At 43.2% G+C, this 72,089-nt stretch overlaps 1 protein-coding gene and 1 long non-coding RNA gene across 4 annotated transcripts; one reads left to right on the forward strand and one right to left on the reverse strand.

The window, feature by feature from the left end:
• Nucleotides 1–17,298: 17,298 nt before the first annotated feature.
• LOC110508411 (splicing factor 3A subunit 2) lies at nt 17,299–26,260 on the forward strand. Of its 2 annotated transcripts, none has more exons than XM_021588927.3 (8): nt 17,299–17,423; nt 22,517–22,803; nt 22,897–22,943; nt 23,033–23,142; nt 23,247–23,296; nt 25,062–25,202; nt 25,322–25,390; nt 25,500–26,260. In XM_021588927.3, exons 2-8 carry the CDS (start codon nt 22,606–22,608, stop codon nt 25,809–25,811), a joined length of 927 nt encoding a protein of 308 aa, XP_021444602.1. In that variant the 5' UTR covers nt 17,299–17,423; nt 22,517–22,605; the 3' UTR covers nt 25,812–26,260. The 2 variants fall into 2 exon arrangements, with proteins under 2 accessions (XP_021444602.1, XP_021444603.1); XM_021588928.3 differs by lacking the exon at nt 17,299–17,423 and adding an exon at nt 17,891–18,338.
• A 53-nt stretch (nt 26,261–26,313) lies between these two features.
• On the reverse strand, nt 26,314–39,564 carry LOC110508412 (uncharacterized). 2 transcript variants are annotated; one of them, XR_016492925.1, is made up of 5 exons: nt 39,457–39,564; nt 35,010–35,097; nt 31,973–32,101; nt 29,010–29,107; nt 26,314–27,190 (listed from the first exon to the last, which is right to left on the reverse strand). It is a non-coding gene; the product is annotated as an uncharacterized LOC110508412 (long non-coding RNA). The 2 variants fall into 2 exon arrangements; XR_002471307.3 differs by having other exon boundaries at nt 28,946–29,107.
• Nucleotides 39,565–72,089: the final 32,525 nt, after the last annotated feature.

The following is a 72,089-nucleotide window of genomic DNA, read 5'->3' on the forward strand; positions in this document are numbered from 1 at the left end:
TTAATTTTTCGTTCACCTTTTACACCTGTTGTTTTGGGCCATCCCTGGCTAGTTTGTCATAATCCTTCTATTAATTGGTCTAGTAATTCTATCCTCTCCTGGAACGTCTCTTGTCATGTGAAATGTTTAATGTCTGCTGTCCCTCCTGTTTCCTCTGTCTCTTCTTCACAGGAGGAGCCTGGTGATTTGACAGGGGTGCCGGAGGAATATCACGATCTGCGCACGGTGTTCAGTCGGTCCAGGGCCACCTCTCTTCCTCCACACCGGTCGTATGATTGTAGTATTGATCTCCTTCCGGGAACCACTCCCCCCCGGGGTAGACTATACTCTCTGTCGGCTCCCGAACGTAAGGCTCTCGAAGATTATTTGTCTGTAGCTCTTGCCGCCGGTACCATAGTCCCCTCCTCCTCTCCCGCCGGAGCGGGGTTTTTTTTTTGTTAAGAAGAAGGACGGGTCCCTGCGCCCCTGCATAGATTATCGAGGGCTGAATGACATAACAGTGAAGAATCGTTATCCGCTTCCTCTTATGTCTTCAGCCTTCGAGATCCTGCAGGGAGCCAGGTTTTTCACTAAGTTGGACCTTCGTAACGCTTACCATCTCGTGCGCATCAGGGAGGGGGACGAGTGGAAGACGGCGTTTAACACTCCGTTAGGGCACTTTGAATACCGGGTTCTTCCTTTCGGCCTCGCTAACGCTCCAGCTGTCTTTCAGGCATTAGTCAATGATGTCCTGAGAGACATGCTGAACATCTTTGTTTTCGTTTACCTTGACGATATCCTGATTTTTTTCACCGTCACTCCAGATTCATGTTCAGCACGTTCGACGTGTCCTCCAGCGCCTTTTAGAGAATTGTCTTTTTGTGAAGGCTGAGAAGTGCACTTTTCATGCCTCCTCCGTCACATTTCTCGGTTCTGTTATTTCCGCTGAAGGCATTAAGATGGATCCCGCTAAGGTCCAAGCTGTCATTGATTGGCCCGTCCCTAAGTCACGCGTCGAGCTGCAGCGCTTTCTCGGCTTCGCAAACTTCTATCGTCGTTTCATCCGTAATTTCGGTCAGGTGGCAGCTCCTCTCACAGCCCTTACTTCTGTCAAGACGTGCTTTAAGTGGTCCGTTTCCGCCCAGGGAGCTTTTGATCTCCTCAAGAATCGTTTTACATCTGCTCCTATCCTTGTTACACCTGACGTCTCTAGACAGTTCGTTGTCGAGGTTGACGCGTCAGAGGTGGGCGTGGGAGCCATTCTTTCTCAGCGCTCCCTCTCTGACGACAAGGTCCACCCATGCGCGTATTTTTCTCATCGCCTGTCGCCGTCGGAACGTAACTATGATGTGGGTAACCGCGAACTGCTCGCCATCCAGTTAGCCCTAGGCGAATGGCGACAGTGGTTGGAGGGGGCGACCGTTCCTTTTGTCGTTTGGACTGACCATAGGAACCTTGAGCACATCTGTTCTGCCAAACGACTTAATGCGCGTCAGGCGCGCTGGGCGCTGTTTTTCGCTCGTTTCGAGTTCGTGATTTCTTATCGTCCGAGCTCTAAGAACACCAAGCCTGATGCTTTATCTCGTCTCTTCAGTTCTTCAGTAGCCTCCACTGACCCTGAGGGGATTCTCCCTGAGGGGCGTGTTGTCGGGTTGACTGTCTGGGGAATTGAGAGGCAGGTAAAGCAAGCGCTCACTCACACTCCGTCGCCGCGCGCTTGTCCTAGGAACCTTCTTTTCGTTCCCGTTCCTACTCGTCTGGCCGTTCTTCAGTGGGCTCACTCTGCCAAGTTAGCCGGCCACCCTGGCGTTCGGGGTACGCTTGCTTCCATTCGCCAGCGTTTTTGGTGGCCCACCCGGGAGCATGACACGCGTCGTTTCGTGGCTGCTTGTTCGGTCTGCGCGCAGACTAAGTCCGGTAACTCCCCTCCTGCCGGCCGTCTCAGGCCGCTTCCCATTCCCTCTCGACCGTGGTCTCACATCGCCTTAGATTTTGTCACCGGACTGCCTTCGTCAGCGGGAAAGACTGTTATTCTTACGGTTGTCGATAGGTTCTCTAAGGCGGCTCATTTTATTCCCCTTGCTAAGCTTCCTTCTGCTAAAGAGACGGCACAAATCATCATCGAGAATGTTTTCAGAATTCATGGCCTTCCGTCAGACGTCGTTTCGGACAGAGGTCCGCAATTCACGTCTCAATTTTGGAGGGAGTTTTGCCGTTTGATTGGGGCTTCCGTCAGTCTCTCTTCCGGCTTTCACCCCCAGTCTAACGGTCAAGCAGAACGGGCCAATCAGACTATTGGTCGCATCTTACGCAGTCTTTCTTTTCGCAACCCTGCGTCTTGGTCAGAACAGCTCCCCTGGGCAGAATACGCCCACAACTCGCTTCCTTCGTCTGCGACCGGGCTATCTCCTTTTCAGAGTAGCCTCGGGTACCAGCCTCCGCTGTTCTCATCTCAGTTCGCCGAGTCCAGCGTCCCCTCCGCTCAGGCTTTTGTCCAACGTTGCGAGCGCACCTGGAAGAGGGTCAGGTCTGCACTTTGCCGTTATAGGGCGCAGACTGTGAGAGCTGCTAATAAGCGTAGAACTAAGAGTCCTAGATATTGTCGCGGTCAGAGAGTTTGGCTCTCCACTCAGAACCTTCCCCTTAAGACAGCTTCTCGCAAGTTGACCCCGCGGTTCATTGGTCCGTTCCGTATTTCTCAGATCATTAATCCTGTCGCAGTGCGACTTCTTCTTCCGCGATATCTTCGTCGCGTCCACCCGGTCTTCCATGTCTCCTGTGTTAAGCCCGTTCTTCGCGCCCCCGCTCGTCTTCCCCCCCCCCCATCCTTGTCGAGGGCGCACCTATCTACAGGGTCCGTAAGATTTTGGACATGCGTCCTCGGGGCCGTGGTCACCAGTACCTAGTGGATTGGGAGGGGTACGGTCCTGAGGAGAGGAGTTGGGTTCCCTCTCATGTATGCTGGACCGTTCGCTGATCGATGATTTCCTCCGTTGCCGCCAGGTTTCCTCCTCGAGTGCGCCAGGAGGCGCTCGGTGAGTGGGGGGGTACTGTCATGTATTGTCATGTTGTGTCCTGTTCCTGTTCTTTCTCTTCACCCTGTCTCCCTCTGCTGGTCGTATTAGGTTACCTTTTCTTCCCCTCTTTCCCCCAGCTGTTCCTTGTCTTCTCTAACTACCTCGTTCACCCCTTTTCCCACCTGTTCCCTTTTTCCCTCTGATTAGGTCCCTATATCTCTCTCTGTTTCTGCTTCTGTCCTTGTCGGATTCTCGTTTGTGTTACTCATGCCTGAACCAGACTATCGTCGTGTTTGCTGCAACCTTGTCCTGTCCTCTCGGAATCTGCCTGTTCAGCTAACCTTGTCCTGTCCTGTCGGAATCTGCCTGTTCATCTAACCTTGTCCTGTCCTGTCGGAATCTGCCTGTCCATCTGAGCCTACGTGTGTTTCGTCATTAAAGAAACTCTGTTTTGTTAATTCGCTTTTGGGTCCTCATTCACGCACCTGACACTTACATGTAATCTGTTACTCTCCAACCCTGTATGGCACAATACATTTCTGTCAATCAAATTTGACACACATAATCAATTTAGCAATGCCAGTACACCATAAACACTTTTCCAATACATACTGTTCCATTTACAGTAATAAAAAACAATAGGCTTATCAAGAAAACCATAATAGAATGTAGCATACCGAAATGTTTTCATACCCAGGGGCATCATTTGCGTTCTTGCATTGGAATTATATTGAATTCTGCTTATATCACGCTGTACCACAGTAAACATACGAGTTCAAAAAATGCTTTAGACCAAGAAGTGACAGGTTGAATGGCACGAAATCTCGCAGCGCTCTATCAGCACAATGGACACACTAAAGAAAGATTTTGATTTTAAAAAACAACCAGCTAGATTGTTTCAATCTTAACTTTCCAAATGAGTTGCAGCTTCCTTCATGCTCTGTGAAACTTCCTGAGTAATCTATCATTCCATTCTCCCGAAACCTTATAAGATCCCCCTCAAATGCCAGTTAGATTAGTTGACCTTCGTTCGGGTGTATAGCATGTTTCTTCTGTGCTACCTGAACCCGTTTGTCAAAGTGGAAAATTAGTTCTCGCGTGTAGCTCACATGTAGCACAGATCAACTACCTATGGAGGAGTGGCTATGGAGGAACTGTGAATGTCAGAGAAAGAGAGGGACCCTGATGAAGAGCTCCTGCCCTGTCTGACAGATTGTCTTTCTCTCTGGCTGTAGGCCTACTGTACAATCGATGCACCCTTTGCTCAAGGCAAACTGCCTTTTATTACCAAACATCCAAAGCTGACTAGAGATACAATTATTTTCCCATTGTTCATTTGTTGTTCATTGATGACGTATATATTTTGACTTATATGTTTTGAACATGGCTACTTCTTCATTTCTCAAAGGAAAAACCTCAACCAATTTCTAAAGACTGTTGAAATCCAGTGGAAGCTATTGGAACTACAAGAAGGTCCTTTAGAAATCTGGATTCCCAATGAAAACCATTGAAAAGAGCGTGACCTCAACAACAACAAAAAAGCTGAATGGTTTGTCCTCTGGGTTTCGCCTGTCAAATAAGTTCTGTTATAGTCACAGACATGATTCAAACAGTTTTCTAAACTTCAGAGTGTTTTCTATCCAAATCTACTAATAATATGCATATCTTAGCTTCTGGGCATGAGTAGCAGGCAGTTAAATGCGGGCACACATTTCATCCAAAATTCCGAATGCTGCCCCCTATCCTAGAGAAGTTAAGGATCTCTCTGTATTTTGCTCCACCGTACACAGAAATGCTGATTTTAGGCAGCACTAAAAAGGCAGGGCAGGCCAGGGCTCATGTCTGGAGTATTCGTTGCAGTGTGTAATTCAGTGTAGCTTACAGTAGCTTGTTTTACACCATCCCAGCAGGTCAAAAGACTCAGGGCTGAAACAAAATAATTTGGGGCTACAGCTCCAAAAGCTTGAGTCTGGTGATTTAAATATTTTTAAAGTGACCAGTGTTCATGAAGAGGGCACGACAAAACCTATTCCCCATCAGGAGACTGAAAAAATTTGACATGGGTTCTCCGATCCTCAAAAGGTTCTACAGCTGCACCATCGAGAGCATCTTGACGGGTTGCTTCACTGCCTGGTTTGGCAACTGCCCGGCCTCTGACCGCAAGGCACTACAAAGGGTAAGTTCTTACGCCCCAGTACATCACTGGGGCCAAGCTTCCTGCCATTCAAGACCTCTATACTAGGAGGTGTCAGAGGAAGGCCATAAGACTCCTGAACATCTAATCAAATGGCTACCCAAACTATTTGCATTCCCCCCCTTTTACACTGGTGCTACTCTCTGTTATTATCTATGCATAGTCACTTTAATACCCCCTACATGTACATACTATTCAACAAAAAGTTAATTTGTGGAATTTCTTTCCTTCTTAATACGTTTGAGCCAATCAGTTGTGTTGTGACAAGGTAGGTGTGGTATACAGAAGATATAATTGCCATTATTGGTAAAAGACCATGTCCATAGTACGGCAAGAACAGCTCAAATAAGCAAAGAGAAACGACAGTCCATCATTACTTTAAGACATGAGGGTCAGTCAAGTCGGAAAATTTCAAGAACTTTGAAAGTTTCTTCAAGTGCAGTTGCAAAAACCATCAAGAGCTATGATGAAACTGGCTCTCATGAGGACCGCCACAGGAAAGGAAGACGCAGAGCTACCTCTGCTAATTAAAGTTAATTGCACCTCAGATTGCAGCCCAAATAAATGCTTCACAGAGTTCAAGTTCAGACACATCTCAACATCAACTGTTCAGAGGAGACTGTGTGAATCAGGCCTTCATGGTCGAAATGCTGCAAAGAAACCACTACTAAAGGACACCAATAATAATAAGAGACTTGATTGGGATAAGAAACACAAGCAGTGGACATTAGATTGGTGGAAATCTGATGAGTCAAATTGTGTGATTTATGGTTCCAACCACCATGTGTTTGTGAGATGCAGAGTAGGTGAACGGATGATCACCGCATGTGTGGTTTCCACAGTGAAGCATGGAGGAGGAGGTGTGATGGCGTGTGGGTGCTTTGCTGGTGACACTGTCTGTGATTTATTTAGAATTCAAGGCACACTTAACCAGTGTGGCTACCACAGCTTTCTGCAGTGATACGCCATCCCATCTGTTTTGCTCTTATTTGTTTTGCTCTCTCATTTGTTTTTCAACAGGACAATGACCCAGAACACACTTCCAGGCTGTGTAAGGGCTATTTGACCAAGAAGGAGAGTGATGGAGTGCTGCATCAGATGACCTGGCCTCCACAATCACCCGACCTCAACCTAATTGAGATGGTTTGGGATGAGTTGGACCGCAGAGTGAAGGAAAAGCAGCCAACAAGTGCTCAGCATATGTGGGAACTCCTTCAAGACTGTTGGAAAAGCATTCCTCATGAAGCTGTTTGAGTAAATGCCATGAGTTTGCAAACCTGTCCTCAAAGCAAAGGGTGGCTACTTTCAAGAATCTAAAATATATTTTGATTTGTTTAACACCTTTTCAGTTACTACATGTGTGTCCCTTTGCAGAAAAACAGCCCCATAGCATGATGTTTCCACCCCCATGCTTCACGGTAGGTATGGTGTTCTTTGGATGCAACTCAGCATTCTTTGTACTCCAAACACGACGAGTTGAGTTTTTACCAAAAAGTTATACTTTGGTTTCATCTCACCATATGACATTCTCCCAATCTTCTTCTGGATCATCCAAATGCTCTCTAGCAAACTTCAGACGGGCCTGGACATGTACTGGCTTAAGCAGGGGGACACATCTGGCACTGCAGGATTTGAGTCCCTGGCGGCGTAGTGTGTTACTGATGGTAGGCTTTGTTACTTTGGTCCCAGCTCTCTGCAGGTCATTCACTAGGTCCCCCCGTGTGGTTCTGGGATTTTTGCTCACTGTTCTTGTGATCATTTTGACCCCACGGGGTGAGATCTTGCGTGGAGCCCCAGATCGAGGGAGATTATCAGTGGTCTTGTATGTCTTCCATTTCCTAATAATTGCTCCCACAGTTGATTTCTTCAAACCAAGCTGCTTACCTATTGAAGATTCAGTCTTCCCAGCCTGGTGCAGGTCTACAATTTTGTTTCTGGTGTCCTTTGACAGCTCTTTGGTCTTGGCCATAGTGGAGTTTGGAGTGTGACTGTTTGAGGTTGTGGACAGGTGTCTTTTATGCTGATAACAAGTTCAAACAGGTGCCATTAATACAGGTAACGAGTGGAGGACAGAGGAGCCTCTTAAAGAAGAAGTTACAGGTCTATGAGAGACAGAAATCTTGCTTGTTTGTAGGTGACCAAATACTTATTTTCCACCATAATTTGCAAATAAATTCATAAAAAATCCTACAATGTGATTTTCTGGATTTTTTTTCTCATTTTGTCTGTCATAGTTGAAGTGTACCTATGATGCAAATTACAGTCCTCTCTCATCTTTTTAAGTGGGAGAACTTGCCCAATTGGTGGCTGACTAAATACTTTTTTGCCCCACTGTAGCTGACACTAAAATGTTTTGTCATGGCTGGTTGCACCCCTCCCATGCAGATCGGGGGGCATCATACGCCATTTTGTGGGTTCATCTTGTGCACCTGGTGTTGTTTTAACACCCAACCCGGCTTAGTTTCCCAAATACAAGAATGATTAGAAACAATGAGGGATTGTCCTTGACCATACGCCCAGATTAGCTGCAGGGAGCTAGTGTGGAGACCATAAAAACACAGCATTAGTAGAACAGAAATGTCTTACTATTTGTTAATTATTAATTGTTAACTATTAATATAAAACATCTGGTAAATATGTAATTTCTCTCACATTCCCCCATTTTCAGATTTCTCTCAATTTAAAAGAAAAATGACAAAGTTTCAAAAGACATTAAAAATATCAATATCAAGTCAGAGTACATTTTTCATAATGTTGATACTGAGCATACTCCCATTGATCAGCATACTCCCATTGATCAATATAACTATTTCCATCCCTATAGCACCATCTGTAGGAACACAAATGAGTATATCTTGTTGGACAAATCCAGTTATTGACTCGGTGTCACACCCTGATCTGTTTCACCTATCTTGTGCTTGTCTCCACCCCCCACCAGGTGTCTCCCATTTGTTACCGTTATTCCCTGTGTATTTATACCAGTGTCCTATCTGTCTATTGCCAGTTTGTCTTGTTAAGTCAAGCCAAGCCAAGCAGTTTGTTTTTCCATGCTCCTGTTTTTCGTAGTTTCTGTTTTTCTAGTCCTCTTGGTTCTGACCCTTTGCCTGCCCTGACACTGTACCCGCCTGCCTGACCATTCAGCCAACCCTCAAGCCTGCCTGCCGCCCTGTACTTTCTGGACTCTGACCTGGTTTATGAATTTCTGCATGTCCTCGACCTGCCTCTTGCCTGCCCCTTGTTTTTCAATAAATATCAGAGACTCGAACCATCTGCCTCCGGTGTCTGCATCTGTGTCTCGCCCTGTGTCGTTATACTCTGTGTAAAATGTATTCTGTTTAGTGCCTAATGAACATGACCCAGGACAAGCATCATGATCCCACTATTTATAAGGCAATGCCTATGGCATCTATGTTCCATTAGCATAAACCTGCTATAGTATTTATCATGTACCATAAAACATTTAATTTGGTAACGGGTAAAGGTCAAATAAATTAAGATCAGTTTTATTCTCAGGATCAGAGTTCACCCTTTCCACTCACCAGGGCATGCTGAGAATAGTGTCAACATCTTTAGTACACAACTTCTTTACACATGTCAGCATAACAACAATCAAAACCAATTCAGATGAAATTAATTGCTTCACTCATATACAGTAGTTATTAACTTCTAATCTGACTGGATGGATATTTTCTTAGAAGACTTTTAAGAATTTACTACATTTCCTCTAGATTAAGTTATTTGCACACATGTGGTTACCTATAGAATTTCCTGAGTTTTCCCCGCATTCCCAGCATAAGGCGCTAGTAGATTCAGGCGCAACTGGGAACTTTATTGACCGCACCTTGGCACATAGATTAGGGATCCCTATTGTTCCTGTTGATGTTCCCTTCCCTGTACATGCCTTAGATAGTCATCCTTTAGGGTCGGGGCTAATTGGGGAGGTCACAGCACCCATTGCTATGAGAATGCAGGGGGGGCACGAGGAGAGAATTAGTCTCTTCCTGATCGACTCTCCTGTGTTTCCTGTTGTGTTGGGCCTTCCCTGGTTGGTCTCTCATGATCCTATTATTTCGTGGCAACAGAGGGCTCTCAAGGGATGGTCCTGTCAGTGTTCAGGGAGGTGTGTAGGTGTTTCCTTAGGTTCCTTATCCCCCCGAATATGCCGATTTGGCACTCGCCTTCTGTAAAAAGAAGGCGACTCAATTAACACCCCATCGACATGGGGATTGTGCGATAGATCTCTTGGTAGAAGCTGCACTTCCCAGGAGTCACGTGTATCCTCTGTCACAGGAGGAGACGGTGGCTATGGAGACATATGTCACCGAATCTTTGGGACAGGGATACATTCAGCCTTCCATCTCACCTGTCTCCTTGAAGTTTTTTTTTGTGAAGAAGAAGGATGGAGGTTTGCGCCTGTGAATTTATTATCGAGGTTTAAATAAGATCACGGTAAAATACAGTTACCAGCTACAGCTCATAGCCAGTATGACCGAGCCATTACACGGGGGAGCTTCTTCACAAAATTGGACCTCAGGAGCGCTTACAACCTGGTGCGTATCCGGGTGGGAAATGAGTGGAAGACAGCATTTAGCACCACTTCTGGGCATTATGAGTACCTCGTCATGCCGTACGGGTTAATGAATGTTCCATCAGTCTTCCAATCCTTTGTAGATGAGATTTTCAGGGACCTGCACGGGCAGGGTGTAGTGGTGTATATAGATGACATTCTAATATACTCCACTACACGCGCCGAGCATGTGTCCCTGGTATGCAGGGTGCTTGGTCGACTGTTGGAACATGACCTGTACATCAAGGCTGAGAAATTTCCTTCCTAGGGTACAGCTTTTCAGCTTCAGGGGAAGAGATGGAGATTGACCGCATTTCAGCCACGGTTTTTAGGGTTTGCCAACTACTACCAGAGATTTATCCGGGGTTTTGGTCAGGTAGCGGCTCCCATTACCTCCCTGTTGAAGGGGGGACCAGTGCGACTGCACTGATCAGCTGGGGCGGACAGGGCTTTTGGTCACCTGAAGGCTCTGTTTACCTCGGCTCCCGTGCTGGCTCATCCTGATCCCTCCTTAGCGTTCATAGTTGAGGTGGACGCGTCCAAGGCAGGGATAGGGGCTGTGCTGTCTCAGCGCTCGGGTATGCCACTAAAGGTCCGCCCCTGTGCATTCTTTTCGAAGAAGCTCAGCCCGGCGGAGCGAAACTATGATGTGGGGGACCGGGAGTTGTTGGCTGTTGTCAAGGCTCTGAAAGCATGGAGACATTGGCTTGAGGGGGCTAGACACCCTTTTCTCATTTGGACTGACCACCGCATTCTGGAGTACATTCGAGCAGCGAGGAGACTGAACCCTCGCCAGGCAAGGTTGGCCATGTTTTTCACCCGTTTTGTTTTCACCCTTTCCTACAAACCAGGTTCCCAGATCGTTAAGGCAGACGCACTGTCCCGGCTGTATGATACAGAGGAGCGGTCCACGGATCCCACTCCCATAATTCCAGCTTCTCGCCTGGTGGCACCGGTGGTATGGGAGGAGGACGCGGACATCGAGGAGGCGTCACGTGCAGGGCCCACTCCCACTGAGTGTCCAGCTGGGCGTCTGTACGTTCCGTTTGATGTCCGCGATCGTTTGATCTGTTGGGCTCACATGTCACCCTCCTCTGGTCATCCTGGCATCGGTCGGACGGTGCGCTGCCTTGCTGGGAAGTACTGGTGGCCCACTTAAGCTAAGGACGTGAGGGTTTATGTTTCCTCCTGTTCGGTATGCGCACAGTGCAAGGCACCTAGACATCTGGCCAGAGGGAAATTACAACCCCTTCCCGTTCCACAACGACCGTTGTCACACATATCGGTGGATTTCGTGACGGATCTTCCCTCGTCGCGGGGTAAAACCACGATCCTGGTCGTTGTAGATCGGTTTTCAGCCCTGCCGTCTCCTTCCTTTGCCCGGTCTCCCTACGGCTCTACAAACTGCGGAAGCCCTGTTCACCCACGTACTCCGGCACTACGGGGTACCTGAGGATATAGTTTCTGATCGGGGTCCCCAATTCACGTCTAGAGTCTGGAGGGAGTTTATGGAACGCCTGGGGGTCTCGGTCAGCCTTACCTCAGGTTTCCACCCTGAGTGTAACGGGCAGGTGGAAAGAGTCAACCAGGATGTGGGTAGGTTTCTGCGGTCCTATTGCCAGGACCTGCCGGGGGAGTGGGCGGTTTAAATCCCCTGGGTGGAGATGGCCCAAGACTCCCTCCGCCACTCCTCTACCAACCTATCACCATTTCAGTGTGTGCTGGGTTATCAGCCGGTCCTGGCACCATGGCATCAGAGCCAGATTGAAGCTCCTGCGGTGGATGAATGGTTTCGTTACTCAGAGGAGACATGGAACGCTGCCCATGTGCGGCTACAACGGGCCGTCAGGAGGCAAAAGGCGAGTGCCGACCGCCACCGCAGTGAGGCCCCGGTGTATGCACCGGGGGATCGGGTCTGGCTCTCGACCCGAAACCTGCCCCTTCACCTGCCCTGCCGGAAGCTGGGTCCGCGGTTTTGGGGCCATTTAAAGTCCTGAGGAGACTGAACGAGGTTTGTTATAGGTACAACTCCCCCCTGATTATCACATTAACCCCTCATTCCATGTGTCTCTCCTCAGGCCGGTGGTGGCTGGTCCGCTCCAGCAGTCTGAGGTGAGGGAGGTTCCTCCGCCCCCTCTGGACATCGAGGGGGTCCCGGCATATACTGTACGAGCCATCATGGACTCAAGGCGTCGGGCGAGGGGCCTTCAGTACCTCGTGGAGTGGGAGGGGTTTGGCCTGGAGGAGAGATGCTGGGTACCGGTGGAGGACATCCTAGATCCTTCATTGCTACAGGAGTTTCACCGTCTCCACCGGATCGCCATGCGTCCCGTCCTCCGGGTCGTCCCCGAGGCTGGTGTCGGCGCGCTGCTGGAGCCGCGCGTCGGGGGGGTACTGTCACGACTTCCGCCGAAGACGGCCCTTCTCCTTGTTCGGGTGGTGTTCGGCAGTCGATGTCACCGGCTTTCTAGTCACCACCGATCCACGTTTCAGTTTCGTTTTGTTTTGTCTGTATTACACACACCTGGTTTCAATTCCCATATCATGTTTCTTATTTAACCCTCTGGCATACATTTCTGTTCTGTCCGTGATTGTTGGTGTCTTAAGTGGTTGTTGTATGTGCTAGTGTGTATTTATGTTCCTATTTGGAATTTTTGCTTAACTTTTTTAAGTAAACTCCGTTGTGTTGCTCAAACCTGTGTCCTGCGCCTGACTCTGCTACATCTCTGCACCCAATCACTGACAATTGGGTAGGAATGATAAGCATTTGAACAAATATTTGATCGTTAATATAATATGAAAAGGTATATTAGTGATAAGATGGGTAAACATGCGAGCATTACCAAATGTTGTATTATTTTGAATGTTTACATACACGCACAGTGAATTTTATTTTTTAATTTTTTATTTCACCTTTATTTAACCAGGTAGGCTAGTTGAGAACAAGTTCTCATTTACAACTGCGACCTGGCCAAGATAAGGCATAGCAGTGTGAACAGACAACACAGAGTTACACATGGAGTAAACAATTAACAAGTCAATAACACAGTAGAAAAAAGGGGAGTCTATATATACATTGTGTGCAAAAGGCATGAGAAGGTAGGCAAATAATTACAATTATGCAGATTAACACTGGAGTGATAAATGATCAGATGGTTATGTACAGGTAGAGATATTGGTGTGCAAAAGAGCAGAAAAATAAAAATAAATAAATAAAAACAGTATGGGGATGAGGTAGGTGAAAATGGGTGGGCTATTTACCAATAGACTATGTACAGCTGCAGCGATCGGTTAGCTGCTCAGATAGCAGATGTTTGAAGTTGGTGAGGGAGATAAAAGTCTCCAACTTCAGCGATTTTTGCAATTCGTTCCAGTCACAGGCAGCAGAGAACTGGAACGAAAGGCGGCCAAATGAGGTGTTGGCTTTAGGGATGATCAGTGAGATACACCTGCTGGAGCGCGTGCTACGGATGGGTGTTGCCATCGTAACCAGTGAACTGAGATAAGGCGGAGCTTTACCTAGCATGGACTTGTAGATGACCTGGAGCCAGTGGGTCTGGCGACGAATATGTAGCGAGGGCCAGCCGACTAGAGCATACAAGTCGCAGTGGTGGGTGGTATAAGGTGCTTTAGTGACAAAACGGATGGCACTGTGATAAACTGCATCCAGTTTGCTGAGTAGAGTGTTGGAAGCAATTTTGTAGATGACGTCGCCGAAGTCGAGGATCGGTAGGATAGTCAGTTTTACTAGGGTAAGTTTGGCGGCGTGAGTGAAGGAGGCTTTGTTGCGGAATAGAAAGCCGACTCTTGATTTGATTTTCGATTGGAGATGTTTGATATGGGTCTGGAAGGAGAGTTTAGAGTCTAGCCAGACACCTAGGTACTTATAGATGTCCACATATTCAAGGTCGGAACCATCCAGGGTGGTGATGCTGGTCAGGCGTGCGGGTGCAGGCAGCGAACGGTTGAAAAGCATGCATTTGGTTTTACTAGCGTTTAAGAGCAGTTGGAGGCCACGGAAGGAGTGCTGTATGGCATTGAAGCTCGTTTGGAGGTTAGATAGCACAGTGTCCAAGGACGGGCCGGAAGTATATAGAATGGTGTCGTCTGCGTAGAGGTGGATCAGGGAATCGCCCGCAGCATGAGAAACATCATTGATATATACAGAGAAAAGAGTCGGCCCGAGAATTGAACCCTGTGGCACCCCCATAGAGACTGCCAGAGGACCGGACAGCATGCCCTCCGATTTGACACACTGAACTCTGTCTGCAAAGTAATTGGTGAACCAGGCAAGGCAGTCATCCGAAAAACCGAGGCTACTGAGTCTGCCGATAAGAATACGGTGATTGACAGAGTCGAAAGCCTTGGCAAGGTCTATGAAGACGGCTGCACAGTACTGTCTTTTATCGATGGCGGTTGTGATATCGTTTAGTACCTTGAGCGTGGCTGAGGTACACCCGTGACCGGCTCGGAAACCAGATTGCACAGCGGAGAAGGTACGGTGGGATTCAAGATGGTCAGTGACCTGTTTGTTGACTTGGCTTTCGAAGACCTTAGATAGGCAGGGCAGGATGGATATAGGTCTGTAACAGTTTGGGTCCAGGGTGTCGCCCCCTTTGAAGAGGGGGATGACTGCGGCAGCTTTCCAATCCTTGGGGATCTCAGACGATATGAAAGAGAGGTTGAACAGGCTGGTAATAGGGGTTGCGACAATGGCGGCGGATAGTTTCAGGAATAGAGGGTCCAGATTGTCCAGCCCAGCTGATTTGTACGGGTCCAGGTTTTGCAGCTCTTTCAGGACATCTGCTATCTGGATTTGGGTAAAGGAGAACCTGGAGAGGCTTGGGCGAGTAGCTGCGGGGGGGGGGAGCTGTTGTCCGAGGTTGGAGTAGCCAGGCGGAAGGCATGGCCAGCCGTTGAGAAATGCTTGTTGAAGTTTTCGATAATCATGGATTTATCGGTGGTGACCATGTTACCTAGTCTCAGTGCAGTGGGCAGCTGGGAGGAGGTGCTCTTGTTCTCCATGGACTTCACAGTGTCCCAGAACTTTTTGGAGTTGGAGCTACAGGATGCAAACTTCTGCCTGAAGAAGTTGGCTTTAGCTTTCCTGACTGACTGTGTGTATTGGTTCCTGACTTCCCTGAACAGTTGCATATCGCGGGGACTATTCGATGTTAGCGCAGTCCGCCACAGGATGTTTTTGTGCTGGTCGAGGGCAGTCAGGTCTGGCGTGAACCAGGGGCTATATCTGTTCTTAGTTCTGCATTTTTTGAACGGAGCATGCTTATCTAAAATGGTGAGGAAGTTACTTTTAAAGAAAGACCAGGCATCCTCAACTGACGGGATGAGGTCAATGTCCTTCCAGGATACCCGGGCCAGGTCGATTAGAAAGGCCTGCTCGCAGAAGTGTTTTAGGGAGCGTTTGACAGTGATGAGGGGTGGTCGTTTGACTGCGGCTCCGTAGCGGATACAGGCAATGAGGCAGTGATCGCTGAGATCCTGGTTGTAGACAGCGGAGGTGTATTTGGAGGGCCAGTTGGTCAGGATGACGTCAATGAGGGTGCCCTTGTTTACAGAGTTAGGGTTGTACCTGGTGGGTTCCTTGATGATTTGAGTGAGATTGAGGGCATCTAGCTTAGATTGTAGGACTGCCGGGGTGTTAAGCATATCCCAGTTTAGGTCACCTAACAGAACAAACTCTGAAGCTAGATGGGGGGCGATCAATTCACAAATGGTGTCCAGGGCACAGCTGGGAGCTGAGGGGGGTCGGTAGCAGGCGGCAACAGTGAGAGACTTATTTCTGGAGAGAGTAATTTTCAAAATTAGTAGTTCGAACTGTTTGGGTATGGACCTGGAGAGTATGACATTACTTTGCAGGCTATCTCTGCAGTAGACTGCAACTCCTCCCCCTTTGGCAGTTCTATCTTGACGGAAGATGTTATAGTTGGGTATGGAAATCTCAGAATTTTTGGTGGCCTTCCTGAGCCAGGATTCAGACACGGCAAGGACATCAGGGTTAGCAGAGTGTGCTAGAGCAGTGAGTAAGACACACTTAGGGAGGAGGCTTCTGAATGCCAAAGTGACTGCCAATACATTAACTTGTTAATTTTATAGGGAAAATGTTTCATCCATTAAATTACGTTCAAGGGTTTAAAAAAAAGTTTCAATATTTTTCTAAATGATTTAGAATATTATATAACATCCCTGAAAGGTATAAATAGCAAATGGTCAAAGAAGTGTCTACAGTATTTTGTCAGAATGTAACTATATAGTGTAATATACTTTTTTTGTGTCTGTCTGGTTTATTTATTATTTACTTTTCTTTGGGCTTTTGTTATTTGTGATATATGTCTATTATTATGTACAATGTTCGTGTGAAGCAACAAATAAAAAAGCAAAGAAAGAAAAAGATAGGTGGCAGGGTATTCTAGTGGTTAGAGCGTTGGACTAACAGAAAGATTGCAAGATCGAATCCCTGGGCTGACAAGGTAAAAATCTGTTATTCTGCCCCTGAACAAGGCAGTTAACTGTAATTCCATCTGGAACTCTTGTGTTATTTAGAGGTGTAGCCAGACCTCACCTTCTTGACCTACCTTCGCTTAATCCAGTTGACTCTCCAATAGGGAAAATATGTTTCTCCTTGCTCCCTCAGAACAACAGATGTATACATGCTTTATTTCAAAGGGAGATTGTATCCAATCCTTATGTCACAAGTTACTGGAATACATTGGTCACTAATATATGTTGGGGAAAAGTCTGGTTATTACCACACAAATACTTGCTTGTTAACAAGGCCAAAGAGGTCTCTTTAAGAATGATCCATAAGTAATACCCTGTGAATCATTACCTGAAGAAACTCCAAAAATACACTAATGTTGATTGTACTTTTTGTGTTGAGCATCCAGAAACAGTTTCACATTTATTTTGGCATTGTCGACATGTAAAACAATTATGGAAAGATATTCACAGTTTTATAATTGTTAATTTTCTTGATGACTTTTGTTTGTTATGGGAGAACGTGCTGCTCGGTTTCCTTTACCATAATAAAGATAAAGGAAAACAATTTTACCTCATAAATCTAATTTTGCTAATGCCAAATTTCACATTCATAAATGTAAATTCACTAATAAAAAACCACTCTTCCGTGTTTTCTATAAGGAATTTGAGCAGTACATTAGGACCATTCTACATTCTTCTAATAAGAAAGCTGTTAAAACAATCAATATGTGTGTTTCTTTTAAGGTCTTTGTATAATCTGTAATTTGTTGTACCCCCTAGCATATGTTATTATTGTCTATGTATTGTATGTATACAGACTTTTTCTACATGGGTAATAAAACAAATATATGTATATATTTTTTAAAGGCAGTTAACCCACTGTTCCTGTTAACTGTTAACTGACTTGCCTAGTTAAATAAATACATACAAAATACGCATTTGAACATTATAGGCTATACATTATAGACAAACGGACGTCTTGCATTTTTAGAGAGGCTTAACTTCAAATATTCACGTTTCTGCTGAACTATCTCGTAAAATATATCAAAAATGCATTGTTTGAACTATGCGTTGTGTAGTTTTGTCAATAAAGTTATACACATGTACGAAACGGAAGTTTGCCAATGTGCATTAGTGTTTACGTTGTGACGCAAACGTTGAGGAATTGGTGAGTTTAAAAACGAGTAATTCTGTGGTAAATGAGATATTAAAGATATTCCATTAACTTGATTAGATGCACCTACATTTACTACAGCAACATATATGAAAATAAGTCCCGTTTTGTTCGTTAAAGTCGTAGCTGCTTTGCCGGTTACCTCAACAAAGCTAACACAAGCTAATATTAGCATAGCTAGCTAATCCACCCTCTGCACCAAAACCCAGTGTATAAGATACTATAGATACTATAGCCTATAGTAGTTGTCTTATAATAGTGTAATTACATGCATTGTTAGGCCTCTTGCTTTTGGTGTAGAAATGTATGTAACAAACTACGTTTGAATAGTAGCTTTAGTTAGTTGGCTAGTTGCACCCTAATTGCTAGGTAGGTGCCATGGTCTGCGAATGTTACTAGTTAGTTAGCTAAGCTGAAGAAATGTTATTTAATTTGGTACAATTTCTGTAGTAGGGTGTCCCTTGGGGGCATCCGTACCTAGGTAGGACATGCAAGGGTTAGGTTAATAAACAGGCTGGAGCTAGAACCTCGTGGTCGCGCGTCTTTATTTTAGATCATACTACATGGTGTCAGAAGTGGTTTTAAAATTCACATAAACGTGAAGGAGGTACCAAGTAAATCATACATTCAGACTGTTTCAAAGCAGGGAGGGCACAGTGTTGGAGATAAAACAGCGCATATTATTATTTTGCTAGCTAACGAGCAAGGACTAAGCTACTGCAAAGCAACATGTTGCAAGAGGAAGAAGCTGGGGGGATTTCAGGGTTTGCGACTCCCAAGTTCAACGGGCTCTGGCGCAAACACGGACAGGCCAGTGGCTAGTGCTGACGGATTTCGCATTAGTCCCCCGGAGAATTTTGTTTGTATGGACATTCAAAACTGGCCGAAATGGATCAGGCGCTTTGAAAGGTACAGGGTAGCAGGGTAGGCTTAAACGTGAAAAATGAGGCATTTCAAGTTAATACACTGATCTACTCTATGGGTGATGAAGCCGATGATATATTAAATGCTTCAACGTTGACCGAGGAAGAGAAACTTAACTACAGTGCCGTTAAAGACTGTTTTGAAACGCATTTTGTAGGGAGACACAACATTATTTTTGAGAGAGCTAGGTTTAATATGCGCAAACAGGAGCAGGGTGAAACCACCGACAGTTTTATCACAGCTGTTCACAAACTAGCAGAACATTGTCAGTTTGGCGCGCTCAGGGAAGAGCTGATCCGAGATCGGATTGTAGTCGGAATAAGGAATATATCACTTTCTGAAAAGTTACAGTTGGATTCCCAGTTTACCTTGTCCAAAGCTGTAAACCAGGTTAGGCAGAGTGAGACAGTAAAAAGACAGCAGAAGATACTTGCAGAACGAAGAGAGTGAGGAAATACATGCATTTTCATACAGAGCTAAAAAAAAAACAGAGGGGAACACAAAACAGAGACAGACGTGGAGAAAACAATCACAGACAGCACCAGTAGCTAGTTCAAATGTTTGTCGCAAATGTGGGAAATCCCCTTTCCACAGATGGAAAGATTACCCAGCAAAGGATGCTGAATGCAGGAAATGTCACAGGAGAGGACACTTTTCAGCTGTCTGTCGATTAAAGCAAATGCATGAGGTTTCAGAGGAGGTACAGCAGGACAGCATCTTGCTGGGAGAAGTAAAGGGAAACAATACTGGCTGGCATTCAGACATTAAACTCAATGGGGAGGTTGTGTCATTTAAACTAGACACTGGGGCAGCAGTGACAGCTATCCCAACTAGGCTGTATAGCTATAGCAGAGATGGCCCTTTGCTCTCTACAAACAAAAAACTGTACGGGCCCAGTAATAACATTTTACCAGTGGTAGGGCACTTGGTGATCAAACTGGAGAGTAAAGACAAAAGTGCCATCCAGCCTGTCTTCGTCATTGACTCTCTAGCCAGACCGTTGCTGGGGCTGCCAGCAATTGAAGCATTGCAACACATTGAGAGAGTGAGTGAACTGGAGAACCCAGGTGAGGTTTTCAAAAAGAAATTCCCAAAAGTGTTTTCTGGTCTAGGAAGGATAGAAGGTGACTACAAAATCCGCCTGAAAGAGGATGCTGTCCCCTTACCACCCCCCGCCGGGTGCCTATCCCTTTATTGGCCAGAGTAAAGGAAGAGTTGGGGAGGATGGAAGACATTGGGGCGGTGTCTAAAATAGAGAGTCCCACAGACTGGTGTGCAGGGATGGTGGTGGTCCCAAAAGCCAATGGGGAAATAAGGATCTGTGTGGACATGACTAAATTGAACAAGGCACTCTGCAGAGAGAGACACATCTTACCATCAGTGGAGCAGTCACTGGCTCAGTTGGATGGCTCACAAGTCTTCACAAAGCTAGATGCCCGCTCAGGTTTCTGGCAGATACCGCTGTCATCAGAGAGTAGGGCACTCACAACGTTTATAACACCGTTTGGCCGGTACTGTTTTAACGCTTTGCCATTTGGAATCGCTTCCGGTCCTGAGCATTTCCAAAGACACATGTCCCAGCTGTTGGAGGGGCTGAGTGGCGTCATAGTCCACGCGGACGATGTGCTCGTGTGCGGAAGGGACAGAGCAGAACATGATGTAAGGCTCACAGCAGTTCTGACCCGACTCCAGGAGACTGGCCTGACACTCAATGAAAAATGCACTTTTGCACAATCAGAAGTCTTGTTCTTGGGACACAAAATCAGTGCAGCTGGAATAGAGCCGGACCCAGAGAAGATCAGCGCCATCACAGATATGCCCAGACCCCAGAATGTGGCTGAAGTCAGGACCTTCTTAGGCATGGCCACATATGTGGGTAAGTTCCTCCCACAGTTCTCAGATACAACCAAACCTCTGAGAGACCTACTAGCCAAAGAGAATGACTGGTCATGGGGTCACATGCAACAGGTAGCGTTTGACAAAATCAAAGGAGATCTGGCCTCACAGAGAGTGCTGGCCCAGTACCGTCCCCACGCTAAGACAAAAGTATCAGCAGATGCATCATCCTTTGGGCTAGGGGCGGTCCTCACACAGATGCAGGACAACATGGAGTGGCGTCCAATAGCATACATCTCCCGAAGCTTATCCGACACAGAGCAAAGATATGCTCAAGTGGAGAAGAAGGCGTTGGCTATCACATGAGCATGTGAAAGGCTCAGCCAATACCTTATTGGCGTGCAGTTTACAGCAGAGACTGACCACAAACCACTGTTGGCTCTGTTAGGGACAAAAGCACTGGACGACTTGCCTCCCAGAGTTCTGCGCTTCCGCCTCAGATTACTGAGGTTCACCTACAAGATGGTGTATGTGCCAGGGAAGGCACTGATCACAGCAGATGCACTCTCCAGGGCCCCAATTAAACGTCCATTATCAGAGGAGGAGCAATGTCTAGAGGGTGAGGTACAGGTGTCCATTAATGCAATAAGGGACAGTCTACCTGCATCTCAGACCAAACTGCAGCAGATTGCAGAGGAGCAACAACGAGACCACATCTGCCAACAGATAGTTCAGCAGTGCAAAAAGGGATGGCCCAGGCAGGAGGAACTGCCTCAGCTGCTGAAGCCCTATTGGGTGCACCAAAGTGACTTCCACTATAATGGAGACCTTCTCATGAAAGGACTACGGATAGTTATCCCAGAGACTCTACAACCAGAAATGCTAGACAGAGTGCATGATGGACACATGGGGATAACCAAATGCAGACTGAGGGCTCAACAGTCAGTGTGGTGGCTTGGTCTGAGTACTCAGATTGCCAAGCTAGTGGCCCAGTGTGAGGTCTGTACAAAATGTCAACCTTGTCATCCGGAGCCAATGATGGCAACGGAGCTGCCAAAACGGCCATGGCAAAAGGTAGGGGCGGATATGTTCTATTGGAAAAATGACACTTATGTGCTAGTGGTAGATTACTACTCAAGATACATTGAAATAGCAAAGACACCCATAACCACATCAGCTGGTGTTATCAATGGATTAAAGTCTATTTTTTCCAGGCAAGGGGTCGCGGAGGTCCTGGTTACAGATAACGCTCCCCAGTTCTCTGCGAGCTCCTTTTCTGCAGAATATGACTTCATACATGTGACCAGTAGCCCCTACCATGCACAGAGTAATGGTGAGGCAGAGAGAGCTGTGAAAACAGTCAAGGGACTGCTGAAAAAGAACAAGGATCCATACAGGGCTCTGTTAGCTTACAGAGTTACGCCACTGCATCATGGGCCGTCGCCTGCCGAGCTCCTGATGGGCAGGAGGCTGCGTTCCCCATTGCCTGTCTTGCCGGCTCAGCTCAAACTCAGATGGCCTAACAGAAAGGCCTTCGCTGAGAGGGACAAACGTCTGAAAGAAACGCAAACTGGAGACTTTAATCGGAGACACCGTGCTAAGGAGAGGCCAGAGCTGACCGAAGGTCAACGCGTGTGGATTACAAACTCAAAGACACCAGCAATAGTGCTGAGGAAAGCGGATGCCCCACGCTCCTATGTGGTGGACACAGGCTCAGAATAGGTACGAAGAAACAAAACACACCTCAGAGCTCTTCCAGATCTACCAGCCACACAGACCGAGGCCACAGAAAATGCACAAAAAGAGGGTGAAGGAGAGAGAATGCTCACGGAGCCACAAGCGCGCCCAAAAAGGGATGTGAAGCCACCAGAGTGGCTGAAAGACTATGTTACGTGAAGAGATAACATACTGCTGAGGAACATACCCAGCAAAAAGACTGTACCTAAGTTAATGTTCATACTGTGTGATTTAATGCTTTCATACTGTTTCAGGATGGGAAGTAGCATGTTAGAGAATAATACTGGTTTCCAAATTGCATTTCAGTTATTCAGTTGCAGTGGTTATGCATGTTGAGTTCTTGTTCATGGGAGAGGGGAAGATGTAGTAGGATGTCCCTTGGGGGCATCCGTACCTAGGTAGGACATGCAAGGGTTAGGTTAATAAACAGGCTGGAGCTAGAACCTCGTGGTCGCGCGTCTTTATTTTAGATCATACTACAATTTCAAGTCTTCATTTCATTTTCCAAAGATGCTCCCCAAATGCACAAGTGAAAAAACGTACCTTTTTTAAATTATGTTAAACTTTTTTTCCCCAATATGTTTCTCCAGAGTGAAGACGTCTACCTTGAGTATTTGACCAGTTGTCCAGGAGGTGGAGTTGAGTGTTTTGACTGTGAGTGAATCCATTGCCCTGCAAAATGGATTTCCAACACAGAGCTGGGGGCAAGACTGGGAGTGGTGGGGTGGCGTCCTCCTCGGAGAGCAACCGGGACCGGCGAGAGCGGCTCCGCCAGCTGGCCCTGGAGACCATTGACATCAACAAGGACCCCTATTTCATGAAGAACCATCTGGGCTCTTATGAGTGTAAACTGTGTCTGACACTCCACAACAATGAGGTAAGGAAGTGCTCATTTTAACATAACTCTTTATATGATGATCAATTGTCATTGGAATTACAGATTTTAACCATTGTTGTTTTCTCTTTACAGGGCAGCTACCTGGCCCATACACAGGGAAAGAAGCATCAAACAAATTTGTAAGTACATATGGATTACGACTACTTTTGTGTCATTTTAGCACTGTGTATATTTGGTTGTGCTCACTTCTCTATTTTGTTGAATGCAGAGCGAGAAGAGCAGCCAAAGAAGCAAAAGAAGCTCCCGCCCAGCCAGCCCCCGAAAAGGTGAAGGTTGAGGTCAAGAAATTTGTGAAAATTGGTCGACCGGGGTACAAAGGTAGGTTAATATGTGTTTTGTTAGTCATCATCAGGCTCTCAAAGGATTTGATGACTCTAGAACAATCTAATGTAATGTATTGATATTATTTCCCTTCTCAACAGTAACAAAACAGAGAGATCCAGAGAGCGGGCAACAGTCTTTACTTTTCCAGGTGAGTCTGAATCAGAGTATGTGAGCGGAGCAGGCGAGGAGTGGAGAGTGCCCAATTTGACTGGAGAGTGGAGCGAGATTCCCAAAGGCTGGAGCGTTAGCATTCTCGCTTGCCCCAATTTCGCTCCAGTAGCGCTCACATCACAAGCTCAGTGCATGCCAGCCCCAGCATGCATTTGTAGTCTACTTGTGTGCTGCAAATAGCCCCTTGCTAATGTCATGGAGTTTGTTAAATATTTTCATAAAGAAACTGATTAAACACACAGGTGCTAAATCAAGGTGACTTATAAAGACGAGGTCCAAGAGGGAGTGCAGTGATGTAGTGTCCACAACTAAAGAATCATTGTGGAATCTAAAATACATTTATTCCAAAAGCCTGAAGCCACAGACTGGCCAAACTCGTGTTTCTAAAAATGAACTATATATTTTTTTTACATTTTAATTTCACCTTTATTTAACCAGGTAGGCCAGTTGAGAACAAGTTCTCATTTACAACTGCGACCTGGCCAAGATAAAGCAAAGCAGTGCAACAAAAACAACACAGAGTTACACATGGGATAAACAATCGTACAGTCAATAACACAATAAAAAAATATGTATACAGTGTGTGCAAATTAAGGAGGTAAGGCAATAAATAGGCCAATGGTGAAGTAATTACAATTTTGCAATTTACACTGGAGAGATATGTGCAGATGAGGATATGCAGGTAGAAATACTGGTCTGCAAAAGAGCAGAAAACAAAACAAAAACAAATATAGGGATGAAGTAGGTAGTTGGTTGGATGGGCTATTTACAGATGGGCTGTGTACAGCTGCAGAGATCGGTAAGCTGCTCTGACAGCTGACGCTTAAAGTTAGTGAGGGAGATATGTCTCCAACTTAAGTGATTTTTGCAATTCGTTCCAGTCATTGGCAGCAGAGAACTGGAAGGAAAGGCGGCCAAAGGAAGTGTTGACTTTGGGGATGACCAGTGAAATATACACGGGTGGGTGTTGCTATGGTGACCAGTGAGCTAAGGCAGATCTTTACCTAGCAAAGACTTATAGATGACCTGGAGCCGGTGGGTTTGGCGAGGACCAGCCAGCAAGAGAATACAGGTTTCAGTGGTGGGTAGTATATGGGGCTTTGGTGACAAAACGGATGGCACTGTGATAGACTGCATCCAATTTGTTAAGAAGAGTATCGGAAGCTATTTTGTAAATGACATCGCCGAAGTCAAGGATCGGTAGGATAGTCAGTTTTACAAGGGTATGTTTGGCAGCATGAGTGAAGGAGGCTTTGTTTTCGAAATAGGAAGCCAGTTCTAGATTTAACTTTGGATTGGAGATGCTTAATGTGAGTCTTGAGGAGAGTTTACAGTCTAGCCAGACACCTAGGTATTTATAGTTGTCCACATATTCTAAGTCAGAACCATGCAGAGTAGTGATGCTGGTCGGGCGGGCAGGTGAGGTCAGCAATCGGTTAAAAAGCATGCATTTCGTGTTACTAGCAATTTAAGAGGAGTTGGAGGCCATGGAAGGAGTGTTGTATGATGTTGAAGCTCGTTTGGAGGTTTGTTAACAGTGTCCAAAGAAGGGTCTCATTTGCATGAATTCTAAAAATGAATTCAAAGGCACTGTTTAATTTGTATTTCATTCTAAGTAAGTCACAGCCATACAACAAAATGTTGTATGGCCTAGCCCAAACCATTATTCCTCCTCCACCAAAGTTGGCACTTTGGGCTGCATTTTCTGAGACACTGGCTACTTTCTCTTCCTCCCCTATCAGATTGATTACCCAGAGATAGCAGAGGGCATAGGACCCAGGCATCGCTTCATGTCTGCATACGAGCAGCGCATCGAGCCCCCAGACCGTCGTTGGCAGTACCTTCTACTGGCTGCAGAGCCCTACGAGACGATCGCCTTCAAGGTGTGTGCTTGTCTTCATTTGGACCTAAGAAAATCCCCAATCACTCATTTGTCTTTGCTTCGTTCAGTTTTCCTATGAATGACAACTCATACTTTTTGGTATCTTCTATATTTATGCAGGTGCCAAGCAGAGAGATTGATAAAGGCGAGAGTCGCTTCTGGACCCACTGGAACAAAGATACAAAACAGGTAAAGTACATTTGGTGTTGACAGTCCCATGGTTGGTCTTATCTGACTTGGTTTTTGGAGTATATTTAGGTATTAATGGAATCTAACTAAATGTACCATCCCTCTCCAGTTCTTCCTGCAGTTCCACTTCAAGATGGAGAAAGCCCTCGCCCCACCCAGCGGACCCGTACCCCCCATGGGTATAAAGCGCCCACCTCCCCTGATGAGTGGGATGGGGCCTCGACCCCCCAGTGAGCCCATGCCCCCTCCACTTCCAGGGGGGATGAATATGCCCCCTTTACCCCCTGGCGCCCCCGGCCCTCCCCAGATGCACCACCACCATCAAATGCAGCACAGTGGCCCCGGAATGGGTATGCCACCCCTGATGAGACCCCCACTCCCCTCTGACAGTCATGAAGGAATGCCCCATCAAAACAACTGATCTCCAACCAGCACATCATCCTTCTGTTAGATTGTTTGCCTATCATTTGGTTGCTATAACAGTGCCCCATTTTAGGACTATGTCAAGTGTACCGTTTCATTGTGCGATGTACTTTTTCTAAACTCTGAAAGAAACTTTGTATACCTACATATATTCTACAGATGCAAAATGGGCCATATTCAATAGGTTTTTTACACAGTTGCCAAGGCATTGTATTTATCATGCTCGTCTAATATCCACACTATCATAGCATTTTTAGAATGAGGCAATATAATGTGCAAGCTTTAAGTGTTATGCTAGTGTGGCTATAGGAAGATATCCATTGTTTTAGGTACTTTGTGATGGCACCAATATTAATAGGATCCTGCTGTATTGTAAATGTTGAGTCCTGTGTATGAAACAACATATTTTAAGGTTCTTTTTTTTATAATAAAACATGTGGAAAAGTGTATCATGATCTTTGTGTGGTTGGCTGAAAATAAAATGTGTTTAGAGGCAAAGATATGATACATAACAGGGAAAGCTTTATTGACAATTAGGGTAGCAAAAAAAGGATTTCAGATTAAAGCATTTTTTATTGCATATTACCAAAGCTTACTCTGGAGATTTACAACATTAACAATTAAAATAATAATACTGTCAATGGAACAACAGTAACAACAATCAAGGGTCCAAATAACAATACATTGAAAAATGACAAGCATAGAGGACATGTTGGTTTACAATAGCACCCAGACAATTACTCAAATGAGACGTCTTGCTCAACTTTATAATACAAACCAACATTTTCAAAACGGCATCACTGAACAATATTCTAAGCAACAAAGACATGGCAGACTGGGAAATCAGTCATGCTTCTCTTCTGACTGGCACTTGCAATGGCTGCCAATGAGCCAGCAGCAATTATAGTTGGAACATTCATTTGTGCAGAGAACCCATAATGTGTTCACAATGATGCCCATCCACGTTACCTTATTTTACTATTGTGTAGAACTACTGTTGTATTCCTTTACTTAATTCTTCATCAGACTGCATGCCATTTTCCCTCCTATGATTTGCTGGCTTTTCATTTCTTAACCTTTTGTATCATGGGTTTAACTTCCTCCTCCATTTTCCGCCACTTATTTTTCCTCCCCTCTCAGCTTGACCTGTTTTCCCTTTTTCTTCAGCTTAGTTTCTTAATCTCTCTCTCTCTTAGCCCTCTTTTCCTCCCCTTCTCTGCCTTTGGAAAGTATTCTCTCTGGTGTTCCCCTGCTTCTCAGGCCCTTCAGGGACCTCTCTCTGACCCCCTTCTTCAATTGACCTTGTTTGGTTTCCCCGTCATCATCTTCGTCATTAAAGTCAGGTAACCACCAGAACAACACCTCATACAAAGAGGGCTGCAGGAAACAGGAAAGGGTCATTACTACGTTATATGCAACATTTTCCAAGATTTTACTGAGTTACAGTTCATATAAGGAAATCAGTCAATTTAAATAAATAAATTAGGCCCTAATCTATGGATTACACTTGACTTGGAATACAGATTTAAATCTGTTGGTCACGGATACCTTTAAAAAAAAGGTAGGGGCGTGGATCAGAAAACCAGTCCGTATCTGTTGTGACCACCGCATAGAGTTGATCAGGCTGTTGATTGTGGCCTCTGGAATGTTGTCCCACTCCTCTTCAATGGCTCTTCAAAGCTGTTGATTATTGGTGGGAACTGGAACACGCTGGTCAATCCAGCCTGCCCATACCATAACCCCACCGCCACCATGGCACACTCTGTTCACAATGTTGACGTCAGCAAAACACTCGCCTACAAAACGCTCGCCATACACGCTGTCTGCCATCTGCCCGGTACAGTTGAAACTTGGATTAATCCGTGAAGAGCACACTTCTCCAGCATGCCAGTGGCCATCAAAGGTGAGCATTTGGTGAGCATTTGCCCACTGAAGTCAGTTACAATGCCAAACTGCAATCAGGTCAAGACCCTGGTAAGGACGACGAGCACGCAGATGAGCTTCCTTGAGACGGTTTCTGACAGTTTGTGAAGAAATTCTTCGGTTGCGCAAACCCACAGTTTCATCAGCTGTCCGGGTGGCTGGTCTCAGACGATCCCGCAGGTGCAGAAGCCGGATGTGGAGGTCCTGGGCTGGCGTGGTTACACGTGGTCTGCGGTTGTGAGGCAAGGTAGACGTACTGCCAAATTCTCCAAAATGACATTGGAGGTGGCTTATGGTAAAGAAATGCATGCCAATCGCACGGTCCCCCAAAACTTAGACATGTGGCATTGTGTTGTGTGACAAAACTGCACATTTTAGAGTGGCCTTTTATTGTCTCCAGTGCAAGGTGGTCATGCTGTTTAATCAGCTTTTTGATATGCTACATCTGTCAGGTGGATAGATTATCTTGGCAAAGGAGAAAGGCTCACTAACAGGGATGTAAACACATTTGTGCACAAAGTTTTAGAGAAATAAGCTTTTTGTGCATATAGAACATTTCTGGGATCTTTTACTTCAACTCATGAAACATGATACAAACACTTTACATGTTGCATTTATTTTTGTGTTCCGTATAGTATATAGTTTGTTTGCAAACTTCAGCATACAATCACTCATTGACGAGACACAGAGGTCTCAGCCCTCAATGCATTCAGGGCAGAGGAGGCTGGTGAGAGGAGCCATATGAGTGCGGGCACATTGTAATGGCTGAAATCAATAAATAGAACCGAGTCAAACATGGTTACTCTATGTTTGATACCGTTCCATTTATTTAATTACAGCCATTACATTGAGCCCCTCCTCCTATAGCTCCGCCCACCAGCCTCCTCTGATTCAGGGGTATAATAAAAATGTTTTTGGGGAATTTAGAGGTCACATATACATTATTTCACTGAATGTGTATGCATTCACTGAATGTGTATACTACCTAATAAATGTTTACATATACTCATACCTACTAAATATTATAGAAGTATGATTCCATACACACCCGGTGTCACCTAAACGTCCTTGAGAAGCTAGCCATTTGATTGGATGCTCCAGCTAACCGTCAGTGACAGCAGTGGCTGATTTGCAAAGTGCAGATGAAAACCAGCCCACACTGCAGCCCTTAGGAGTGGCACTTTGCAGCAAATCTCCTGTAATTCATACCATGTTGGGAATGAGGATTCTGAGCCCGGAGAGACAGGTGAGTATTTTGTTTCTGTGCCACTACCTCCTGTGGTTGGACTTTGTGTCTCAATGCGGAGTGCCTCACAGTCAGCGCATCAGCATACTCCTCTTCCTCCACAGGCCGTCGACCTTTAATGGTTTCTATAGGATGACAGGGCGCTCACATTATGGATGGAAACTACAACAAAAATGTGTGTCTGTATGTGTCATTGTCACTGACTGGTCTGAGTTAAAGTTTACCCCCCCAAATTAATATTAATTGTGCTTTAACAACTCAACATAATTGTGTATAGTAAGTGTAGTGGACTGTGGTCCACACTAGTGTACATGCCATGTAGTTTCTGAAAGCCGGAGCTGAGCAGCAGGATTGTGATAGCTATGAGCAGACAGCGGTTAAGTGTGACCCCTTCCCAGGTTGTCTCTATCTGACTCAGGTTCTGGGGGGATATAGCCTTACGCAGAGACACTGACGAAGGCAGAGACAGAGGGAAAGACACGGGTTATAACAGCATAAATCACAGTGTCGTAAAGTAAAGTGTGTAAAGTACTTTGAAGTACAGCTTAAGTAGTTTTTTGGAGTATTTCTACTTTACTTTACTATTTATATATACAGTACCAGTCAAAGATTTGGACCCACCTACTCATTCAAGGGTTTTAATTTATTTTTAGTATTTTATACATTGTAGAATAATAGTGAAGACATCAAAACTATGAAATAGCACATATGGAATCATGTAGTAACCAAAAAAGTGTTAATATGTCAACCAGCTTCATGAGGTAGTCACCTGGAATGCATTTTAATTAACAGGTGTTTTTTTTGTGGAATTTCTTTCCTTAATGCGTTTGAGCCAATCAGTTGTGTTGTGACAAGGAAGGGTAGGTATACAGAAGATTTGGTAAAATACCAAGTCCATATTATGGCAAGAACAGCTCAAATAAGAATAGAGAAACAAACGTCTATCATTACTTTAAGACATGACGGTCAGTTAATCCGGAAAATGTCAAGAATTTTAAAGTTTCTTGAAGTGCAATCTCAAAAACCATCAAGTGCTATGATGAAACTGAGGACCGCCACAGGAAAGGAAGACCCAGAGTTACCTCTGGTGAAGAGGATAAGTTCATTAGAGTTAACTTCACCTCAGATTGCAGCCCAAATAAATGCTTCACAGAGTTCAAGTACCATACACATCTCAACATCAGCTGTTCAGAAGAGACTGCGTGCATCAGGCCTTCATGGTCAAGATGCTGCAAAGAAACCACTACTAAAAGACGTGCATGGGCCAAGAAACACAAGTAATAGACATTAGACCAGTGGAAATCTGTACTTTTTTTGGTTCCAACTGCCATGTCTTTTTGATGCACAGTAGGTGAACGGATGATCTCTGCATGTGTGGCTCCCACCGTGAAGCATGGAGGAGGAGGTATGATGGTGTGTGGGTGCTTTGCTGGTGACACTGTCTGGGATTTATTTTTTAGAATTCAAGGAACACTTATCTAGCATGATTACCACAGCATTCTACAGCAATTTGGTTTGCGCTTAGTGGGACTATCATCTGTTTTTGAACAGAACATTGACCCAACACACCTCCAGGCTGTGTAAGGGCTATTTGACCAAGAAGGAGAGTGATGGAGCACTGCATCAGATGACCTGGCCTCCACAATCACCCAACATCAACCCAATTGAGATGGTTTGGGATGAGTTGGACCGCAGAGCGAAAGGAAAGCAGCCATCAAGTGCTCAGCATATGTGGGAACTCCTTCAAGACTTTTGGAAAAGCATTCCTCACAAAGCTGGTTGAGAGAATGCCAAGAGTGTGCAAAGCTATCATCAAGGCAACGGGTGGCTACTTTGAAGAATCTAAAATCAAAAATATATTTTGATTTGTTTAACACTTTTTTGGTTACTCCATGATTCTATTGTTGTTATTTCATAGTTTTGATGTCTTCACTATTATTCTACAATGTATAAAATAGTAAAAAATTAAGAATGAGTAGGTGTGCCCAAACCTTTGACTGGTACTACTATATATATTTTACCCCTTTTTTATCCCAAATTTCATGACATCCAATTGGTAGTTACAGTCTTGTCCCATCGCTGCAACTCACGTATGGGCTTGGCAGAGGCGAAGATCGAGAGTCATGCTTCCAAGCCACACTGCTTCTTGACACAATGCTCGCTTAATCAGGAAGCTAGTCACACCAATGTGTCTGAGGAAAAACCGTACAACTGGCAACCATGTCAGCGTTCATGCGCCCGACCTGCCACAGGTGTTGCTAGATCGCGATGGAACATGGAGATCCCGTTAGGACAAACCCTCCCCTAACCTGGACGACGCTAGGCCAATTGTGCGCTGCCTCATGCGTCTCTCGATCGCGGCCGGCTGCGACACAGCCCTGGATCGAACCCGAGTCTGTAGTGGCGCCTCAAGAACTGCTATGCAGTGCCTAAGACCGCAGCACCACTCAGGAGGCCGACTAATATTTACATTATTTACTTTTACTTCACTACATTCCTAAAGAAAATAATGTACTTTTTACTCCCTACATTAACCTTGACACCCAAAAGTACTCATTACATTTTAAATGCTAAGCACGATAGGAAAATTGTCCAGAGAACCCTGATATTCCTGCCTTCTGTACAGATGTATCGACGTACGCATTCCTTACTCGGTCATCCTCTGGGCAATGAAGATTTTACCCCCGACATTCAGTAAGGATATTGGGCGGAATTGGCTGATGTTCACCGCACCCTTCTCCTTCAGGACATATATTTAGAACCAAATACTTTTAGACTTTTACTCAAGTAGTATTTTACTGCATAACTTTCACTTTTACTTGAGTAACTTTCTATAAAGGTATCTTTACTTTTACTCATGTATGACAATTGGGTACTTTTTCCACCACTGATAAATCAGGTGACTTTGTCATGTTATTGTGGGAGAGAGACAGAGAACGAGAGATAGAGATATAAAGGGCAGAGAGAGACAGAGAGAGAGGTGGGCTCACTGCTTCTGCCGGGGACACTGGGTTCTCTGGGCATTATCTTGGGGACTTGCTGCTGCAAGATTGGAGGTTCATGTTGAGAAGGCATGGTCTGTTCCTGTAGGGTTATTCATCTTTCCTTAGCATACATTTCTGCAAAGAAACAGTACAGTTAGCCAGGGGCTATGTTGACCACCAGATAACCACATAATATACACTTAACAAAAAGAAAAACGCAACATGCAACAATTTCTAAGATTTTACTGAGTTACAGGTCATGTAAGGAATTTGTCAATTCAAATAAATTAATTAGGCCCTAATATTTGGATTTCACATGACTGGGAATACAGATATGCATGTTGGTCAAAGATACCTTTAAAAAGTAGCGGCTTGGATCAGAAAACCAGTCAGTATCTGGTGTGACCACCACATAGAGTTGATCAAGCTGTTGATTGTGGCCTGTGGAATGTTGTTCCACTCCTCTTCAATGGCTGTGCAAAGTTGCTGGATATTGGCGGGAACTGGAACACGCTGTCAAACATGTCAATCCAGAGCATCCCAAACAGGCTCAATGGGTGACATGTCTGGTGAGTATGCAGGCCATCAAATCAAATCAAATGTATTTATATAGCCCTTCGTACATCAGCTGATATCTCAAAGTGCTGTACAGAAACCCAGCCTAAAACCCCAAACAGCAAGCAATGCAGGTGTAGAAGCACGGTGGCTAGGAAAAACTCCCTAGAAAGGCCAAAACCTAGGAAGAAACCTAGAGAGGAACCAGGCTATGTGGGGTGGCCAGTCCTCTTCTGGCTGTGCCGGGTGGAGATTATAACAAAACATGGTCAAGATGTTCAAATGTTCATAAATGACCAACATGGCCATGGAAGAACTGGGACATATTCAGCTTCCAGGAATTGTGTACAGATCCTTGCAACATGGGGCCGTACATGAGGTGACTGCGGCAGATGAATGGCACGACAATGGGCCTCAGAATCTCGTTATGGTATCTCTGTACGTTGAAATTACCATCGATAAAATGTTGGAGACGACTTATGGTAGGGAAATTAGCATAAAATGATCTGGCAACAACTCTAGTGGACATTCCTGCAGTCAAGCATGCCAATTACATGCTCCCTCAAAATTTTAGACATCTGTGGCATTGTGTTGTGTGACAAAGCTGTACATTTTAGAGTAGCCTTTTATTGTCCCCAGCACAAGGTGCACATGTGTATTGATCATGCTGTTTATTCAGGAGAAATGCTCACTAACAGGGATGTAAACAAATTTGTGCACAACATTTTAGAAAAATAAGCTTTTTACACATTTCTGGGATCTTTTATTTCAGCTCAGGAACCATGGGACCAACACCTTACATGTTGCATTTATATTTTGGTTTAGTATAGTATTAGAAGCATCATGTTACATCCATATGTCACATTTAGCAGGGATGGACAGGGTTTTGGTACTGTATAACGGCTAGTGGTAAGTCTCACGGCTAGTGATGTAAAATGCGGTAAGTAAAGGAGCGTGAGAGAAATTAAATGAGAGGAAGAGAGACAATGTAGTTGTAACTAACCTCCCTTGCTTTAAGGATAGGAGCTCTGCTGCCAGTAAGTTACTGTAGTTGAAACTCCCCCAGTGCATCTGTGTGAGGTGAATTCACACTACGGTGCTCATAGGACCAGAGATCATATTTCAACGGCATGGTGAATATTTAGAGGTATGCTGATACCACCAGGCTGCACCAATCACGTTATTAGAAACCGGTGTTCTGAAATAGGGCCCATAATGGTTTTAGTACACTTTATGTAAAGGCTTCTTAACATCAAGACAGCCATGGCAGACGGTTTACATGGTTTTAATGCTCATCAAACCATTCAGTGACCACTTGTGCCCTGTGGATGGGGAAATTGTCATTCTATGGGGGAATAGCCATGGTATCCAAAATAATGGATAACTGGACCTGCCCAGCATTTTTATACATGACCCTAAGCATGATGGGATGTTAATTATTTAATTACCTCAAGAACCACACCTGTGTGGAAGCACCTGCTTTCAGTATACTTTGTATCCCTCATTTACTCAAGGTGTCCTTTATTTTGGCAGTTACACTATATATACAAAAGTATGTGGACAACCCTTCAAATTAGTGGGTTTGGCTATTTCAGCCAAACCAGTTTCTGACAGGTGTATAAAATCGAGCACATAGCCATGCAACCTCCATGCACAAACATTGGCAGCAGAATGGCCTTACTGAAGAGCTCAGTGACTTTCAACGTGCCACCGTCATTGGATGCCACCTTTCCAACAAGTGATTTCGTCAAATTTCTGCACAGCTAGAGCTAACCCGGTCAACTGTAAGTTCTGTTATTGTGATGTGGAAACGTCTAGGAACAACAACAGCTTAGCTGAGAAGTGGTAGGGCACACAAGCTCATAGAATGGGACTGGCGAGTGCTGTAGCGCATAAAAATAGTCTGTCCTGTCCACAGTGCACAAAGCGAGATCCATACAGAAATGGTTTGTTGAGATTGGTGTGGAAGAACTTGACTGGCTTGCACAGAGCCCTGACCTCAACCCCATCGAACACCTTTGGGATGAATTGGAACGCCGACTGCAAGCCAGGCCTAATCGCCCAACATCAGTGCCGACCTCACTAATACCCTTGTGGCTGAATGGACGCAAGTGGAAAGCCTTCCCAGAAGATTGGAGGCTGTTATAGCAGCAAAGGGGGGACCCACTCAATATTAATGCCCATGATTTTGGAATGAGGATTTTGAAGCGTCACATACTTTTGGTCATGTAGTATACCTATAGATCACACAGCTGGTAAAGGAGAAAAGCCATCACAATGCTTGGCTGTGTCACTCATGTTTCCTGGCTCAGTAATACTTAGCAATATTTGATTGATGGTCTGCCACATGAACTAAAACAGTGCCTGACTCATGCTCTTTGTTGCGGTCAGTGAGTTTTAGTTGCGTCAGTGGTCTACACCAAATGTGTGTGTGTGTGTGTATATGCGTGTGTGTGTGTGTGTGTATGTGCATGTGTGTGTTCCTTACCTGGAACTGGTCTGCGGGCTTTTGAGGGGGAGGCTCTGGCCTGCCTAACTCCTCCTCAAACATCTCAAAACTCTCTTCCATCTTTGCCCTGACAGGGAGAAATAGAGGGGGAAATGAGAAAAGGGAGGGAAAGAGAAAGAGATTTATAGAACTGGCTCTGTATTTTTAGATTAGCTATTTTTGCTTGTTGTCAATAGACAATCACATATTGCAGATCTGTATATCTGTATATCAGCTATTATATAATCAGTCATTACAAAAATAGATATTGTGTATAAACCAACACATTACAGCTATTACATGCTCAATTGCTTTGTAATAGACCTAAATACCTTGGTAAAGCAACAACAACAAAGCAATAAAGGCCTCCCAACAACTTCTTTAGCACGTGAATAACTTGAGGCCCTAAATGATTACATTCTAATTCACTGAAGCCATAGTTGAGGACATTACATTTCTGATCTAACCCTGAACTAATTTTATAACAGTCCTAAAAATAGGGATGAGTCCAAACCAACCTTTCTTATAGTATATGTCGTGACCCACGGACCTGTTAATTGTGGGTAGCGATGTGTTTACTGCAGCCTTTCTTAAAAGTATGGGTCACGACCCAAAGTCGGTCGCAGACCTGTTAATGGTGGGTCGCGAAGTGTTAGAGTAAATGTATCATTATTTAATGAATTACTGGAATTGATTTGGCCTAGTGCAAATGCGCTCTGTTCAGTGCGCTCTCTGCTTGGCAGCGGTGTCAGTTTGGCAGCTGCCGAGTGGGAGGGAAATGCCCGTGTGCTTCGCGGTTTACCAGATATTTTTTCTGCAGTTTTCTTGAAGATCTCTCCAAGACCCGCACGCTGCAGCGCTGTCGTTCAGCAGCAGATGATGTGCTGTCCGCCAATGACTTGTCATTCCTACTCGCCATCACTCACTGCCATCAAATGGAGTCAAGCTAGCCACAAATGTTGACTGAGCTCAATCATCATGAAACGCAAATACAGCGACGAGTTTCTCTCTCTTGGGGTGTGTTCGTAAATTCAATCTGGAGTGCCAGAGTGCGCGTTCGTAAATTCAGAGTTGTCAGATTGTCCTTTCGTAAATTCAGATCGTTGCGCTCTGGATGAGTAGTAAGGTTGATCCGAGCGTTTTGTTACAATACCTCACAACAGCTTCAGTGCTTGACTGCGAACTGGCTAACTTGCTGGTTACTTCCAGACACAAATGAGAGAACACCTCAGACTATTTGACTCACTCTAGCAGAGCTGGTTATACTGTTTTCATGTTATCCATAGCGTTGTTGACTGTAACTGTGCTACTGGCAACAACTGAATTACATCCCCCCCCCCTCCAACGTTTACTGCCACCGACCATATTCAACGGGTGTTGAGCGTTCGTAAATGCATCAGTTATTCTGCGCTCTGGCACACTCAGACGAGAGTGCTCTGAAATCGGAGAGATAGCCAGATCGAATTTACGAACGCACCCTTGTTTTCATACAAACTTTGAGAAACGAAGAGGAGTGCCCACAATATATTTTGTGCGGGGAAGTGCTTAGTAATAAGTCTCTCAAAAGGAAAACATTTAAATGACACAACCTGACCAAACATCAACAGCAGGGAGTTATTTCAGAACAGGGTGGAATGCTTCAGGAAACTGCTTCAACAGTGGAAAAGTAAGTCGGCTAGCATGGCATTGTTGTCATTTTATAACAGGTGATGATGATAAGCAGAAATAAGGGAGTACAATCTCTCACAGTAGTAGAAGTGAGTTTCTCTTTCAAACAATTCCCTTGTACACAGCTAATAGCTAACGTTAGCCAAAGCAAGCTAGCTAGCTACTGATAGTGTGCAACCCTAAGTAACAGTATATAAACTTAAAAAAGAAACGTCCTCTCACTGTCAACTGCGTTTATTTTCAGCAAACTTAACATGTGTACATATTTGTATGAGCATAAGCTTCAACAACAGACATAAACTGAACAAGTTCCACAGACATGTGACTAACAGAAATGTAATAATGTGTCCCTGAACAAAGGGGGGTCAAAATCAAAAGTAACAGTCAGTATCTGGTGTGGCCACCAGCTGCAATAAGTACTGCAGTCCTCATGGACTGCACCAGATTTGCCAGTTCTTGCTATGATCTGTTACCCCACTCTTCCACCAAGGCATCTGCAAGTTCCCGGACATTTCTGGGGGGGAATGGACCTAGCCCTCACCTTCCAATCCAACAGGTCCCAGACGTGCTCAATGGGATTGAGATCCAGGCACGTCGCTGGACATGGCAGAACACTGACATTCCTGTCTTGCAGGAAATCTCGCACAGAACGAGCAGTATGGCTGGTAGCATTGTCACGCTGGAGGGTCATGTCAGGATGAGCCTGCAGGGAGGGTACCACATGAGGGAGGAGGATGTCTTCCCTGTAATGCACAGCGTTGAGATTGCCTGCAATGACAACAAGCTCAGTCCGATGATGCTCTGACACACCGCCCCAGACCATGACGGACACTCCACCTCCAAATCGATCCCGCTCCAGAGTACAGGCCTCGGTGTAACGTTCATTCCTTCGACGATAAACACGAATCCGACCATCACCCCTGGTGAGACAAAACCGCGACTTGTCAGTGAAGAGCACTTTTTGCCAGTCCTGTCTGGTCCAGTGACAGAGAGTTTGTGCCCATAGGTGACATTGTTGTCGCTGATGTCTGGTGAGGACCTGCCTTTGCAACAGGCCTACAAGCCCTCAGTCCAGCCTCTCTCAGCCTATTACGGACAGTCTGAGCACTGATGGAGGGATTGTGCGTTCCTGGTGTAACTCAGGCAGTTGTTGTTGCCATCCTGTACCTGTCCCGCAGGTGTGATGTTCGGATGTACCAATCCTGTGCAGGTATTGTTACACGTGGTCTGCCACTGCGAGGACGATCAGCTGTCCATCCTGTCTCCTTGTAGCGCTGTCTTAGGTGTCTCACAGTACGGACACTGCAATTTATTGCCCTGGCCACATCTGCAGTCCTCATGTCTCCTTGCAGCATGCCAAAGGCACGTTCACATAGATGAGCAGGGACCCTGGGCATCTTTCTTGTGGTGTTTTTCAGAGTCAGTAGAAAGGCCTCTTTAGTTTTCGTACCGGTGACCTTAATTGCCTACCGGTGACCTTAATTGCCTACCGGTGACCTTAATTGCCTACCGTCTGTAAGCTGTTAGTGTCTTAACGACCGTTCCACAGGTGCATGTTAATTAATTGTTTATGGTTCATTGAACAAGCATGTGAAACAGTGTTTAAACCCTTTACAATGAAGATCTGTGAAGTTATTTGGATTTTTACAAATTATCTTTGAAGGACAGGGTCCTGAAAAGTGGCCGTTTCTTTTTTTTGCTGAGTTTATGAAGATGAAAAATGATCAGACCAACTGTACTTCTTACTGTAAAAATGATTGGTGAAAACACATCTAGGTTGCAACTATTGTGGTTAAATACAAGTAATATTTTTTTTCTGAACTGGAATAAACTGATTGAAGCAAGATGCTTTTTGAGGCAAACACACTCACACAGGTCTGGGTTGTTCATCTACAGCAGGAAGCGGTCTCCTGCCTGACTGAGAAAGCAGTAGATGTTCTGATCCAGTTTGTCACCACATGCCTGTGTGAGTTAGGGTTCTCAACTCTGGCGTAATTAATGAACAAGTACAGAAACAGACTCAATGCTGAGGACGACCTCAGGGTTGCAGTGTCCAAAACTGAGCCCAGAATAAACATGCTCGTTGAAAACTTCAACCAGCCACACACCTCTCATTAGGATAGTATGTGTTTTTCTGGTCTAGATCTGTGTGATATGATCAGTCAGTTAATTCCAATTTAGAATACAAATGATGTATTGTATTTTAACAATAACAGTTCCAACCTAGATTTGTTTTCAACAATACTTTCTACAGTAAGATGTACAGTAGGCCTGATAATTTTTCATCTGTACTGTTACTTAGGGTTGCACTGTCAAAAACGGAGCCTGTGTGTGTGTTTGTGTAATGTTATACATCTGTGTCATGTGATCAATCCCTTTTTTCCAGCTCAGAATGAAAATGATTTATTGTATTTTAACAGCAACCGTTCCAACCTCGACAGATATGTAAGAGTGTTTTTAATGGGGGAAAATAAACATGAATAGCTATTTTATATTTACTTTATTTGATATTTGTCTATATTGCATTTGTTTTAGGCTGGCATAAGGGCAATGACATGTACTTGAAATATAGTTGCATGTTTTCATAAGTTTGGGTCCCAGGAAAACACAGAATTTCGAATTTGGGTCCCAGGCTGAAAAAGTTTAAGAAACTATAGACAGAGACATTCTAGATACACAGAATTGCAGAGATACATTGATGTTCCAGCTGTGGTAGCAGCTTGTCACTCCAATTACATGGACGATTCTAACCCTTGAACTCAGACGGTGTGTGTCTTACCTGGTTCGACATGAGGCTTCCCCCAGAAAACACCAAGGACCTCTATCACGAGCAGTTGTCCTGTAGCAGTCCTGGGGTGGTGGTAGAGACATCCTCTGTGTGGAGGGTGATAGCCAAGCACAGGTGCAGCCTGGAGAAATAAAAAATAAAAAGCATTTTGTGTCAGCCAGGGGGCTTGAACAAGGCTGGGTGGACTACATGCCAGCTGCCAAATCCAGAGAGAGAAAGAGGGATGGGGGGAGAAAGCAAGGCCAGGGTTATGCTAAATCAGGAATGGCCACTCTTGATGCTGCAGGGATGCTTTGTATGTAGGCTTTTGTTTCAGACCAGAACCCACCTGAACCCACCATTTCCTTATTTTTGAATTAAGTTACCCATGGATGCTTAGAATTCAACTTTGATGTTTTTGGGTCAACACTAAGATGTTTTATTTGTATCAAGCTTTATGGGTGATAACTGGGCCCGGTTTCCTAAAAGCATCTTATGGCTAAATTAATCGTTGGAACCTTTGTTAAACCTCAGAGCTGTTTCACCAAAACCATAGTTTCTAAAGTTGCACTTAACAACGCTTGCTAAATAATCATATTGAAATCAATGTCATGTTCAATCAATTTATTATATTTTGCTAATTGTAGGCTACTGTCTAATTTCTGCCTCAATTTATTTCATGTGTAACAATGTATGCCAAATCTGTGATTTAGTGCATTATTATATGGTAGCCTACGATAAGCCGCAATATTTGCAGCCATAGGCCTAGGCCTGTAGGTGATAATCTCTCTATGAGCTGATCCGTCGCCAGTATTGTGCAGACTGATCATAGAGCATCGCTGCTGTTCTTTTGATCCTATCAATACACGACACGCCTCAACTACGCACTTGAGCGAACGTTCTCTCTGCATGGTGTTTTGGGAAACTTATGTTACATCTTCAGCCCTTCTACGAAAGATACATTCATAAACCGAAAATCCTTCGCTCATTATTTCAGTAGCCTACCAAATGAGGGTGTAATTTGCAGAATCGGCCACCAGGGAGCTGTACAAGGCCAGAGGTACAGTAGAGGCCAAGCCGGGGCTGATTCAGGTGGTTGAAGTATCCAGTGCATTTCAGTCAGCTGTGTTACCTAATAGTCACATTTAGAGAGAATATGCACATTTCGATGTGTGTCCTTTTGTGATACACAATATTAACTCAAGAAAAATGAGAAAATGCTGAATAACTTGTTTTGGTGACAGTGTTGGAGGGGTTTTTGGAAGGGATGGGGGAGGCTTTGGTACAGGATTTGGGGGTTCGGGAGAAACGAGCTGGGAAGCAGGATTAGCTAGTGGGGAGGAAGGCTGAGTAGTGGCATTGTTTGTGGCTGAGCCATTCTTGGTACTGCATGTGATCCGGACGGTGCCTGCCAGTGGTCACCCTCTATCGGGTACAGTGGACAGGATCTGTGGCTCAAATTACACCCTATACTTCAGATAAGGTACTACTTGGACATTCTACTCCCCCTATAGTGTACTGCTATTGATCCGTCTGCATAGCAGTGCACTACATAAGGAACAGGGTGTTGTTATTTATTTGGCCCCCTAAGACTCGTTATTTGGTTTTCCTCTAAGACTCGTTGAACGACCCTGAGATTCTATACCAGGCATTATGCACTACTGTATATGCTGCAGTCTATCTCATACCCATACTGTACATTGATGGAATGTCTGATTTGGAAGTTATAATGCAGAAAGAAGTCTTACTGACTGAATTTTTTATTTTTATTTTTTATTTTTTTTCTCGCTTAGATGGCTTGTCATCATTGATTAGTCCAAAGGATATGAACTTGTAAGAACTGGAGAGCGGACTGAGTTATTTGTTTGATCAACAAGATTGTGTGTTTTTCCCCTAATTTAATCCGATTTGAAATAGCCAGAGAAATCAGTGACTCTCTTGTCAATGCTGTGAGTTAATTTTTTTTAATTGAACCTTTATTTAACCAGGCAAGTCAGTTAAGAACAAATTCTTATTTTAAAAATTCTTATTCTACTCCGGCCAAGCCCCGCCTAACCTGGACGACGCTAGGGCAATTGTGTGCCGCCGTATGGGACTCCCGATCACGGCCGGTTGTGATACAGCCCAGGATCGAACCAGGGTCTGTAGTGATGCCTCTAGCACTGAGGTGCAGTGCCTTAGACCGCTGCGCCACTCGGGAGTACAGTAGGGAGAAGTCTTCCAAGTTTGTCCCAAAGTCTTGGGACTGTTTCAAGGTCTACGGAAGACCCATACGGACATAGTTTTGGGTAAAGTGGGCTAACAAAGCCTCCGAACTCCCTGTGTCTCAAATTCTCTCACATGGGCATGCTCGGGTTGGATGTGGCGCTTCTGAATCTGTCGCTTTTGACCTTATGTAATGAAGAAATAGCTCAGAGGGCAAAGTGACTGTGTCTGTCAACCACGTTCGACCCTCTCTATGCCCTGCCTCCCTACGGGACAGTATGAAGCGTAAAATCCCATTAGCTCTTATTACCTGGCTGCCAGTTAGAGGGTATGATGACTTCACAGACTAAGTAAGCGTGACTGTTAATTGTTAATTCTATTGTTGAACAGTCAGCGACAGTCTGACGATGAGGAACGCAGCCACAGATTGTAGTGATAATGGCTGTAACAGCAATTGACAATGTGACAGTGCATTAACCACAATGCCGGATATGCTCCATTTACGGATTGTACCAATACTGTGTAAAGTTTGTACCTGTGATTATTAAGAGGGAATAAAATAGAAAATAGTATAAATAAATACTGTTTATTTTGGTATTTTATGAATTTATCATGCCTTCTCATCCCTCAAGCCTGCCTCAGTAACATGCAGGGATTAAAGACCAGAGGACATAGCACTTCTAAAACATTTGAAGAAAAGGAGGAATACGGAACTGGAATGTATGATGATGATGATGATGGAGGGATAGAGAAATGGAGGAGAGGTACAGTCATCACAAAACCTGACGAGAAGGCAGGCAAAGCCTGTAAAAAAAAAAAAAGTGGAGTATGAATCACTGCTTCTGGATTGTTTTCTGCACTGCCTCTGGAGTGTTTTTTCGGGAGAGAGTGAGGGTAAAGCCATTCAATGCAGATCTCTTCAGAATGCTGTCGATTAGTGGTGGGGAATCACGAATCTGCATCCAGCAGAGTGGGATAAACTGTTCTAATCTAGGAGGATTCCGCATACGAAGTAACGGAACACTCAGAGGGGGTCAGTGTTCCGGAATTAGAATGTTCAAATATTCTAATGTTCAGACCAAGGACAGAGGTGTGAAAGGATGTTTGGTCGTTTCTGTGGGAGTTCGTCAAAGTGGGTTGATGGAATAAAATGAAAGTGAAGAAGTAGTGTGTTGGACCGTGTACAAACAATTTGCCACCACCTTGGCTCTGAAATGACATTTCTGTAGGCCTGTAAGGATGGTTATAGATGAGCATTATCCTGAATAATACATCTTAAGACTGGACTGTCATCTGATTGATATTATTCAGCAGTTGTCTCCAGGACATGTTGGGGTAGCTAGAAGGTATCACAACTGAAACTCCAGGCTTCCTCTGATACAGGTCGAAATCAATGCATTTGTTCTCTTTGACATTTGTTCTCTTTGATATATAGTCCACTCTTCTCTCTCTCATTTTCTCTATTTGTCTACTTCCCACCTTCGATCTCCCATAAACTACTGTATGTGCTGTACCATATGTACATACCCTCCCTAGTTCTGTGGGAAAATACAAAAATTCTCACTCAGGCCTCAGGCGGACGGACGACTGTTCAGACATCTCATCTGGGTGGTGATCCATCCACCATTCTCCCACCAGAGGAGAGGAAAGCAGAGGAGTGACGCCTGAGAATAAAGGGCAGAACAGAGAGTTTTGGGGCTTGGCATGCAGTGGCCTGTAATGAGCAATTGTCCCAGAGGTGGGCTGACACATCCACATTCATGGTGTGTTACCGCACTGTTCTCTGGTTACGTTAGTGTCAAAAACTACATTGTTTTCCATCAAGTTCAGGCCTTGCATTGCTGCTCATTGATCTTATTAATAGAGCCTCCAGAGGATCCTGGCAGGCTTCTTTTTTCTGTGTTCTGGCAGCAGGTGTAGTTCCCGGAGGGAAGAGGATTGAGTCAGCAAAGAGTGAAGAGGTAGATTATTGGAGTACACGTGAGGGTGAATAGAGTAGGTGGATAGGTGTGTGTAAGTGTGAGTGTGTATACAGTGTATGCCTGTTTCTTTCTCTGGTGATGAGTTTGGGAGAGGCAAATGATGTCCCTAGGTAATGACAGCCCCAGTCATTAGAGCTGGCAGTACTTGATACTGGAGTAGCAGGCACAGGTGTTGGCGGGGTGGCTGATAACCACGTAATAAGACCCTGTGCTGAGTGGACACCCGTGGTGACAGGAGAGGAGAGGAAAGAAATGAGTGGAAAAGGGTTTGAGAAGGAGGAGAGAAAAGAAGCAGAGCCTGGCTGAAGAGCAGCTGAAAAGGAGCTTTGACATTGGAGAAGTGCACTGACTGTACTGAAGTAATGGAGAGGAGCATCAGAAAGGAGGATGTAGGGCAGCTGGGCAGGGCCAATCAAATCTGCTGTTGACCAACAGCAGAGACGGTAGAGAAAGCAAGACATCTCATGGATGTTTGTATATACAGGACTAGTCAAAGTGTGGACACCTACTCATTCAAGGTTTTTTTGTAGAATAATTGTAGAATAATAGTGAAGACATCAAAACTATGAAATAACACACATGGAATCATGTAGTAACTAAAAAAATCTAAATATTTTTTATATTTGAGATTCTTCAAAGTAGCCACCCTTTGCCTTGATGACAGCTTTGCACACTCTTGGCATTCTCTCAACCAGCTTCACCTGGAATGCCTTTCCAACAGGAAGGAGTTCCCACATATGCTGAGCACTTGTTGGCTGCTTTACCTTCACTCATCCCAAACCATCTCAATTGGGTTGAGGTCGGGTGATTGTGGAAGCCAGGTCATCTGATGCAGCACTCCATCACTCTCCTTCTTGGTCAAATAGCCCTTACACAGCCTGGAGGTGTCTTTTGGATCATTGTCCTGTTGAAAAACAAATGATAGTACCACTAAGTGCAAACCAAACGGGATGGTGTATCGCTGCAAAATGCTGTGGTAGCTATGCTGGTTAATGTCGCCTTGAATTCTAAATAAAATCACAGACAGTGTCACCAGCAAAGCACCATCACACCACCTCCTCCATGCTTCATGGTGGGAACCACACATGCAGAGATCATCCATTCCCCTACTCTGCGTCTCACAAAGCCACAGCGGTTGGAAACAGAAATAAATAATGTTGACTATTCAGGCCAAAGGACAGATTTCCACCTGTCTAATGTCCATTGCTTGGCCCAATCAAGTCTCTTCTACTTATTGGTGACCTTTAGTAGTGGTTTCTTTGCAGCAATTCGACCATCAAGGCCTGATTCACGCAGTCTCCTCTGAACAGTTGATGAGATGTGTCTGTTACTTGAACTATGTAAAGCATTTATTTGGGCTGCAATTTCTGTTTTTTGCAACTGCACTTGAAGAAACTTTCAAAGTTCTTGACATTTTTCAGAATTGACTGACCTTTGTGTCTTAAAGTAATGATGGCCTGTCATTTCTCTTTGCTTATTTGAGCTGTTCTTGCCATAATATGGACTTAGTCTTTTACCAAATATGGCTATCTTCTGTATACCACCCCTACCTTGTCACAGCACAACTGATTGGCTCAAACGCATTAATTAAGATGGAAAGAAATTCAACAAATTAACTTTTAGAAGGCACACCTGTTAATTGAAATGCATTCCAGGTGACTACCTCATGAAGCTAGTTGAGAGAATGCCAAGAGTGTGCAAAGCTGTCACCAAGGCAAAGGGTGGTTACTTTGAAGAATCTCAAATATAACAAATATTTAGATTTTTTTAAACACTTTTTTGGTTACTACATGATTCCATGTGTGTTCTTTCATAGTTTTGATGTCGTCACTATTATTCTACAATGTAGAAAATAGTAAAAATAAAAACCCTGGAATGAATAGTTGTACAACATTTTTACTGGTACTGTATATTCTATCTAAAACAGATGACCACCTCTATGTACACTTTAAATTGGGCACACCTTAAACAACATTAATCCTGAATTGTTAGGTGAATGGAACTGGCAAATGGCGGCAACCCAGTAACTTCTAGCAATAGAAAGTTGTGCATGCTTTTGATGCACAACACAAATAACAGGCACAGACACACAGTGCATTCGAAAGGTATTCTTACCACCTGACTTTGACCTCAATTTGTTACTTTACAGCCTTATTCTAAATTGATTAAATAATCCCCCCCATCAATCTACACACCTCATAATGACAAAGCAAAAACAGGTTTTTAGACAATTTTGCAAATATCACATTTACATACAGTGGGGAGAACAAGTATTTGATACACCGCCGATTTTGCAGGTTTGCCTACTTACAAAGCATGTAGAGGTCTGTAATTTTTGTCATAGCTACACTTCAACTGTGAGAGGCGGAATCTAAAACAAAAATCCAGAAAATCACATTGTATGATTTTTAAGTAATTCATTTGCATTTTATTGCATGACATAAGTATTTGATACATCAGAAAAGCAGAACTTAATATTTGGTACAGAAACCTTTGTTTGCAATTACAGAGATCATACGTTTCCTGTGGTTCTTGACCAGGTTTGCACACACTGCAGCAGGGATTTTGGCCCACTCCTCCATACAGACCTTCGCCAGATCCTTCAGGTTTCGGGGCTGTCGCGGGGCAATATGGACTTTCAGCTCCCTCCAAAGATTTTCTATTGGGTTCAGGTCTGGATACTGGCTAGGTCACTCCAGGACCTTGAGATGCTTCTTACGGAGCCACTCCTTAGTTGCCCTGGCTGTGTGTTTCGGGTCGTTGTCATGCTGGAAGATCCAGCCACAACCCATCTTCAATGCTCTTACTGAGGGAAGGAGGTTGTTGGCCAAGATCTCGCGATACATGGCCCCATCCATCTTCCCCTCAATACGGTGCAGTCGTCCTGTCCCCTTTGCAGAAAAGCCTCTCCAAAGAATGATGTTTCCACCTCCATGCTTCACGGTTGGGATGGTGTTCTTGGGGTTGTACTCATCCTTCTTCTTCCTCCAAACACGGCGAGTGGAGTTTAGACCAAAAAGCTCTATTTTTGTCTCATCAGACCACATGACCTTCTCCCATTCCTCCTCTGGATCATCCAGATGGTCATTGGCAAACTTCAGACGGTCATGGACATGCGCTGGCTTGAGCAGGGGGACCTTGCGTGTGCTGCAGGATTTTAATCCATGACGGCGTAGTGTGTTACTAATGGTTTTCTTTGAGACTGTGGGCCCAGCTCTCTCCAGCTCATTGACCAGGTCCTGCCGTGTAGTTCTGGGCTGATCCCTCACCTTCCTCATGATCATTGATGCCCCACGAGGTGAGATCTTGCATGGAGCCCCAGACCGAGGGTGATTGACCGTCATCTTGAACTTGTTCCATTTTCTAATAATTGCGCCAACAGTTGTTGCCTTCTCACCAAGCTGCTTGCCTATTGTCCTGTAGCCCATCCCAACCTTGTGCAGGTCTACAATTTTATCCCTGATGTCCTTACACAGCTCTCTGGTCTTAGCCATTGTGGAGAGGTTGGAGTCTGTTTCATTGAGTGTGTGGACAGGTGTCTTTTATACAGGTAACGAGTTCAAACAGGTGCAGTTAATACAGGTAATGAGTGGAGAACAGTAGGGCTTCTTAAAGAAAAATTAACAGGTCTGTGAGAGCCGGAATTCTTACTGGTTGGTAGGTGATCAAATACTTATGTCATGCAATAAAATGCAAATGAATTACTTAAAAATCATACAATGTGATTTTCTGGATTTTGTTAGATTCCGTCTCTCACAGTTGAAGTGTACCTATGATAAAAATTACAGACCTCTACATGCTTTGTAAGTAGGAAAACCTGCAAAATCGGCAGTGTATCAAATACTTGTTCTCCCCACTGTAAGTATTGAGACCCTTTACTCAGTACTTTGTTGAAGCACCATTGCCAGCGATTACCTTCTCAAGACTTCTTTGGTATGACACTACAAGCTTCGCACACCTGTATTTGGGGAGTTTATCCCATTCTTCACTGCAGATCCTCTCAAGCTCTGTCAGGTTGGATGAGGAGAGTTGCTGCACACCAATATCAGGTCTCTCCAGAGATGTTCGATCGGCTTCAAGTCTGGGCTCTGGCAGGGCCAGAGCTATAAACTGTAGCTTACTGCCATCAAAGGAGCTTAAAGTGGACCTGACAGCATTTTAGCAAAATGAAATCTTAATAAAATCTGTTCATATACACCCTCAAGAAGAATTTTGACAAACGAGCACTTCGATATGATAATTTTCACGTATTCATAAATTCTTAGAATGTTGGGGAATTATGCATATGTAGCCAGATGGTAATAGCATGTAGCTGTATTCATTTATATCCACTTGATGGCACTGTCCCTTTAGAGAGCCCTAAATAATATGTGCAAGCGGTTATGGGATTGCGCATGCACAGTGTGAAATAGTGAGCACAAGCAATTACACTGGAGAGCTGTTGAAATCCATCGTGGGTCCAACGTTACTTTAGATAGATTGACAAGAGGATGTTAGCTTCTTGCTAGCTGAATACTAGTGCTCTCATAACCACATTGTGGAGTTGATGATAACATTATTTGAAGCTGCTGTACGGACGAGATGAGGATGCACTTTACACTTTACTTTACTAACATTTATTTCACTTGATTCTGATTAAGACTGAACTTTACTTTATGATGACTTCACCTTGCTGTGATTTCCCCTCTACGTTATCCTATCCTAAATTTTAGCTTCGACAGAATAAGCAACCCCAAATGAGTTTGAGTCCTGTGCTGGGTTTACTTTAGCCAGGCTACATATACTAAGGCATTTGTGAAAGTTCTAGAGCAAAATGGAGTGGGAAATCAGCCGTGAGTTTGGACAATAAATAGACGCTGCAGTAAATAAAATCTAATAAAATCATCTGCCTTGTCCAGGACCAGAGTCTACGCAGACCAGTGCGCCATAGCCAATCAGAGCTACAGTAGGCCTTTGTGCAAACAAGCCATTTGCACAGAGGCCTGCCATCATTCACTTTGAACTGGACTGTGTGTTTACAGGAAGTTGCAACAGCACGACATTAGATCATTAGAATACATTCGCCAAAAGCCACAAAATACACCTGAATGGTTACGATTTCTGCAAATATGTCAATACCCCTTGGGAGTCCTTTTACATTTGGGAACATTACAGTCCTATTGATCAAACAACCATGAAAAGGTAGACTCTCTCCCTCAGTTATGCACATCAACAACAAAATGAACAACAGCTAATGCTAACCAGAGAAGGATGAGCTAGCATCTAACGAATGAACATTAGATAAATCCTCTCAAACTTTTTCAGCTGGTTGGTCTTCAAAATTGCACGGATAAACGATGGGGAATTGTAGCCTACTCATCCTTGTCTTCCAACAATGCATGCTTGTCCCAACCATGCACCCAAGGCTAAATGGCTAAAGTTGGCTAGCTTGCTAGCTAGCTACTTCCAGACACAAATGAGAGAACACCTTACTCTGACCATTTTACTCACCCTAGTAGAGCTGGTTAGGTTGTTTACATGTTATCTAGATCTTTCGTGACTAACGTAAACTCACCCACTTTTGTACATTGCCTTGGTCTGTACAATTTACCTTATTTTAGTGCCCCAAAAATGTAATACTTCCAGATCAACTGTAATGCAAATACCATTGTAAAGCACACTTTCTCCCCTTTCCAACAAAATAAATGACATGATTTAAACCCTGCCCGTTTCTGCATAATTCAAGAAGGCAATGAGCACCGTCTGGTCTTTTTAAAAATGGCGGGTGGGGAAGCGAAACTAATGCGTGATAGTGAGAAGGAGAGAAAATAGCTTTTTTTCACTCGATCTGTCCAACTTATCACCTTATCGCCTCTAAAATGTAAATAAAACACTATAAAGAGTTTATATAATGTGTGATTACATACCTATTTGAAGGTTTGTGTCGAATTTGAATCAGGTTTTTAGGGCGGAGCTAAAGTGATTTTCATAAGTAAACAGTTTTTTTGAGAGTCGTGATCACTTGCAGTGACGACGCAAAAAGTGACTAGGTATCCCTCCCTTACCCCATCACTGTCCATTTCTCGTTTTTTAAACGATGAGAGAAGTGCTAAACCTGGTGGAGAGAGATTGTAAGACAGAAATAGTAGCTTTATGCGTGCTGTACGTTACGACATGACACGTCATAATGTAACGGAGGGTCCATTTTTTTAAACTTTTCTCCAATACTATAGAGCCATTACCATGTCGATCCACGCTTGAATAGAAACGTAGTTCATTCCCCAGATTTTGAAGTCAACACAGTCCCATTAGTTTTCTTTGCAGCCTCGTTTGAATGTCGCGGTTGCTCACATTTGTACGGAAAAGGGGTGAGTTTACGTTAACTATTACTTTCTTTGCCAACATCTACTGACACTGGTCATATTCATTGGATGTTGCGCGTTTGTAAACACGCCTCCAATTACATGACATCCTCCTAGCAGCTAGCTACTGTAGCTAGCTAACATTAGGCGCCATATTTTTTAGCTTGCTACATAAATAGATACACTAGCCTATTAGCCACATTATGACTGACTTGTGATCGTTGCCCTTGCTAGCTTGATTTTATTGTCATTCCCAGCCTTAGTTACATTTGTCCATTTTTGTCCAAAATATTTAGCCATTGAAACTGAAACGGTGCATCCCGACCTGAGGCAACAAACAATGTACCAGGCCAGCTGTGATTTACAACCCGATAGCAATATTTTTTGGACTACCAACAAATGTGTTGGTGAATTATACTGTGTTAATCTTGCATTGAACTGCATCAATCTATTCTGCCAACAATGCCTTAGTGTACATCATGGAATGTTGAGGCAAATATAACCTATTTTGAAAACCTCTTATAAAGTTGGTTTTGTAGCAAACTGAGAATTATATATGTTTTAGTGATATGATTGTTTCATATCTGCAAAGTAGATAAAACACTGTATGTTCCACTTTGCCAACCAAAACAAATGCCCCAAACACGGGGACTTAAACAGTCCAGCAAAAACCCCAACACACGGACAACCGTGACATACAGCCGTTTACACATGAACATCGAAATAATCCCGCACAACCAGCATGCGGGCCGGCTGGTAAATAGAGCCCAACCAATCATCCTAAACTAAATACAGGTGAAACCAATAAACAGAAAAGGGGGAAAAGGGATCAGTGGCAGCTAGTAGGCCGGTGACGACGACCGCCGAACGCCACCCGAACAGGAAGGGGAGCCACCTTCGGTAGGAGTCGTAACACTTACAAGCGTTTTACTCTGTGTGAAGTTTCAAATGCATTCTGTCATTATTAAAATGTGTAATGTGATAGGTATTTTAACATTACTATTTTTTAACACATGCAAAAAAAACAACATTTGATTAATAAAATATCTCATAATTTGTCTTCCTCAAATGAAGGGGATGCCAACGCAAACTTTGCGAAAGAGAGGGAATCTGATTTCATTGGTCTTCAACTCGCGGCTCAAACACTTCATTCAGAATAAATGGAGTTAGCCTTGAGTTAGCCTGCCCGGGAGCCGGTAATTTCTGAAGGATTCATTGCCATTGAAATTGGCTAAAAGGTGAGCGAGCCACTTTCGTATCCCGAGTTGAACTCAGAGTTGACCAAAGTTACCTCGCTAACTCCACAAACCACATACATAGTATAGGGCTCTGGAATGGAAAGCTTACTGAAGCTGGCAAGCTTTAGAAATCCTTGAGTAGACTTGGATTGCTTCATAGTATACCCCTCTGGTGTCTCAGGTCTGAATTAGTCCCTTATTAGAAAGAGAGGATGAATACCAGAAGTGTTTCGGCCCTCCAGGACCAACAGCCCTGATGTAAAATAAATGTGCACAAATTGAGTCTGTTTACATAGGCAGTGTGCATGAAAACTAAAGCTCTGCTTGCGGTTTACTTTGCCTGTGGTTTAATATGTTCAAGTGGTTTTGAGGAGGCAAAATCAACGAGAGAAGAGGCAGGGGTTTATTTTGGAATTGTTGGAACTACCCTGGCTCTCTAATGAATACCTTTTATCTGTCACTTTCTTCTTCAACTGCCATATGAAAGGGTGAGAGAAAAGAGAGCAACAAAGACTGAGAGGGAAGAGGCAGAGAGAAATAGTCAAAGTGAATAGATGGTGGGAGGAAACACTGAGACAGTATATAAAGAAGACTGAGGTTCCACGGCCAGTAGAAAATCTATTGTTCAGAGTGAGAGGCTATTGATGACATTAGGATTTCTCTCAGAGAGTGTGTGGTGTGAATGTTAAGCTCAGTCTCAGATCAGCGCCCTCTTTGTGCCAAAGAACAGGTTTCAGCTTCAGAGCCCTTATCGTATAGAGCCTATTACAGGCATTAGGGCTGTGACAGACGCTGTGAAACATTGGCAGCGCATCACTGCTGTGGAGTGGCGATGCTCAAAGGCTGAACAGGCACAGATTAATAGATGGTAATTAATACACACTGCACCCCAGAGACCACAGTACAATCTGCAAATTACTCCATCAGTAACGCAACAGCCAGAGAAAGGGAGGGAGTTGTGTGTGTGTGGGGGGGGGGGGGTGTGATTAGAGTTTAAAGGAGATTCAGAAGTACAGTTTCTTTCTATAAAATAGGGTACAAATGAGGATTTCCTATGCTGGACAACTTGTTACAGCTGTTAAGCCTTTGATAATCATACTTTTCGTGTCATTACATTAATATATTAGGGGATCATAGCTCTATTCAATAAAATTCCCAAGTTGATTTTAAACCTATGTTTAATTCTCGTAGTTGGTGTCTTGATGGATTTGTCCAAAATGGTGTGACATAAAATATTACTTTTCTGTCCTTGCATTTATGGCAGTGTAAGTTGTCAATATACTATATCATACTGTGTATTAAGCATTAATCAGTTAAATTAGACATTGAATTTGAACCCTGTAAGAATCCTGAATCTAGCTGTTGGACGGTTTTTTGTATCGATATCTCAGAAATGCAGACCAGATTAGGATGAATACCATCCAGATTAGGATGAATACCATAGGGACACACCATCATCTGATCCAGGGTTGAATTTTCTGAATGACATTCAAGTGACAAACAGCTGTTGTGATAGCTCATGAGATGCAACAACAGAATGTCCAGGGTAAACTACTTAACATTTGGTGTGTCCTTATGCTACAGGGTGAAAACAGTTTTCATGGGCACACAAATCCCTCAAAATGTACGTGATTTCAACATCGAATGCTTCTAACCAAAATAGTCACCTTACCTTGATGCTTAAAACCTAAATCGCTACTGTCATTAACATGGTTCTTCAATAATAATTCATAATACTTGTTGGATGCACATTTGGTGTTAAACTGTTAAATTATGCCATTATATTTTTACACGCCATCATCTGATCCAGGTTTGAATTTTCTGAATGACGTTCAAGTGACAAACAGCTGTTGTGATAGCTCATGAGATGCAACAACAGAATGTCCAGGATATTTTGGTGTCTCATTGGTTACGCCGGTGAAGACAGTTGTGCCTGGATCCATCTTGGATCTAATATCCCGAGTGAATTGATGTTGATCATATGTTGATGTCTGCTTGATTTACAGCAGGGTCACATTAGATTTAACAGAGTTCATGTTTTCGTATGTTTTTTTTGCCTCAGATCTACTGTGTGCAATTATGTAGGATAAACTATTGTACAATTGTACAACACCCAAAGCTATTCATGTGAATTATTGTAGATATAATGACAACAAATTACTACAACAACCAAAAAGTGGGCTTCTTCACAATATGATATGGTAATGAAATAACATGACAAATACATTTTGTTTGCCATGTTAAACCTGTCATTTTAAACACTACTGCAAGGGGCTTGAAGTAGTCTACCTGAATTTGAAGCTCAGAAATTCAAGTACTGGAATAGGCCTACCTTGAAAATCTGACATTTCCTCAATTTGTTGCTTTGAAAAGTCCCTGGAATTAATGTAGGCAATTTATAAGTTCTCCTACTCCCTTACAGTTGTCCGTGATTTCATTTTTGATGCGTTTTTGTTAGAGATGTGGCCACTTTTGTTTGTTTCCCGCTGCTTCAATGGAAGGGTGTTGCGCTACTCACGCTACCACGCGCGGTTATTATGAAGATGACAACATCTAATGTCGGCTTCAACTTGGCTTTCCATACTAATCCTTCCATTACAAGAGAAACCTGGTTTTTGGTTGCTTTCTCATAAAAATGATGGTGAGATTAATGCTATGGCTATTCGTGTCTTTATTATGTGTGCCTGCATCGACCACAAAGGCTACAGAAAAATCATTAACACTGCCAAGGGCAACTACAAGGAGCTTGCAGCGGAAATTGCATATTACGATGCTTTACTTGTTGAACATATGGAACTTTCTACTGTATTTCCTGGGATGTCGAAATCAATTCAGAATGATTTGATAGCTTTCATCGCATCATCCATTAAAAGTTAGATTAGAGAGGTTGATGCAGCACATTCCTCCCCCCCGTGCCCGCTCAAGGAGGCTTTCCACTTTCCTCCGGCATTTATTTAGCAAAGATGATAACACATGATCACTCAGTCCGGACAGACACAAGCAGAAACTCATTACATAAATGTTGCAGCAGCCTAGGCTACACCTAAACATTAGAGATCTGACATGCTGTATGGGATGAAAATGAGACAATCTTTCAGTCTGATCAACTGTAGGCTACTAATAAGAGTAGCTGCATACAGGCTATGTGTGCTGTCCATCTGGTCAGGGTAAACTAATTGGTAACGTTATGTATTTATAGTCCATCTGGTCAGGGTAAACTAGTTGGTAACGTTATGTATTTATAGTCCATCTGGTCAGGGTAATGTTATGTGTATATATAGTCCATCTGGTCAGGGTAAACTAATTGGTAACGTTATGTATTTATAGTCCATCTGGTCAGGGTAATGTTATGTGTATATATAGTCCATCTGGTCAGGGTAAACTAGTTGGTAACGTTATGTATTTATAGTCCATCTGGTCAGGGTAAACTAGTTGGTAACGTTATGTATTTATAGTCCATTTGGTCAGGGTAATGTTATGTGTATATATAGTCCATCTGGTCAGGGTAAACTAGTTGGTAACGTTATGTATTTATAGTCCATCTGGTCAGGGTAATGTTATGTATATATAGTCCATCTGGTCAGGGTAATGTTATGTGTATATATAGTCCATCTGGTCAGGGTAAACTAGTTGGTAACGTTATGTATTTATAGTCCATCTGGTCAGGGTAAACTAGTTGGTAACGTTATGTATTTATAGTCCATCTGGTCAGGGTAAACTAGTTGGTAACGTTATGTATTTATAGTTCATCTGGTCAGGGTAAACTAGTTGGTAACGTTATGTATTTATAGTCCATCTGGTCAGGGTAAACTAGTTGGTAACGTTATGTATTTATAGTTCATCTGGTCAGGGTAATGTTATGTATTTATAGTCCATCTGGTCAGGGTAAACTAATTGGTAACGTTATGTATTTATAGTCCATCTGGTCAGGGTAATGTTATGTATATATAGTCCATCTGGTCAGGGTAAACTAATTGGTAACGTTATGTATTTATAGTCCATTTGGTCAGGGTAATGTTATGTGTATATATAGTCCATCTGGTCAGGGTAAACTAGTTGGTAACGTTATGTATTTATAGTCCATCTGGTCAGGGTAAACTAATTGGTAACGTTATGTATTTATAGTCCATCTGGTCAGGGTAAACTAGTTGGTAACGTTATGTATTTATAGTCCATCTGGTCAGGGTAACGTTATGTATTTATAGTCCATCTGGTCAGGGTAATGTTATGTATTTATAGTCCATCTGGTCAGGGTAACGTTATGTATTTATAGTCCATCTGGTCAGGGTAATGTTATGTGTATATATAGTCCATCTGGTCAGGGTAAACTAGTTGGTAACGTTATGTATTTATAGTCCATCTGGTCAGGGTAAACTAGTTGGTAACGTTATGTATTTATAGTCCATCTGGTCAGGGTAAACTAGTTGGTAACGTTATGTATTTATAGTCCATTTGGTCAGGGTAATGTTATGTGTATATATAGTCCATCTGGTCAGGGTAAACTAGTTGGTAACGTTATGTATTTATAGTCCATCTGGTCAGGGTAATGTTATGTGTATATATAGTCCATCTGGTCAGGGTAAACTAATTGGTAAAGTTATGTATTTATAGTCCATCTGGTCAGGGTAATGTTATGTGTATATATAGTCCATCTGGTCAGGGTAAACTAGTTGGTAACGTTATGTATATATAGTCCATCTGGTCAGGGTAAACTAGTTGGTAACGTTATGTATTCATAGTCCATCTGGTCAGGGTAATGTTATGTGTATATATAGTCCATCTGGTCAGGGTAATGTTATGTGTATATATAGTCCATCTGGTCAGGGTAATGTTATGTGTATATATAGTCCATCTGGTCAGGGTAAACTAGTTGGTAACGTTATGTATTTATAGTCCATCTGGTCAGGGTAATGTTATGTGTATATATAGTCCATCTGGTCAGGGTAATGTTATGTGTATATATAGTCCATCTGGTCAGGGTAATGTTATGTGTATATATAGTCCATCTGGTCAGGGTAATGTTATGTGTATATATAGTCCATCTGGTCAGGGTAATGTTATGTATATATAGTCCATCTGGTCAGGGTAATGTTATGTGTATATATAGTCCATCTGGTCAGGGTAATGTTATGTATATATAGTCCATCTGGTCAGGGTAATGTTATGTATATATAGTCCATCTGGTCAGGGTAATGTTATGTGTATATATAGTCCATCTGGTCAGGGTAATGTTATGTGTATATATAGTCCATCTGGTCAGGGTAAAGTAGTTGGTAACGTTATGTATTTATAGTCCATCTGGTCAGGGTAAACTAGTTGGTAACGTTATGTATTTATAGTCCATCTGGTCAGGGTAATGTTATGTATTTATAGTCCATCTGGTCAGGGTAAACTAGTTGGTAACGTTATGTATTTATAGTCCATCTGGTCAGGGTAAACTAGTTGGTAACGTTATGTATTTATAGTCCATCTGGTCAGGGTAAACTAATTGGTAACGTTATGTATTTATAGTCCATTTGTGTGTCAGGAGAAAATGTGAATGTTATCAAATTTGGTTTATTTTCAAAATTGGGCTGGCTAGGCTGCCTTTTCATTTCCATTACAAAATTATTAACTGGAATGAATGAATCAACATAATAGTGATTACAGATTGTTTTTTATAAGGCATACAGTTACATAGGCCTACATGATGCAAACATGCATAAAGCAAGCTCAGCCCTGTGATTTATATTGTCTATCAGATGTTGTCTCTGTACAGGTAGAGGAAATCCCCCTCCTAATCTTGTCTAAATATAATTAATATGAACAAGTAAAAGGTTGCTGCAGTTTGACAGGGTTTTCAGCAGATGTCACAAGAGCTTAAACAGAAACTCAGCCTAAAACCCCAAACAGCAAGCAATGCAGATGTAGAAGCACGGTAGCTAGGAAAAACTTCCTAGAAAGGCAGGAACCTAGGAAGAAACCAGGCACTGAGGGGTGTCCAGTCCTCTTATAATCTCTGGGTGGAGATTGAGGTCAAGACAGCAGGGTCAGTTGGTTGGAGGGAGTGTGTGTGTGAGAGAGAGAACTGGAGCGGTAACACAGCCAGGTGGACTGGGGACATCCAGGGGTCATCAGGTAAGAAAGTCCTGAGGCATTGTCCTAGGGCTCAGGTCATCCAGGAGAGGGGGGAGAGAGAATTAGAGGAATATCAAGAGACCAACTTACTACCCTGAGTATACCCACAAAGATCTCCACCGCATGAGCCCTAGGGGGCGGATAACCAGGCAGGAAGATCACGTTAGTGACTGAACCCACTCAAGTGAAGCACCCCTCCTAGGTACGCAATGGAAGAGCACTAGTAAGTCAGTGACTCAGCCCCCATGATAGGGTCAGAGGCAGAGAATCCCAGTGGAGAGAGGGGAGCCGGCCAGGCAGAGACAGCAAGGCTTTAGAAACTTCTGACAGGCTAATTGACGTTGGAGTCAATTGGAGGTGTATCTGTGGATGTATTTCAAGGCCCACCTTCAAACTCAGTACCTCTTTGCTTGACATAATGGGAAAATCATAAAAAGACATGAGCCAAGACCTCCATTTTTTTTTTTGTAGACCTCCACAAGTCTGTTCAACCTTGGGAGCATTTTCCAAATGCCTGAATGTACCCCGTTCATCTGTACAAACAATAGTACGCAAGAATAAACACCATGGGACCACGCAGCCGTCATACCGCTCAGGAAGGAGACGCATTCTGTCTCCTAGAGATGAACGTACTTTGGTGCGAAAAGTGCAAATCAATCCCAGAACAACAGCAAAGGAGCTTGTGAAGATGCTGGAGGAAACAGGTACAAAAGTATCTATATCCACAGTAAAACAAGTCCTATATCAACAACCTGGAAGGCCGCTCAGCAAGAAAGAAGCCACTGCTCCAAAACCACCATAAAAAAAGCCAGACTATGGTTTAAAACTGCACATGGAGACAAAGATTGTACTTTTTGGAGAAATGTCCCCTGGTCTGATGAAACAAAAATAGAACTGTTTGGCCATAATGACCATCGTTATGTTTGGAGGAAAAAGGGGGAGGCTAGCAAGCCGAAGAACACCATCCCAACCGTGAAGCAAGGGAGTGGCAGCATCATGTTGTGGGGGTGCTTCGCTGCAGGAGGGACTGGTGCACTTCACAAAATAGATGGCATCATGAGGCATGAAAATTATGTAGATATATTGAATTAACATCTCAAGACATCAGTTAAAGCTTGGTCGCAAATGGGTCTTCCAAATGGACAATGACCCCAAGCATGCTTCCAAAGTTGTGGCAAAATGGCTTAAGGACAACAAAGTCAAGGTATTGGAGTGGCCAAAGCCCTGACCTCAAGCCTATAGAAAATTTGTGGGCAGAACTGAAAAAACGTGTGCGAGCAAGGAGGCTTACAAACCTGACTCAGTTACATCAGCTCTGTCAGGAGGAATGGGCCAAAATTCACCCAACTTATTGTGGGAAGCTTGTGGAAGGCTACCCGAAACGTTTGACCCAAGTTAAACAATTTAAAGGCAATGCTACCAAATACTAATTGAGTGTATGTAAACTTCTGACCCATGGGAATGTGATGAATTAAATAAAAGCTGAAATAAATCATTATCTTTACTATTATTCTGACATTTCACCTTCTTAAAATAAGGTGGTGATCTTAACCGACCTAAAACAGGGAATTTTTACTAGGATTAAATATCAGGAATTGTGAAAAACTGAGTTGAAATGTATTTGGCTAAAGTGAATGTAAACTTCCCACTTCAACTGTATACATACAGTGGGGAGAACAAGTATTTAATACACTGCCGATTTTGCAGGTTTTCCTACTTACAAAGCATGTAGAGGTCTGTAATTTGTATCATAGGTACACTTCAACTGTGAGAGACGGAATCTAAAACAAAAATCCAGAAAATCACATTGTATGATTTTTAAGTAATTAATTCACATTTTATTGCATGACATAAGTATTTGATACATCAGAAAAGCAGAACTTAATATTTGGTACAGAATCCTTTGTTTGCAATTACAGAGATCATACGTTTCCTATAGTTCTTGACCTTGGCTGAGTGATTCACTGTGTGCTAACGGAACAGGGCTGCAGGCAGATGAGTGGGAATGGAAGAAAACTAAATCTCCCTCTCTATCAATTAATCAATCAAATGTATTTATAAAGCCCTTTTAACATCAGAAGATGTCAGAAAGTGCTATACAGAAACCCAGCCTAAAACCCCAAAAAGCAAGCAATGCAGATGTAGAAGCACAGTGGCTAGGAAAAACTCCCTAGAAAGGCAGGGACCTAGGAAGAAACCTAGAGAGGAACCAGGATCTGAGGGGTGGCCAGTCCTCTTCTGCACAACCTGGGTTGTGAGCACAGGAGATGTCAGTAAATTTTTTTACATAGTTGATGCAATTTCAATGTTGTTTGAGTTGCTTTGGTGTATCACCAAATTAGCTTGAGATTATTTTACTGCAACGCAACTTCATCCAATTTTTTTGACATAGGCGTTTCAAAGAGCTCAGTCAAGGCGAGCTCATGAACATAAGCTCCCCGCCCACTCAGCCTGTCTTTTCAAACTTCCTGGTCGTTGAGAGAGAAATAACTTTTTCTCAAATTCTGAGCTTTTCCAAAACAAATATTATGGATTATATTTTTGGCACTCAAAAAACTATTTTACATGGGAATTAGAATGACTGTTCGGGACCTTTACCAAACTAGGCTATAATGGAATAACATTTGAATTGGAGTTGATGACAACATAAAAGACTGTAAATACATAAGTTGAAGCGACCCAATATTTAGTCGTGGAGCACTACTGCACCAATAATTCCCGCTGTGAAAATAGCAAAAATATTACTATTTTACTACTATTATCCATTACAGATGGATAGTACTTTTTTTTATGTTAGTTCAGTTTCATTCACGTCTGGAAAAACATTGTCTGTTTTTGATTTACATTCATATCAGTTTAATTCTATAGTGCTACCGCCAGCGCTGAGATTTACCATTGAGTTAGGGACAGATCCAACTCAAGGTGTCATAAAAAATATATGCACCTTTCTCCCCAGCTTTAAAAATATGATCCTCCCCTTGTAATGTAAAATAAATTGAACCCCCCCCTCATAGAATTAACTCAAAATACTGTTTACGAACACAAATAACAATAACTGTAGTGGCCCTGTGTTTGTAAATTATGATATTGACTTTGCCACTTGCGTGCTTTTGTGGTACAGTTTATCCCACGCAGGGCTACAGGCCAGAAGGTTTGGGGTTCGCCGACCACCAGAGATGAGCGCATTCCTCCTGCTTGTTTCATTACACTCGGATAAATGATCAGTAAGGGGGAAATCAGATTTTTTACATTTTGATGCCATATTTATCATTATATAAAATATATGCAACAAATTTCCCCCAACAGGTTTCTGTGCCAATGTACTACGCAACCAATTAACAAAGCATACCAACTTCAGGCACTTCACTCGTGGTTTTCTTGCTCAACACACAATAATAGACCATGTCAATCTCGACAAACAACAATACATCCCTTCCTACTAGACTTGCCCCCATTTTGGTCGACTGAGATTTCTTTAGTTGAGCAGTCGCAAATAGATTTTTATTTTCATGGTGCACAAGACACCAATCTGATTTGCACCCATCTCAGTGGACTAATCTGAGGCTGTGGGGATGGCACAGTCCATCACTCTAAGACATGCATCTGAAATTGCATATGTTTATAAAAACAATGGTGCAACTAGAGTTGCAAAATTACTGGAACTTTCAATGCATTCCCTGCTTTCCCCAAAATCCCGTTTGGAGGTGTGCTGGAATCAGGGTGGAATAAACAGGAAATACAGAATCCTACAACCAGGATTTGGGGAAAACCAGTGAATTTATTGAACATTTCTGGAATATTGCAACCCTAGGTGCAACACTAATAGAAATTATATTATTTTATGACGAGCTTTCACCCGCATTGGATAGTGGTCGCTGTCTGCGGTTCTGAAACATAGCCTAATCCTCAGTGCACAGTTGAATTTGTGCCTTTTCCTAGACAATGTTGCCATGTGCATAATAGCAAATTTAAGCTGCATATTGGTGTTGAGAACAATGCGGCGGAGGCAGCAATGGAGTGAGGAGAGAAAACAGCCCTTAGGCTTAATTGTATAAGAACAGTGAGGAGAGAGGAAACCCCAACTTAATTTGGTATGTAATCATCAGCCTAACTGTTAAATGTGCCTGGCTTTATATATCATCCATATCTACAGAAATAAGACAGATCCAGCTTCTGTTGCCTGTTTGAGTGTTTGTTTTAATAACCTACCGATTCCGTGAGCTGTAAGCCTCGCACAACTGCAACATGTTGGATAAAGCAATTTCACAATTTCGGCAGGTTTTTAAGCTTTCCTATGCTGTAATAAAGACTTTTTTAAAAAATGTTAAAACAGACTCTCTGGTATTACTTAGAATGAATTTAGTGTTGTTTACACTGTTCCAAATGGTCAGAAATATAAGATTGTAATCTAAAAGCACCCGCTTTTTACACATCAGCTCCTATACTCTCCTTTTTCTTGATCTCTTTCTTATTGTTATTTTTACTATTATTATTATGATCATCATTATAATAATAAGTTATGTCATTATCATCAGTAGGCTTAGTAGAGTAGTCTTGTATAAACGCCATCGGGCTGTAGGCCTAAGAGTGCATCCTGTTTAGCCATCTTAATACTATAGCTTAGGTCTATTTCAATATAGCCTATAGGCTTTGAAATACCACTAAGGAATTTTGTTTTAAAATGAAATAACGTAAGCCTTAAATAATTATCTTAAACAATAAATAAACTGTAACAAGTCTGCAATTGCATTCACGAATGCATGCAACTGTTTTTAGTCTTTGCCGTTATAAAGGCCTTAAAAAATCAGTTAGAACAGATTCTCTGGTACACGTTTACACTCTTCCAACAGTACAATTTTTATTTTATTTTGTAAGCTTCCACAACTAAGTAAAATGTCTTCCACATGTCAGACTTCCCCTTTCCCTCCTGAGCAACCAGTAAACACTCAAGTTTATTTGTCACATCCTCTGCATTCAATATGCTTCCACATGGGTGGTGGTGTTAGAGTTTATAACCTATTTATTGATGTGATTATGATATGTTATTGGTCAAGCCCTATTGGTCACTTGCATGCGATGCATACATATGTCATGTATAGAGCAATGGTAAGTGGGAATAGGGAATGTTTTTCATAAACAATTGAGGGATTTCGGTAGGAGAACTTTTCAAGTAAGAAACTAGAAATGTATGTAATTTTGTTACAGCTTCAGCAGGACAACAACCTCTCCCTCAATGCGAGCAAGACAAAGGAGCTAATCGTGGACTATAGGAAAAGGAGGGCTTCAAGTTCATTGGTTTCCACATCACTAAGAAACTATCATGGTCCAAACACACCAAGACAGTCGTGAAGAGGGCATGACAACACATTTTCCCTCTCAGGAGACTGAAAAGATTTGGCATGGTCCTCAGATCCTCAAAAAGTTCTACAGATGCACCATCGAGAGCATCTTGGTTGCATTACCGCTTGGTATGGCAACTGCTTGGCATCCCACCGCAAGGCGCTGCAGAGGGTAGTGCATATGGCCCAGTACATCACTGGGGCCAAGCTTCCTGACAGGAACTCAATACTAGGTGGTATCAGAGGAATACCCTAAAAATTGTCAAAGACATGGGACCCATTATGCCTGGCGAAAACCATCCCACAGTAGGAACCTTATACCTACGGACATGCGTGGTGGTAGTGTGATGGTGTGATCCAGACCTAATCCTAGTTGAGATGCTGTGGCAGGACTTGAAATGAGCAGTTCATGCTTGAAAACCCGCAAATATTGCTGAGTTAAAGCAGTTCTGCGTACAACAGTGGACCAAAATTCCTCCACAGCGATGTGAGAGACTGACCAACAACTAAAGGAAGCATTTAGTTGTGGTTATTGCAGCTAAAGGTGGCAAAAGTAGTTATTGAGTGTAATGGGGCATTTACTTTTTCACACAAGGTCATTGGGTGTTGCATAACGTTTCTTATGAAATCAATGAAATAAGTATGTAATTGTCGGGTTATTTGTTCACTCAGATTCCTTTAATATAATATTAGGCTTGGGTTGGAGATTTGCTAACATTCAGTATAAAAAATATGCAAAAGTAGAGAAAATTAGAAAGGAGGCAAATACTTTTGTACAAGTACAGTACATATTACCTCAATTACCTCTACAATTACCTCTTCCTTTAGGAACATTTTAATTCACCGGACATTTGAGAAATTTAATAGACATTCATTCAGATCAGACCCTGCACAGCCAGCGCTATCAATAAATAAGGGATATTGGCCAAATTAGTCACATTTAGGCCTACATGTCCTTGATTTGAAAAGGTACACAACTGTCTATATGAGCAAAAACCAAACCATGAGGTCGAAGGAATTGTCCGTAGAGCTCTGAGACAGGATTGTGTCGAGGCACAGATCTAGGGAAGGGTACCAAAATGTTTTTGCACCATTGAAGGTCCCCAAGAACACAGTGGCCTCCAACATTCTTAAATGGAAGAAGTTTGGAACCACCAAGACTCTTCCTAGAGCTGGCCAAACTGAGCAAAAGGGCCTGGCCAAAGGGCCTTGGTTAGGGAGGTGACCAAGAACCCAATTGTCACTCTGACAAAATACTATAGTTCCTCTTTGGAGATGGGAGAACTTTCCAGAAGGTCAACCATCTCTGCAGCTCTCCACCAATCAGGCGTTTATGGTAGAGTGGCCAGGCGGAAGCCACACCTCAGTAAAAGGCACATGACAGCCCGCTTGGAGTTTGCCAAAAGACACCTAAAGGACTCTCAGACCATGAGAAACAAGATTCTCTGGTCAGATGAAACCAAGATTGAACTCTTTGGCCTGAATTCCAAACGTCTGGAGGAAACCTGGCACCATCCCTATGGTGAATAATGGTGGTAGCAGCAGCATGCTGTGGGGATGTTTTTTAGCGGCAGGGACTGGAAGACTAGTCAGTATCGAGGCAAAGATGAACGGAGCAAAGTAAAAATAATCCTTGATGAAAACCTGCTCCAGAGCGCTCAGGACCTCAGACTGGGGCGAAGGTTCACCTTCCATCAGGACAACGAACCTAAGCACACAGCCAAGACAACACAGAAGTGGCTTTGGTACAAGTTTCTGAATGTCCGTGAGTGGCCCAGCTAGAGCCCGGACTTGAACCCGATCAAACATCTCTGGAGAGACCTGAAAATAGCTGTGCAGCAACGCTCCCCATCCAACCTGACAGAGCTTGAGAGGATCTGCAGTGCGGAATAAGAGAAACTCCCTAAACTCCTGCCACAACCCTGTAGCGTCATACCAAAGAAGACTCAAGGCTGTAATTTTCTGCCAAAGGTGCTTCAACAATGTACTGAATAAAGGGTCTGAATACTTTTGTGAATGTTTTTTTGTTTTAATAAATTTAAAAAAATGTCTGAACCTGTTTTTACTTTGTCATGTATTGTGGTTACTGTAACGTAACAAAATGTGAAAAAGTCAAAGGGCCTGAATACTTTCCGAATGCACTGTATAAAAGGTAATACATTTTAGACGTTAAATAATACATATTTTGGCTATATTGAAGCGTTATGTTCTAGGTGCCCAAAGAGTAGCCGCTCGAATTGGAGAGGAGGCACAGTGCTCATTTCCTGAATAACTGGGCCTGTCGGGAGCATACTGTATGTGGCCACATTATTATAGGACGACTTAGGACAATGATGCTCTGCAACAGACAGTGAGTGCATTGAGTATAAGAAGTAAAAATACAGCCAGACTGGCTTGCTTACTGGTTCCTACTGACCTTATATACTGTCGAGAGTAGACACATCTGATCCAAATCGAATGAAACATGCAAATCACAGGGCTTTTGCGCTGTTATTCAAATTACATTTTCACTTACTCACTTGAAAACAATAATGCAATTATTCATTGCATTGTGGTGTTGTAGGCTAGTCTAGGTAGGATAATTGTACTGTCCCTAAACAATATCAATAGGGGGAATTTTTGAGCTGTGTGTCATGTCATCACTGTTCTTTCATGCGCAAAGATGCACCTGGCCTCTCCGCTGTCTATCAGCTATTCCTATTTGTTCTTGAGGATTCATATTAGAATTGATGCAGCTTTGAATGCTTTTATATGTGGTGTGATTGGTAGTTAGCCTATTGTAGATCTGGACAAACGATCCACCTACCACTATTGTCACTATGAATAGTGGATAGATTGAAGGATAGCTGTTAGACTGGTAGAGTGACCTGTGTGTGGTATAGTGAAAGTTAGCACAGGGAAGTACCTTGATAAATGGTAGCAGCATGCAAGCAGATGAGGAAATGTGGCTAGGATGGAAGCAATTATACAGTAAAACATGCAAATAACAATGTAAACCATGGGGGAAAAAACACAGTACCCTCCCCTGTGCCCAATAAAAAAAACACACAGCCCTCCCCAGACCAAAAAAAACCTGTTTGACAACCCTCCACTATTTTGGACCACCCCTTCCCCCAGTAAATTGCGATATTTTCCTCTAGGTTTGTTAAAATAGAGCTCAGAGACTGCCTAGCGGGGATAGGTAAGAATGGGCTATCTCACACACTCAAAAACAGATTTGCACACACACTTGAATGCACATTTCAACAGTTTTCTGGTGACAGAAACTGTATGCATAAGCTATCATATATGCTGAAAAACACATTTTATCTCTCTCTTTCTCTCTCATTCTTTCTTTATGTGTTTGTCAGGTGCATCACAGCTGATTCATGTGGAGTTACTCTGACCGTTCTATTACAGTGAATCCACCCTGTGTAACCCCACAGCATCTGTCAAAAGGTCTGGAACTTCATGGTACAGGAGGTACTGCACTCGACCTTGCACTGTAGGGTCACTGATTCAAACCATGTTCTGACTTTTCCCCTTTAGTCTCTACAACAGTATTTCTGTCAAATAATGCTTGCTCTCCTCTCACTCACCCTTACTCCTTTCTCTCAATCCCCATTCTCCCCCATCCTTTCTCCATGTTATACACTCTCCTCAAAAAAACTCAAAGGGCCAGTCAGGTATTCTGACTCTACCCCTAACTGTTTTGAGACAGTCTGGGAGTTTAAAGAAGGAGTGGGTGGGTGAAATTGTCTCTTTCCACGCCTATTACTGCAATCCTGATTGATTTGTGTGTTGATTCTGTCTCAAAAGACGCCAACGTCTGCAGATAACAGCTTTTTGGAGAAGATAACAGCCTTTTGGAAGAGTTGTGGGCTTTTTGGAAGTAGATTTTGGAGAGAGATATTCTTGTTAGAGATATGAGCCAGTGTGGTTATCACACCTTAGCCTGCTTTAGTATTCAGCTCATCAGTGGCCTAATTTGTGATCTCATTAGAATGGATATCTTTCACATGGTAGCTGTCTCTGACTCTGACTCTCTTTCCTCTCTCTCTGTCCCTGTCATGTTCTATCAGCTCTCCCTAGCCTATTGTTCTCTGACATGTTCAATCTCTCCCTAGCTCAGGCCGCTATATCCACCTGCTTCAAGATGTCCACTATCATCTCTGTGAAAGTAACTGAACTGAAGGACTACAGAATAGTAGCACTCACTTCTGTCATCTGTCTTCTGTCAAAGACCATATCATTTCCTCCCTACTCGGCACACTCGAACCCTCTCCAATTTGCCTCCCGCCCTGACAGATCCACAGATGACGCAATCGCCATTGCACTGCACACTGCCCTTACCCACCTGGACAACAGGAATGCATATGTGAGAATGCTGTTCATTGCCTACAGCTCGGCCTTCAATACCATAGTGCTCTATAAGCTCATTACAAAGCTTGGGTCTGAACTCCTTCCTATGCAGCTGGGTCCTAGACTTCCTGACCCACAGGTGGTCAAGGTATGCAACATTACCTCCTCAACATTGATTCTCAACACGGGGGCCCCACAAGGGTGCGTCCTCAGTCCCCTCCTGTATTCCCTGTATACCCAACTCCCGACGACACAACAGTAGTAGGCCTGATTACCAAAAACAACAAGACAGCCTACAGGAAGGAGGTAGGAAATCTGATTGCGTGGTGCCAGGTAAATAACCTCTCCCTCAAAATTAGCAAAACTAAGGAGCTGATTGTGGACTTCAGGAGGAACCACGCTGGACACGTCCCCATCCTCATCAACAGGGCCGCCGTGGAGACGCTCAATAACTTCATATTCCTCTACGTACACATCTCAGAGAAGCTGAAATGGTCTAACCACATGGACATTGTGGTGAAGAAGGCACGACAATGACTCCTCAACCTCAGGATGCTGAAGAAATTTGGCCTGTCCCCGAGGTGCCTCACAGTGTTCTACAGGGGCACCATCAAGAGCATACTGTCGGGCTGCATCACAGCCTGGTACAGCAATTCCACCGCCGCGGATTGCAAGTCACTTAAGAGGGTGATACGTGCACCCCCCCACCCGCTACTTCCTCTACGGACATTTTCTCTCCACACCACTTCAAGTGGGGACACACAGGGACCCCCCCACAACAGTCACTTATCTTACACGCGGCTACCCCTATGGACCCCCCCCCCCCCAACTTAATTGTATTCTGCCCCCGCCCCAACGACATTCATCACTGTTGCAGTTGTTAATATGTATATTATTTCGTTTTTTTATAATAATTGTTATTGTTTTTATTTCACTTGGCCATCCTACTCACCCTGTGGTCATTTACCCTCACCACTTCAACAGTCTTTACTCTGCCTCCATCCCAATGGACATTTATTTATTCACTGCTACAGTTATGATGTAATGTATCAGTCAAAAGTCTGGACACACCTACTCATTCCAGAGTTTTCTTTATTTTTTAACATTTATATTGTAGAGTAATAGTGAAGACATCAAAACTATGCAATAAAAAATAAAAAAGTTTTAAACAAATCAAAATATATTTTATATATTCTTCAAAGTAGCCATCTCTGTGGTCCAACTCATCCCAAACCATCTCAATTGGGTTGTGGTCAGGTGATTGTGGAGGCCAGGTCATCTGATGCAGCACAATCACTCTCCTTCTTGGTCTAATAGCTCTTACACAGCCTGGAAGTGTGTTTTGTTCATTGTCCCGTTGAAAAACAAATGATAGTCTCACTAAGTGCAACCCAGATGGGATGTCGTATCGCTGCAGAAAGCTGTGGTAGCCATGCTGGTTAAGTGTGCCTTGAATTCTAAATAAATCACTGACAGTGTCACCAGCAAAGAACCCTCACACCATCACACCTCCTCCTCCATGCTTCACGGTTGGAACCACATATTCGTTGACCATACGTTCGCCTACTCTGCTTCTCACAAACACACTGCGGTTGGAACCAAAAATCTCTCATTTGGACTCATCAGACCAAAGTACAGACTTCCACAGATCTAATGTCAATTGCTTGTGTTTCTTGGACCAAGCAAGTGTCTTCTTCTTATTGGTGTCTTTTAGTAGTGGTTTCTTTGCAGCATTTCACAAAGAAGGCCTGATTCACATAGCCTCCTCTGAACAGTTGATGTTGAGATGTGTCTGTTACTTGAACTCTGTGAAGCATTTATTTGGGCTGCAATCTGAGGTGCAGTTAACTCTGATGAACTTATCCTCTGCAACAGAGGTACCTCTGGGTCTTCCTTTCCTGTGGCGGTCCTCATGAGTTTCATCAGTTTGCAACTGCACTTGAAGAAACTTTCAAAGTTCTTGAAATTTTCCGGATTGACAGACCTTCATGTCTTAAAGTAATGATGGACTGTCATTTCTCTATGCTTATTTGAGCTGTTCTTGCCATAATAAACTTGGTCTTTTACCAAATAGGTCTATCTTCTGTATACCACCCCTTCCTTGTCACAACACAACTGATTGGCTCAAATGCATTAAGAAGGAAAGAAATTACACAATTTTTTTAACAAGGCACACCTGTTAATTGAAATGTATGTGGTGACTACCTCATGAAGCTGGTTGAGAGAATGCCAAGAGTGTTTCATGAATTCTAACTATTGCCACTTTTAAGAATCTCAAATATAAAATATATTTTGATTTGTTTAACACTTTTTTGGTTACTACATGATTCCATATGTGTTATTTCATAGTTTTGGGTGTCTACTTTGAAGCAAAGGGTGGCTACTTTGAAGAATCTCAAATCTAAAATACATGATTTCATATGTGTTATTTCATAGTTTTGATGTCTTCACTATTATTCTACAATGTAGAAAATATTAAAAAATAAAGAAAACCCCTTAAATGAGTAGGTGTGTCCAAACTTTGGACTGGTACTGTATATAGTGCTATTTCTATTGTTATTGTTTTTCTATTATCGTTTTCATTATTTCATTTCAGTCCTACATGTTGGAGCTCGGAGCCTAACATTTTCACTGTACCCTGCAATCACACCTGCAACCCTGTACATGTGACTATTAAACACTATTAAATCCCTATCCTTAAAAAAATAAAAAAAACTTTTTTTTATTGAAGAACACAAAGAAAGTACTAATAAAGTAAAAGAACTACACAAAAAGATCTGGCACATTAGTTACAGTGCCTTGCGAAAGTATTCGGCCCCCTTGAACTTTGCGACCTTTTGCCACATTTCAGGCTTCAAACATAAAGATATAAAACTGTATTTTTTTGTGAAGAATCAACAACAAGTGGGACACAATCATGAAGTGGAACGACATTTATTGGATATTTCAAACTTTTTTAACAAATCCAAAACTGAAAAATTGGGCGTGCAAAATTATTCAGCCCCCTTAAGTTAATACTTTGTAGCGCCACCTTTTGCTGCGATTACAGCTGTAAGTCGCTTGGGGTATGTCTCTATCAGTTTTGCACATCGAGAGACTGACATTTTTTCCCATTCCTCCTTGCAAAACAGCTCGAGCTCAGTGAGGTTGGATGGAGAGCATTTGTGAACAGCAGTTTTCAGTTCTTTCCACAGATTCTCAATTGGATTCAGGTCTGGACTTTAACTTGGCCATTCTAACACCTGGATATGTTTATTTTTGAACCATTCCATTGTAGATTTTGCTTTATGTTTTGAATCATTGTCTTGTTGGAAGACAAATCTCCATCCCAGTCTCAGGTCTTTTGCAGACTCCATCAGGTTTTCTTCCAGAATGGTCCTGTATTTGGCTCCATCCATCTTCCCATCAATTTTAACCATCTTCCCTGTCCCTGCTGAAGAAAAGCAGGCCCAAACCATGATGCTGCCACCACCATGTTTGACAGTGGGTATGGTGTGTTCAGGGTGATGAGCTGTGTTGCTTTTACGCCAAACATAACGTTTTGCATTGTTGCCAAAAAGTTCAATTTTGGTTTCATCTGACCAGAGCACCTTCTTCCACATGTTTGGTGTGTCTCCCAGGTGGCTTGTGGCAAACTTTAAACAACACTTTTTATGGATATCTTTAAGAAATGGCTTTCTTCTTGCCACTCTTCCATAAAGGCCAGATTTGTACAATATACGACTGATTGTTGTCCTATGGACAGAGTCTCCCACCTCAGCTGTAGATCTCTGCAGGTCATCCAGAGTGATCATGGGCCTCTTGGCTGCATCTCTGATCAGTCTTCTCCTTGTATGAGCTGAATGTTTAGAGGGACGGCCAGGTCTTGGTAGATTTGCAGTGGTCTGATACTCCTTCCATTTCAATATTATCGCTTGCACAGTGCTCCTTGGGATGTTTAAAGCTTGGGAAATATTTTTGTATCCAAATCCGGCTTTAAACTTCTTCACAACAGTATCTCGGACCTGCCTGGTGTGTTCCTTGTTCTTCATGATGCTCTCTGCACTTTTAACGGACCTCTGAGACTATCACAGTGCAGGTGCATTTATACGGAGACTTGATTACACACAGGTGGATTGTATTTATCATCATTAGTCATTTAGGTCAACATTGGATCATTCAGAGATCCTCACTGAACTTCTGGAGAGAGTTTGCTGCACTGAAAGTAAAGGGGCTGAATAATTTTGCACGCCCAATTTTTCAGTTTTTGATTTGTTAAAAAAGTTTGAAATATCCAATAAATGTCATTCCACTTCATGATTGTGTCCAACTTGTTGTTGATTCTTCACAAAAAAATACAGTTGTATATCTTTATGTTTGAAGCCTGAAATGTGGCAAAAGGTCGCAAAGTTCAAGGGGGCCGAATACTTTCGCAAGGCACTGTACATTGACATAATCTTTTAATTAGACAGAGTACGAAACCCATTTTTCCCAGTTTTCCTGACCTCTCTCCTCTTGAGTTTTTAAAGCAAAGGTCATACACTCCATATGGTGTGTTTCTTTAACAATATCTATCCATTGTGTCATGGTTTGTTCTATGTCAAATCACATTATTTTTAGATCTTATTTCCCCCCAGTAAGTTTCGACCAAAATATATGAGATTGATCCCACCCTTGAGAGCCCGCATTCTCTCCAACAAGGGTGTAGGGAGCCAGTCTGTTTTGATTTCAGTTTAGGTGTTATGAAGAAACGTATAACATTCTTCCAACATAATTCTCTCCATGACCTTGAGTTGGTAGAGCTTAGTTGAGTCTCAAATATGTTCAGCCATGTTTCATCAGTTATTTCAATGTTAAGTTCCTCCTCCCATTTCTGTTTAATATAGTTTGTAGAATGTTTATTTAAGGGTGGAATACCCAAGTAAAGATTTTAAATCATTTTTTTGTTACTCCCCAAGCTGTATGCGTTAGTGAATACTTGGATTAATTGAGGTGCTCGAGGGTCAATCACTTTATCTCCCTTAAGAAATAGTGTCGAACTTGTAGGTATCTGTAAAAAATATTGTCTATCCAAGCCATGTTTTTTTACTTAGGTCCTGGAAG

The sequence above is a fragment of the Oncorhynchus mykiss genome, chromosome 28 (genome assembly GCF_057628025.1).
Source record: "Oncorhynchus mykiss isolate SJ-2025 chromosome 28, ASM5762802v1, whole genome shotgun sequence".
Classification (NCBI taxonomy): domain Eukaryota; kingdom Metazoa; phylum Chordata; class Actinopteri; order Salmoniformes; family Salmonidae; genus Oncorhynchus; species Oncorhynchus mykiss.

Bases quoted from the DNA above. Each gene is read 5' to 3' on its own strand.
- LOC110508411 (XM_021588927.3), top strand. From the start codon at position 22,606: ATGGATTTCCAACACAGAGCTGGGGGCAAGACTGGGAGTGGTGGGGTG. The intron at 22,944-23,032 runs GTAAGTACATAT...TGTTGAATGCAG, and splicing joins AAGAAGCATCAAACAAATTT to AGCGAGAAGAGCAGCCAAAG. The intron at 23,143-23,246 runs GTAGGTTAATAT...CCTTCTCAACAG, and splicing joins TGGTCGACCGGGGTACAAAG to TAACAAAACAGAGAGATCCA.